General features: G+C 42.6%; 1 protein-coding gene and 1 pseudogene across 1 annotated transcript; one reads left to right on the top strand and one right to left on the bottom strand.

Moving 5' to 3' along the window:
• Positions 1-7,130: 7,130 nt before the first annotated feature.
• Positions 7,131-23,501, bottom strand: LOC114047298 (uncharacterized protein C20orf96-like). Its single transcript, XM_027868067.1, has 11 exons — positions 23,485-23,501; positions 22,842-22,887; positions 21,916-22,024; positions 20,542-20,669; positions 19,006-19,164; positions 11,950-12,049; positions 9,986-10,143; positions 9,797-9,898; positions 9,528-9,614; positions 8,837-8,955; positions 7,131-7,275 (listed from the first exon to the last, which is right to left on the bottom strand). Exons 1-11 carry the CDS (start codon positions 23,499-23,501, stop codon positions 7,131-7,133), a joined length of 1,170 nt encoding a protein of 389 aa, XP_027723868.1.
• On the top strand, positions 23,266-31,915 carry LOC114047299 (annotated as a pseudogene).
• Positions 31,916-72,089: the final 40,174 nt, after the last annotated feature.

The following is a 72,089-nucleotide window of genomic DNA, read 5'->3' on the forward strand; positions in this document are numbered from 1 at the left end:
AGTGTCTTATCCAGAAAGAATGCACTGGAAGATATGGCATAAAGTGTGGGTTTTAAATCCCCTTCCCACCAGATTACCAACCAATGTTCCCTATCTCTACTTATTAAATAATGAATCTTTTCTCCAGTTATATTTTCTATAGGTTGACCAAACATTAATCTTGAGTATATGGTTGGTTGGATGATGATTTTATTGCATTGATCTATTTCTCTTTTTTGGTACTCTCTAGCTTTGATGATAAGCACTTTATCATGTTTTGAAGTCTGAGAATACATGACCACCTTCATCAAACTTTCCTCTTCATCATGATCCTTGATAGTCTTCCCTTCTTGTTTTTCCATGTTAATTCATTATGATTTCACTCAGTTCTATCAAAGATACCCCTTGGTCTTTTGATTAGTATTGCATTTTGTGTACAAATTAGTTTTGCGAACCATTGTCATTTTTACTATAACCACCCAAGAAAGCTGAATGAATTGTCATGTAGCCTGTCCACAAACGCTATCTCAACAATTGTTTAGATCCACCTTGTTTTGTTCATGATGGCTTTGTAATTATTCTTATGCAGTCCTCTGTGTATTTAGATAAGTCAATACCCAGAAACTGGGTAGTTTTTGTCATTGTTAAATGGATTTTTATTAGGCTTTCTTGACCATCTTTACAAGTAAATAAGAATATAAATTATTTTTGTGGAATAATTTTCAATCCTGTAACCTTGCTGTACTCATTTATTGTCTACATTAATTTTTGTTTGAAGTAGTTGAATTTTCTAGATTCAGTATCATATTATTTACAGATAGTTATCATTTAACTTCTCTGTTTTGAAAGTTAATCTTTTCCCCTCATTGCAATTGCTAGAAATTTCTAATAGTATGTCAAGTAAAAGTGGTAAAGGTGAGTGCCCTTGTGTCATACCTATTGTTAAAGGGAGTACTTTTACTGTTTTTCCATTGCATATTATCTTGGCTCTTGGTCCAATACAAATTTGTTATCTAATCTGAAATGGGCACTCTAACTACTATACAGCAGTCATTTTAATATTCCCTAATTGACACTATTCCACTGGAGCTGTTGCAGATTGAATCTCCTCTCAAGCCTCCTACACTATCCTCTCCTTCATCTCTCTAAGCTGGGGATCTTGCTTCATAATTTCCCGGAAAAATGTTACTATTCAGTTGTTTCAGTCATATCCAACTCTTTGTGACCCCATCTGTGGTTTTCTTGGCAAAGATACTGGAGTGGTTTGCTATTTCCTTCTCCAGCTCATTTTATAGATGAGGAAACTAAGGCAAACAGAGCTAAATGACTTGCCTAGGGTCCCATAGCTAGTAAACGTCTGAAGTCAGATTTGAACTTATGAAGATGAGTCTTCTTGACTCCAGGTCTGGAATTCTCTCCACTGTGCCACCTAGCTGCCCTCCTTAGAAAATATAGAACATCATTTGTGAGCTTACTCTTCTTCCCTATTTTACCTCAAAACCCTTAGAAATCATTCTTCATTCTTTTCTACTTCGCTCCAGGATCTGAGGAAGAGATGGTGCTTCTCATTGCCAAGGCAAATTGTTCTTCATGCCCTTGATCCTATCCCCTCCTGTAACCTCCAAAGCTTGCCCCTTCTATCATCCCCTCTCTAATCTTCTGACCCTTCCTATCTACTGGTTCCTTCCCTGATGCCTAAAATGGCTCAGGCCTCTCCTTCCTAACCTATCATCCCCTCAAGGTATTGTTCTATAGCCTTCTTCCTTTCTGATATTAAATTGCAAGAAAAAGCCATCTATGCTTTTTGCATTTCTCTCTTCTCACTCCCTTTCTCAATGATTTATAATCTGGTTTTCTAAACTCATTGATCAACTGAAACTATTTCCTCCAAGGTTACTAATCACCTCTTAATTACCAAATCTAATGCCTTTTCCTCAGTCATTATCCATCTTGACCTGCTCTGCAGCATCTGACTCTGTGGATCACCTTCAAGTAATGGTTAATCTCACTTTCCCTGGTTCTCATGGCACTCTTTTCTGCTGGTTATTCTATATACCAGTCTGACTGTTCCTTCTCAATCTCCTTCCCTAGAGACATGTCCTGTTGACTGTGGGTGTTCTCTGAGACAGGGCTTCTTAAACTTCTCCCACTCATGACACCTTTTTGCCTGAGAAATTTTTACATGACCCTGGTATATAGGTACATAAACCAGGTATACAAATCAAACATTTACTGGTAATAAATCATAAAGAAACTTATTTTAAAACAGTTCTTTGGCATACATATAATTTTACCATTTATTAAAGATGAAGGCAAATTTGCATATTAATGAGATGGATATGCTTATTTATTTTTACATAAAGAATTAAATCTTGGTGGAATATTTGATACTGCAGGATATAGAGCATCTTCAATGTTTTTCAGAGTTGATCGACATTTTGATTTTATAATCGTTAATGTTGAGAATGTCGCTTCGCATAAATGTACGTACAAAACGGCAGAAGTATGTTTAGGGACATTTCAGAAATTGTTGGAAATTCTGTCTCAATCCCAAGCCAAAATTCATTTAATGATTTTGTATGTACAGTAAAAACACTGCAATTCATAACACACAATAGTCTTGAATCTGAACTGAGGTGTTTTGGAAGCATTCATTGTTGTTGCATGGCATGATGGCATGCACAGTGCAAAGGATGCATGCTTTGTATTCAGAACTAAGGTTGCAGTGAAGTTGCATGATGCAACATGGGCAAGCACTGCCAGAAACACCTCGGATTCATTACACATTTGATTTCAAATCAATTTTTGGTTATCGCATGTTCAGAAACTTTTCACTGTTGCCAAATTTTTCACAACCCCCACATTCAGTTTTCCAACCCCATATGGGGCTCGATCCACAGTTTAAGAAGTGCTGCTCTAAGACACTAACACAGGCCCTCGTCTCTTTATATGCCCAGTGATCTCAATAGCTCTCCTGGGTTCTATATACAGATCTACATATCAAGCTCTAATATCTCTCAACTCCAGTACTATATCAACAATTGCCAGGTGAATCACCATCTACCCCTGCATGTATTATAGGAGCTCAGAAGCCATGTGTCCAATACACAACTCATTACCTTCCTTCCTAAATCCTCCCTTCCTCCAAACTTTCTTATTTCTGTTGAGGGTACAACCATCCTTCCGGTCACCCACGTTTGCAACCTCTGAGTCATTCTTGACTTTTCTGTCTCTCCCCAATCCAATCAGGTGCAAAGTCTTGTCTATCTCCTAACCTCGACTCACACAGCCATCACCCTAGTTCAACCCTTGACACTTTTCTTCTAGACTAGGGCTATACAACATACGGCCCATGGGCTGCCAAAGGATTTCAGGTGGCCCACAAAAAATGCAGAGGATGTAAAAGAAAGTAAAGATGTAATGAATGCTTTGTCAGTGTCCCACTTAACCTGCCACCATTAGTCACCATTGTGCTCATCATGTAACTTGGTGGGTGGGTTGCCACTGTGCACGCTCTCTGTTTATCACGTGAGCCTCGGCAACCAACCGTCATCAGTCTGTCTCTAGTCTGAGAGGAGCCAAAGTCATATCTTTTCGATGTGTTTTCAGTCGTTACTGGCGTTGAACAGGGACAAAGCGAGTGCAGCCACATGTCAATGCAATGACACCACCACTGTGCAATGAGTGCCAACAACGCGAGAGCTTCTTCCGCTCCCTCACGACTCCGTTGTCCTTCAAATTACAAGAGTGTCTGGCGCTCTCGGAGGTCAGACACTCAGTTCAGTATTTCTTCATATGTGAGCAGTTGCTGTGGAGATTTTTTGGTTCTAACATTAAAGTTTTGGGGGTGACTTTATAAAATGGATGATAAAAAGAAATGGAAGATCGAATCAGAACATAAAGTGTTTAATCTGGAGTGGACAAACAGATACTTGTTTACTTTCATGAGAGACAAAATATTGTGCCTTGTTTGCCAAGAAGTAATAGCTGTTCTGAAGGAATACAATTTTCATCATCATTTTGAATCAAAACATCCTGACTTATCAAACTGGATACCAATGAAAAGCAAATTAAAGAGTCTAAATTGCTGAAAGATCTCAGGGGGGAACAACAGTTTTTCAAGAAAGTAAACTCAGAAAATGAAGCAGCTACTGAGGTTAATTTTCAGATTTCTAAAAAAATCAATTGCAAACATGATTCCAGAGTTTGATAAACTGCTGACAAGAAGTGTAATACATCCCATTAACTATAAACAGGAAGAAAACCTGAAAAATATTTAAATTAAAATTTGTGCCACTTAGCAAAGGAATTTTTAACATTAATTTGATTTCATGATAAAAAAACTTAAATAATAAGTATAATTAATTGATATTTATTGAAATTTATTTTTAATATGTTTTAATTGCAAAAATAGTGTAATCATTAATTATACCTTTACTTGGAAAGTGAGCTGCTAAAAATCTATCTGTGCTCTGAAGAAGTTTAATCTATTTTAATTTTGGCCCCTACCTACTGCCAAGCTGTGTAGGTCTGACCTAGACTGTTGCAGTCAACTCCTAATTAAACTCCAGGCTTCTGGTCTCTCCCCTCTCCAATCTATCCTCCACCTCCCACCCCTGCCAAATGATCTTAAAGCAATCTGACTGTGTCACTTCTCTGCTGAAGAATCTTCAGGGGATCCCTATTACCTCTAGGATAAAACACGTTATTCTATTTTACACTTAAAGTCCTTCACAATCCAATTCTAGTCTACCTTGACGAATTTATTCAGTTGTAGTCCTCTTCAGGAACTCTACATTTCTACTAAAACTGGACTATTTACTATTCCCCCAAAATTTGACATCCCATCTCCTGTCCCCAATGCCTGTGCATATGCTGTCCCCCATGCCCAGAATGCTCTCCTTCCTCTCCATCATTTTTTAGGATCCTTCACCTCATTTAAGTCTCTATTCATGATCTACCTCCTACAGGAAACCTTTCCTGATCCCTCTTGTCAGCACTGTCTCCACCTCATATTATCATGTTTGCTATCAGATTACATGTTGTATCCCAAAAGTAAGGATGGGGCCAGTCTTAATTTTGCCTTTGTATCCACAGGTCCCCAGCACAAGGTCAGGCACACAGTAGGTGCTTAACAAATGCTTGTTGGATTGGATTACTTTTATTTTTCATTCTTCTTCCCTGGGGTAAATGCAGGAAATGAAGCTGAGGGCAGCCCCTCACTTACTACTTGAAAACCCTTAACTGGTGGATAAAGAGAACTCTTCTGTAATACACTAAATTTCTAACATTTTTGCTGCTGCTGTGCTTGGAACACTCAAATATTTAATTTGGCCAACAGGGGAATCCCACAAAGGCACTCACTGCACTCTATTGTTTGATTAGCTAGAACCTATCACTAGGAGTGATTCAACTGACCTACTAAATATTATCTACTAAGGATATTCCAAAGACATGGCATGAACAGTCAACAAATGGAATAGATAAAGTGCAACATTTGAAAAGAGCAAATGGGTGTTGGCCTCCAGAAGGATTATAACAACTCATCTCCATGGTGGCCAAAGTCATTTGACCAGAGATTATTGAACTTGGGACTCAAGTGACCTGAAACTGACTATGCCTTGAGAGACAAGCAGACCAGAAGCCAAGAAGATATGCCAAGAAACCATTGGTCTGGAGGAAACATCTACACATCACCTGCATACTTACACCGCCACAAATAGTATAATCATTGTACCAACAGCTTGCCAACACCATGTGAGTAATATCCACATATAAGCAATATACTTATCTTTTCAAGTTCCTAAAAAATGTTTAAAGAATTCAATTTTAAATTCACTCATTACTTGTGATATCCAAAATCTAAATAAGACCTAAAAATAAACAAAGGCAGAACCCATTTCTCAAACAGCACATTTAGAGCACTGAAAAGATATATGAGGTGAGGGGGAGGGAAGGCAGTCATGCCCCTCTGGGTTTTCTCACTCCCTTTGCCAATTTGGAACTAGGGAATAAAATACGCAAGAGGTAATGGCAGGTATCCATCCTCTTTTTGTTGAAAAGGCTAGATAGTTCAAGTGCATGAGTGTCTGAGCACGTATATGTTTATGTGTATGGGTATCATTTTACCTTGGTTAACAAATCCCAAAGGAAAACAGGGTATGAAGAGGATCAAGGAAAGTTCCAGAGTCAACACTAGGTCAACGGCAGTAGAAACCGTATCCCAGAGCCGAGGGGAAGAATGCAATCTCATGACTCAAAAGAACTGATCAGCAAGGTGCACAGAAGTCTCACAGCCAAGGCTGCTGCTATGTTTAGTCTCACAGGGCACAGAAATACCATCTCTACCTCTTGCAGGCCAAGGGGCCTCAGGAAAGCATTTTCTAAACCTTAAAGCCCTCTCTAGATGTTAACAATAATGCCGAGAATAACTGCTCTTTACTGTACCAGAAGGACCCGACAGACCCTGGGCTCTGTCCTGATGAAGCATCAGAGGATTTCAGTGGGGCTGACAGGACTTAGAACACAGGTCCCAAAAGGGCCTGTGTCTGAAGCTCATCATCAGAAAAGCTGTCCACCAAGTGATGAACTTTTTTTTTTTGTGGCCAAACTAACTCATCAAGACTAAAGTATAGAGGGAATAGCTGAACCAGTATCAGGGCCCTGAATTATCTTAAAAGTTATTATCTTAATTGGAGAGTACACAAAAAGAATCTATATCTAGGAAGGTCTCCACGTCCCTTCCAGAGTTACGTCTACCACTGGTAATGAAGTTTCTAACAAAGTATGCCACTGAGGGGGAAGCCAGGTGGTGCAGTGGGTAAAGCAATGGCCCTAGAGTCAGGAGGACCTGAGCCCAAATCTTGCCTTGACACTTATTAGCTGTGTGACCCTCGGCAAGTCACTTAATCCCAATTGCCTCACCAAAAAAAAAAAAAAAAGTACGTCACTGAAACACATGCTCTGTAATGAAGATTATAAAACTTGAGTGTCTCTGAGTGGTTCTCTAGTATTGTTTGTATTTGTGTACATAGCTACGTGTAGATGCCATACAGATGGAATTGAGACAAGGGCTGTGAATGAACAGATGGCTGTCTGGACCCTAGAAGATGGCATAAAACGATCCCAGATGGGTAACAGGTTGAAAAGAGTTAGGAAACACTAGCCTTAGACAACAATCTTAAACAGATCACTGAAGTCAGCTTCCTTGAACTTCTCCCTTGTCCGTCTGACAATGGGCACCACAGGGACTGGTTTTGTACCTGGTTATGCCAGGGAGAGGCTGAAGTTCCAGTGCTGGAGGAGATGCACAGATGACAAAGAAACTAAGGTGAAGTTACTTACCTAAAGCCACACAAGCAGTAAAGTGCTATGCTGCCATTTGAACCTAGATCTCTTAATTTCAAATCTACTTTCTATAACACCGAGTTGTCCAAGTAGAAATGGAACAGTGCACCCCACCAAAGAGAGCTACTAAGTCTATCTGACACGCAGGGAGAGGATCACGTCCCCTTTAGTCTGTTGGTGGCCCTTCGTCGCTGGACACCAATCCCTCGCCTCAAAGACCTGAAAATGAGCTTAGGATCTCAGAGCCCACAACCAACAGAGAGGCAGAGAAGTCAGAACAGCTATTGTGGCCACCCCAGAACACCCCCTCCCCCTGACAGTTGTAAATCACATGCTGACCAAATGAAAATCTAATTTTATTAGTTAAAAGGAAAGTGTGGCATCAAGTGAAAAAGAGGTAAAAATCAGAGGGTGAAGAAGTTGCTGAAAACTCCTCTAAATGGACTAAGATGTCCTACATGAAGCTGGGAACATAGCTCCCAGGATGGAGAACAACGATGATTGGGAGAAAGACAAGGGATGTCGGACATGACCAGCCAGGGTAGAGTCCTATCCTGTGCCAGGGCTAAAAGGGAAGAATTTCTTCCTCAGGGATATTGAGGATGACATCCATGTCTGGAGTACACCTGGTGGAAGGCCGAGGGAGGAAGGAGAAAGATTAAGCACATTACAGTGAGTGGTTATCTCTAGAACAAAGCTCCCACAGATAGAGGTCTCAGGAGGATGGGCAGGTGGGGCCACGTGGGTAAGGGGCCTTCTCAGCCCTTCCTTCAAAGAAGGCTGGTACCAAGGATGTAGTGGGACAACAGAGAAGCCCCATCCCCAAAGGCTAAACCCACTCCAAGAGTTATCCAACAACAACAACAACAACAAAGAAAACCCAAACCCCCACACCAAATTTCTCCACAAATGGAGCAATGGCTTAAAAAAATCTAAATCTAAAATCTTGGGGAAAGTGACTTGCTAGGTTTGCTGTCCTAGGACAGGAACAATATTTAGGTATGATGCCCATGAGGCCATGAGGAGCATGGTGCTGTCAGTGGAAGAACTTGAACACTATCAGGTTCCTGAGTCCCCATGGAATGGCCTCCCAATCTCCTCCAATCCAATCCTGCCTTTTTCCTGTACTTAGGCATTTTGCTATGTTCTCTCTTAGGCTTGGTATGAGCTCCTTCTCTTCCCTACTCCACCTACCGAAACTTTTCCATTCTCCAAGGCCCAACAAATGGGATGGATAAAGTGTAACATTTGAAAAGAGCAAAGGGATGCTGCTTCTTCTAAAAACAACTAATCCACCCACTCGCCTCTTTGGGCTTCTCACTTTCTTCTTCCTCGAGATCACTCAACCAGTTAGTGGAAGAGCTAAGAATAAATCCCAAGAGTCTTGATTTCCTTTCCAGCGGTCCTGCCCCTCTGTCCCACTACCTCCTCAGCATAGTGAAGGGATTCCCACTACTGGGTCAGGGTCCCAGAGCAAGTGTATCCCAGGCAACCTGTTTACAGCACATACTTGGGTTTCCGAAGCAGGACACTGGCAAAGACCACCTCCCGTGGGTCCTTCCTCTGCATCTGGAGGTCCCGTACCTGGCCCTTTAGCCTGGGAAGTTCCTTCTTCATACGGTCAATGTGCTGAAGGGGCAGAGAAGTGGGAGGAAAGGAGTAGAAAGTTGATTGTCTCCTTTCCAGAGGAGAGATTCAGGTATCCCGGAGAAAGGAAGTTTAAAAAAAAAAAAGTAGAAACAAAGAAATTTTTGAAAATGGGCTGTCACTATCAGTCTGTATTCCTGACAGCGTGACCTCCCTCAGGGCAAGAAGGTAGAAGAATTCCCAGGTGGTCATGGATGGTGATGGTCAAGAGGGTGATGATGGATGGTGAGCTTTAATGAAGAGTCTCTCAACACACTCCCCAAACAAGTGTTTTTTATCATTTACTGGGGGTTAGAGTGATGAAGAAGGCCCCAAGCTAGTCAGTCGTTCACATCACCAGAGGTCCGGGCAGGATTGTTTCCTGAGGTCCCAAGTACTGCCCCAAATCCTTCAAATATCCTAATCAAAAGAGGACAGTCAAGAGAATGCTTCCATTTCTATATTTCCAGTAGACCTTCTAGGCTTATTCGCTCTATAGCCCTCAGCCTCGAGCTGAAGTCATTGGTGTCTGACTGCCCGCTCCTAATCCCTGTTTTCTCTGGGGTCTCACTCACCACTCTGAATTGGACTATCTGCTTCAAGAGTCGCTGGTTACTTAGAGTCTTCCTCATAAGAGCAGCCTGATAGGGAAGGATGGTTCTCTGTGGAGGTGGGAGAGATCAGCCAGATGCAAAACAGGTGGCAACTAAAGGCCCCTCCCACAAGCAGCAGGCACCTCTCTAATGCAGAGAGGTGGGGAGGGAAAAAGAGGCCTTAGTGCCTCCCAGTCACACTCCCACCAATGGGTGGGGTCTTCAGAAGGTCCATAGGACCTACTGCTCACCTTGGCCATGACATATAAGATTTTCTCTGTCTTCACCATCAGCTTCTTTGACAATGTCTGAAGCACATCCTTGCATATCTCCTGCAACTCCTCTAGTTCATCCTGGTGGCCAAGAGAAAAAAATCACTTCCTGGCCCTGGGGCCTCCCTTGGGGAGGCACCTAGAACAAAGAGGCAGGAGAACCCTTACCTCATTGCTATTTTTCATCTCCTGGATCTGACGCATGAGGTCGGCAATCTGCACAGACTTAACTGGATACTCCTGGTCCATGTAGGTGGTCAGGAAATTCAGTTCATCTTGGGCCTTACGAATGTTCGTTTTCACTTTTGTCAGCTGCTGCTCCAGGTCTAGTGAAGGTTGGGGGAAGGAGGGAGAGAAGAAAAAGGGAAGCTCCCTGCACCAAAGGTCACACCCCTCAGCCATAAGCCCACTTCTCTAAAGCTATTAAATGATTTATCCAAGATCTCACAGCAAATTGGTGGCAGAATAGACTAGAATCTGATTTCTCATCTAGGGATTTTCCCTCTATGTCATGCTAACTCCACTGCAGAGATGGATAGGCTCTGTGATCCAGGGCCTCACCAGCCCTCCTTCCCAGGCAAAGGTAGTCTGCAGGAGTCTTGACATAATTTATAGACCAACTCCATTCTTCTGCTTCAGAACAGTCCTATTGATTATTTCAATTAATCTCCTACTGTGTACCAGGCATTATGCTAGGCACTAGGGATGCAAAAACAAAAATGAGATAGCCCTTGCCCTCAAGGAGCTTACATTCTAATAGAAGATAACTTTTATTTCCTTGGTTCCCCTGCAGTGGGAAGTTGGGTTATGGTAGAGAGGGGACCTTCAACACAGGTGATCCTCCCCTCTTCCCTTACCATAGTCAGGTCTGAGTAAAAAAAATCCTGTCTACTCTGTTGAGAGCATCCTTCTGAAACTTCTAGTCATGAGAAGGCTGGGGTCACCTAAATCAACTTGTCTGTCTTTCCTATTGCTTCTCCTCCTAGGAAGGTACAGGCAATACTGCATTCAGTTAACATAAATCTATCAAGCATCTATCACACATAAAGTTGTGTCCCCATGTAGTATCATACTCTGCTCTTACTAGGAGAAAGAGTTGTCCATTTTATTTAACTATGAAACATGGATTGTACTAAGCAACTCTCCTGGGGAGGGGGACATGCCAACAACTTAAGCAACAGGAGACAGGTTAAGTTGAACAGAGGGAGACAGGGAGATGAACCACAAAGGCCAAGGAAAAGGAAGCCACTGTCTCACGGCTCCAGTGTCTGCTGCTTAACGCAGTCCCATCAATGAGATGAGAGCCTGCTCTTTGAAATTTGGCAAAAGAGTCCCCAGAGAGCACTGAGTAGAAATAAGAATAACATTAATCTAGAGAGTAGAAACAGCATGGGGGCCTGGAGCTCAGGGAAGGGGACAGTGAATAAGACCAGTGATCTCAGAGGCCACACGGCTTCCAAGGAGAAAGAAAAAGCCTGTCTCTTCTGCAGGCCAAGCTTGTGTGCTGGGTACATCTCAGACAGCACATGTAGGGAAGCAAGGAACCAGAAGAAAGTCACATCAACAAGTCAGGTTCTGGGGCATGTTGGTGAAAGAAAGAAAAGGGTTCACACTTGGGATACCAGAAAAATGGAAATCACAGACTTTGCTTTCAGTAATTATGTTTAATTATTGAAGATAAAACATATAAAATAATATGAGGCAATATATATGAAATTAGACTAGCAATCAGGAGACCTGCACAAGTCCCACCTCTGCCATCAACAGGCTGTGTGACCCTGGGCAAATCACCTCTCTCTTAGAGCCTCGGTTTCCTCATGTAAAGTGTTAGAGAGTTAGATAAACATCCCTTCCAGCTGACATTGGGTTCTAAGTCCTAAGGGCCTTTCTGGCTCCAAAATTCTATGTTCTCTTATTCATTCTAGGTTTGCAGGACTTAGCACATTGCTTTGCACATAGTAGGCACGTAATATCTTGTTGCCTAATTGAATTCTATGCTTTAAGGTTCTTTCTGGCTCTGACAGTCTAGGTTCAAATGCCCCTTCTAGCCTAAAACCACATGAGTCTGTGACCACAGGAGACAACCCAGGGCCACAAGGCCAAGAGTATGCCACCGCCACAGGGACACTCACCATTCACTTTGACCTTTGCCTGTGCCGACCACTTCTCTAGCTTGCTCTTCATTTCTTGCATTTGCTTGTGGTTTGCGTCCTCTAGAGTGCCAATGACAGTCTGCGTGCACAGACACAGAGGCAGGTGTGGGTGAGGAGGCTCTGCCCCCCCCCTGCCAGTTATTGCTATGGCTCTGCCAACACTTTTCCCCTGTGAGCCTCCTCACCGTGAGTCATCCAGCACTCAGGTCAAAATGCAGCAAAAATTAGTCAATTTACTGTAGGCAGTAGCAACAACATGGATGTAGACAATTGACAGGTAAGGCAATCCCTGGACAGGTCCCAGAAAAGGCTAGATGGCCACTTGGGAAGTGTCTTTGGTGTCGCCCAAGTGAGAAGCTATGATGATTCTACGAATACTCCAGGACCTGACTGTATCCAGATATGGAAATAGGTATATCTTCACCTCACATCACCAAATGGTTCCACAAAAACATGATATTAGTGTAGGGAAAAAAATTTTTTGAAGCAAAACTCTCTGATAAAGGCCTCATTTCTCATACATGCAGAGAACAGAGTCAAATTCATAAAAATAAGAGTCATTCCCCAATTGGTAAATGATCAAAAGATATGAACAGTTTTCAGAAGATATAATCAAAGGTATTTATAGCCATATGAAAAAATGCTTTAACTCACTATTGATTGGAGAAATGAAAATTAAAACAATTCTGAGGTACTACCTCATACTTAATTAGACTGACTAATAGGACAGAAAAGGAAAATGACAAATGGTAGAGGGGATATGGGGAAAATGAGACATTAATGCACTGCTGGTGCAGTTGTGAATTAATTCAACCATTTTGTAGAGCAATTTAGAACTATGCCCAAAAGGTCTATAAAACCGTGCCTGCCCTTTGATCCAGCAACACCACTACTAGGTCTGTATCCCAAAAGACATAAAAAACAAAAAGGAAAAGGACCAATTTGTACAAAAATATTTAAAGCAGCCCTTTTCTGGTGGCAAAGAACTGGAAATTGAGGGGATGTCCATCAATTGTGGAATGGCTGAACAAGTTGTAGTATGTGATTATGATGGAATACTACTGTGCTATAAAAACTGATGAGCAGGGTACTCTCAGAAAAACCTGGAAAGATTTACATGAGTTGATACAAAGTGAAATGTACTATGTTCAAAGTAACAGCAATATTATAAGATGAGCAGCTATGAATGACTTAGCTATTCTCAGTAATATAATGATCCAAGACAACTCTGAAGGACTTATGATGAAAAATGCCCTCCATTCCCAGAGAAAGAACTGTGATGGTGTCTGAATCCAGATTGAAGCATACTTCTTTTTACTTTATTTTTCTTGAGGTTTTTTTTTTTAAATTTTGGTCTATGTTTTCTTTCACAACATGACTACTATGGAAATGTTTTGCATGACTACATATGTATAACCTATATAGAATTGCTTACCGTCTCAATGGGGAAGGAGGGAAAAAGGGACAGAATTTGGGACTCAAAGTTTTAAAGATGAATGTTAAAAACTGTTTTTACATTTAACTAGGGAAAAATAAAATACTAAATAAGTTTTCTAAAACAAAAAAACATGCTGTTAGGAGAAATGTTACCCATGCCTGTGAGGGTGGAGGGGAAAGGTATGTCCTTTGCAGAAGACTTGGGTTTGAGTTCTGATGGTTCGGCAGTTTACTACAGGTTACCTGTGTGACCATGGGCACGTCATTTCATCACTCAGTGTCTCAGTTTCCTTCTCTGAAAACCATAGCTCCTATTGGCACTGCCCAACTCAAAGGGATGTTGTGAGAAAAGTGCTTATGCAAACTTGAACTTTTATTATAATTATTATTGTTGTTATTCATTTTGTAGGAACACTGTTGTAAGTGGAACAGTAAGCAGACTGACACTCAAAGAGTTCCTATTGCTGGGGCTGAGTATTTTAGCAGGCGAGGCTTGGTTCAACATAGGACCTCACTTTGAAAGGCTGTTAGTGGTAGAAATGCTGCAGAGGGTGTGCCTTGTCTAGCTCAGAGGATCATAGGATTAGCTCTTCCCGGTGCCCTTGGTTTCAACAACTCAATCCAATCTGTCCAGTCTAACCCTAACCCTGGGGTCCTTACTCCTAGTTCCCTAACGAATCCATGTTTCCCCTTCTTTCTCCAAGCTAAGCTTACTCCCAAAGCTTGCCAGGAGGTCTGTCCTCATCAGAGGACAAATTACTTCTCTGACTGAAACGTTTGACTTTTTCTGCCTTTTTCTCTCTCTTTAGCTCAAATGCCTCTCTTCTCTTCGACCTTGTATTTCTCTAAACCCCGGGGTCACCTAAATTTCTCCCAGAGGAGACAAAGAAGCCTTCTGACTTATCCACAAAGAGTTACCTATTATAGTCACTAAACATAGAAATACAAATAGATGTAACAGTGGGGATGGAAAATTTACTTGTCAGTCAGTCAACATTTATTAAGGACCTACTCTGTGCTAGGTCCTTATCATAGTCACTGTGCTAAATATTGAATGCTGGGGATACAAAGAAAGGAAAAAGACAGTGCCTGCCCTCAATAAGCTCTCAGTTTAAAGATTATAAAGGCCCCTGTGGGGCTGGGAGTGGGTGGCTCCTAGTCTATCCCAAGCCTAACTCAGGCCTTCAGCTCTCGGGAGGAGTGAAGGTTGATGGACTGTGTTAATGTGAGTTGTTAGTGAGGCTTGCTCAGCTGGGAGGGTATTAGCACAGGCACCCTGGAGGAACAACAGCACTAAGGTTAAGCGGAATGAGATTCTCTCTCTCTCTCTCTCTCTCTCTCTCTCTCTTTCCAATCCCAGCTCTGTCACTTGCTCCCTAGGTGACTCCAAGCAACTCAGTAATATAAGCCTCAGTTTCTTCAATGGGTGAAATAATCCCTGTCCTGTCTACCACAGGGCAGCTAGGTGGTGCAGTGGACAGAATACCAGGCCTGGAATCAGGAAGACTCATCTTCAAATCTGACCGCAGACACTTACTAGTTGTGTGACCCTGAGTGAGTCACTTAACCCTGTTTGCCTCAGTTTCCTCATCTGTAAAATGAGCTGGAGAAACAAACAGCAAAACATTCTAGTATCCGTGCCAAGAAAACCCCAAATGGGGTCACAATGAGCTGGACACAACTCAACAACAAGAATAGCCACCTATCTACCACCCAGGGCTGTTTTGAGAATCAAATGACACAATGGATGTAAAAGTCAGTAAGCAGTATACAAAGTGCTCGTATAGAATAATTAATAATGACATTTATATAACGCTTTTAAGATTTGCAAAATGTCTTACAAACAAGTCATTTGATCCTCACAACTCTTCCATCCAGGAACTTCTCTCCGGTGCCAGGCTGAACTCTCTGCCCAAGTGCCCAGCAGCTTCCCCACCTCCAGCCTGGCACCCAGGGGTTTGCAACCTTTCTCCCACTGCAGTCAGACTCTATCCCAGGACCATCTATCCAGCACCCAGCACCTCTAGGGACAACATCTCTTCTACCCCCTGTCCCCAGTGCCTCTTCCAAGGCAAGTAAAGCACCACAGCCTCCTAACCAAGCTTCCATTAGCTCCACCTGCTCTTGTCTACTCTGGGGAAGGGCTGGGGCTTCACAGGACAAAAGATCACCATCTGGGCTAAGCTGAAACTCGAGGGAGGACCCATAGAATCTAATTCCATGCTTCCTTCACAGAACTTCTCTCCAATCATTGTTACTCTACCTGCACTCACTCCTCAATTGCTAGCACACACCCATGCCCTTGTACTCGCCTCATTCCAGGGATTCTGAAGCCCCATCCCACATTCTCAACTCAGTGGTGATCCCTCACACCTGGCCACCTTGACTCCCTCCCCACCAAGGTCCTGCTTTCTAGATCTGCCCCCCTCTTCCACAGTGCCATTTGGAATTTCTGATCCACATTAATCAAACTTTCTTTCATCTTAAACCTCCTCCTTTCTCACCCTTCCATCTTGTGGCCCTCACTGAGACCTGACTACTTCATGATGACACTGCTTCCCCTGCCATCCTTTCCAGTACTGATTACTTTTTCTCTCTCAGACTCACAGGTTGTAGTCGGAGGGCTAAAATATGCTGTTATCCCCTATTGCCACCCCAGACTCTTCCTTTACCACCTTCACTCAACACCCTCTCCTCCTCTGAGGTTGTGCTATACAAATTTATCACCCAATACAGATCCTGGTGGCTGCTACCTACTAGCCCCCAAGATATTCTCCTCCCTTCCTCAATGGCTTCAGTACCTAGTCTCTCTCAGTTCTCATAATAAGGTTTTTACATATTGATGCCATCTTAAATGCCCTAACTTCCAAGTTTCTCAGCCTCCTCCATTTCCATAACCTACTCCTCCACCCCACCACAGTTCTATATGAAGATGGTCATATTCTTGATCTTGCTATCATCACCTTGCAGGATTTCGCTTCCTGGTCCACAAGCTCCTGCATTCTTCCACCTGATCGTAATCTCTTCTCATTTCATCTTTCACTCTCTTACAACCCTTAATTCTGTTCTTTGACTTCAACTTGATGTCCATTCTCTCTGTCCCTCCAGTCCTTTCCTATGCCACCACCCTCACACCGGCTATACTCTCCCCTCTCTCCTATCTTGACTCCCTTGGTGAACCCACTTAACTCTACACTAGCCTCTACTCTTAAATCCCTTGCCCCCTTGACTTATCACTGATCACGCCTCGCCAAGCTCAACCCTAGATTGCTCTTAACATTCACCTCCTTTACTCTTATTCAGGTGTTGCTGAATATGAGCTGGAGAAAACCAAGAGCTTGCACTGACTAGAGTCCCACAACCAGGCTATGTCATCTGACCGCAACTAGGCCCTCACTGCAACAAGGCAAACATTCTCCTCCTCTCTAATCAGTTTGCCATCCTGCTCCCCACAGTGGCTATTCCAAGCCTTCTTAACCTTCCTCCCAGAGGACCCCCTTCCCTGAGCTTTTCAGCTGAGAACCTTGCCTCATACTGCACCGAAAAAAAATGGAGAACCTTTGTCAAGAGCTTTTCCCCTCCTCCTCAGATACCTTCTACATTCAGCTTTTAAACCCATCATTAAACTGAAAATGCCTTTTCCAAAGTTACCAGTGATCTCTCAATGGCCAAACATAATGGCCATTTATCAGTCCTCATTTTTCTTAGCCTCTCTGAAGCACGTAGCACTAGTGATCACTTTCCCTTCTTGATTTTTTCCTGACTCTCCTCACTGCTCTCTCCCGGCTTTCCTCCCACCTGCCCCACTTCTCTGTGTCCTCTGTAGGTTCTGCACTCATACCTACTAACCATGGTTATCTCTCAAGGCTGTGACCTGGGCCTTCTTCTTGTCTATAGAATATCTTGGTGATATTCCATATCTGTCTTGGTGATAGAATATCTGTCTTGGTGATCTCATCAGGTCCTATGATAAATTATCATCTCTATGCAGATGATTCCCAGATCTATACGTCCAGCCCTGGCCTCTCACCTGAGCTCCAGTGCCACATCACCAACTGCCTTTTGGGAGGCAACTGGTGGCATAGTGGATAGAACACTGGGCCTGGAGTTAGAATAGACTTAAGTTCACAACCAGCCTCAGACATTTAACCTCCATGTGCCTCAGTTCCTTCAACTGTAAAATGGGGATAATAATAGCAGTGACCTTGCAGGGTTGTTGTGAGGATCAAATGAGATAATATTTATAACAAATGCTTCGTATAGTAGGTGCTATATAAATGCTTATTCCTTTTTCCTTCCCCCTTCTGGATATCTTGAATTGGACGTCTCATAGGCATTTTAAACTCAACAGGTCCAGAACAAAACTCATTTTTTCCTCCAAACCCTTCCCTCCTCTCTATGACTATTGATGGTACCACTATTTTCCCAGTCACCCAGTCTCACAACCTCAGTGTCCTCCTCAGTTCCTCACTCACATTCACCTCAACGTCCAACCCATTGCCAAATGTTATAGTTTCCATCTTCACAGTGTCTCTCATGTATATTCCCTTGTCTCTACTCACAACCACAACCCTGGTTCAGGCCCTTATCGCTTCTCACCTGAACTACTGCGCTACCCTTCTAACTGAACTCCCAGCCTCAAATCTCTGCCTACTCTAATCCATCCTCCATTCGGCTGCCAAAGGGGTTTTTCTAAAGCATAGACCTGTCACCCTCTCCTTCCCCCTTGTTCATGAGTTCCAGTGGCTCCCTATTATCAAAATCAAACATCACCTCCTTTGACCGGCATTTCAAGCTCTTCCTAACTTGTCCCCTTCCTATCTTTCCAGCCTTCTTATAACACCTTAAATTCCTCTATGATTCAGCAACCCTGGTCTACTTGCAGTTCCTTGACACTTCATCCCCTATCCCTGTACCCACACATTCACTGGCTGTGCCCCTCTGCCTAGAATGTTCTGCCCCCTTCACCACAATCACTAGTGTTGGGACTTCTTTAAGACTCAGTTCAAATTCCTCCCATTCCAGAAAGACCATTCCCAGTCCTTCTAGTTCCTACTGGCTTTCCCTCTCAAGTTACCTCCCATCTACTCTGTATATATCTTGTATCAATATAGTCGTATACATGTTGTCTCCATTGGAATGTAAATTCCTGAGAGTAAGAATTAAGTGATTACACAGTAATCACTTAACAAACTTGCCCAGTGACTTGAGGTAAACCAAGACACAGGTTTTATCCCCATTTTACCCATGAAGAAACTGAGGCTCATAAAGGTTGCGACTTGCCTATTTTCACAGAGATAGTGAGGGTCAGAGACAGGATTCAAACCCAGATTTCTCCTGACCCCAGTCTACCACCCATTGCTTCACCTGTAAGAGAAACAATATTAGAGCAAAAATCTTCAACATGAGATCATGGTGATTATATTATTTTACCCTCAGAATAACCCTAAAGTAGAAAGAAGAGTCCCTGTTTTGCAGATGGGAAAAGGTACAGAAATATGGCAGGTGACACTGCAAAGTGTAGATGGGAGAGAAGGGTAGGCACCTCGGAAAGTAGTTCCAAAGGATTAGAAGTTTCTCAGTGTCACTCATTCTCACCCCAAACATGTCCTGCTGCTGTAGAAGCTTCCGCACTTTCTCTGCAGTGACGGCTTCTATGTCCTGGATCTTTTTTGCCAGCTGCTGGTTGCTGATAGTGAGGGACGTAACATGCTTTTTAAGTTCGTCTAGTGAGGCCCTCCTGAACTTAAGCATTGCCTGTGGGAGTCAGAAAGGAGAGGAAACAAAGAGATTTGATACCTAGACAGTCTCAGTGGAGTTCCTAGGGCTAATTGTCTCCTAGACAAGTGGTTCTTGAGCTGGAATCCATGAAGTATTTTTGTTTTTTTTTTAATATTTTGATAACTATATTTTGGTAAAACTGGTTTCCTTTTTCATCCTATGTATTTTATTTTATGCATTTAAAAATATTCTGATAAGGGGTCAGAAGTCTGTGATACCAAAAAGGTTAAAAACCTCTATAAAAATCCACCCTTTGGGGCTGGATTTTTGTCCAGAGGGTAACAGGGAGTGATTGTTACCTAGTGGTTATCCTGCACCCTTGTGGTCTTGGCTGGAAATTGTATTGTGATAGAGAAAGATCTCTCCTAGCCATGCAAGAGAACAGCCAAGAACATACCTCCATCCACTGGTCAGCAAAGTCCCATTGGACAGCGGGCCACTGAGTTGGCCTTAAATTTCCCATCTGCTTCTCACCTCCTTCTTTTCTATGACAGGTTTGTTTCTTGACTCCTCAGCCCTGCTTTGCTCTTGGATGAAGGAATGTAAATTTTGATCCCTGGAACTTTTTTTTCTTAAGGACTGAGCCTTAAAGCCAAACCATCAGCTCTCACTGACTGGCCAACAGTAGGTCCCAGGCCAAGCCCCACTTGGTCATAGTTTGGACCGTGATTGGCTCAGAGTGAGTGTAAATAGCAATTATTTCTGTTTTGACCAAAAACCCTGAGAGTCTTTCCTTTCCAGAATGAATTTTTTTTTTGACTAGGTGAAGAGGCCATTCTTTGCCTCATTTCTTACCTACTCTTAATCACTGAATGAGCTTTGCCTCAGTCATAGTGAGACCTGTTAAAGATCTTAGCTTAAAAAGGCCAAGGTCTCCCACTGCACTTAGAGCCATCAGCCATCCTGATTTATATCTTGCCACTGTACCCAGATGGCTCCAGAGGAGAAAGTGAGGCTGATGACTTTGCATAGCCCTTCCTCACTTAAATCCAATTCACTTGCATTTCACAGTATCACCTCCTTGATGTCATGGTCCTCTTCAAGAATGAAGGACAAACAACTCATAGTTATCCCTTCCTTATCTCCAATGTCCTTTGCCTGTAATTATGCCCAATCTATTTTCCCTAATGTGTTTCCCAGACTGAATGTAGAAACTCAGGCCTCTGCTACTCTTCCAAGTCTCCTCCATCCTGAAGAAGATCTCATGGTACAGAATCCCTCCCCAAAGCCTTCTATGGCCCCACTCCCCTCAACAGATCTGCAGCAATATTCCCTCTTGTCCAGTAACCAGCTATACATCTCACTGTGCTAAAACAGTTTCCCCTGCCCTCTCCTGTCCACAAACCCACTCACTCTTAGTATTCGGATATCAGCTTGGATTTTCTCCAGATCCATCTCATTCCCAATTATCTTTTGCTGCTGGTTCTTCACTGCATTAGAGACAGCTGCCTCCTTTGTTGTGAATTTTGTCCTGGTAAACTCTGAAAGAAAAAAATTAGCAAAAAAAAAAAAAAATCTTGGGGCAGCTAGGTGGTGCAGTGGATAGGACCTGAGTTCAAATCCAACCTCGGACCAAACACTTGACACTTACTAGCTGTGTAACCCTGGGTAAGTCACTTAACCCCAGTTGCCTAAAAAAAAAAATCTTCATGCTTTGGTAATTTAAGTCAAAAGATAAATCACTAGTTGGCTCCTGGCTGGCCACTCACATCCTTCCTTTTGTGTTTAGGTAGACAGGAGATATATCCGTTCCTAAATTACCTGTAGAGTATTCTATAGGATAAGAGCAGAAAATTCAACATCATAGCTAACATTTAGATAGGATTTTAAGGTCTGCAAAGTGCCTTTTGGGTGTTAACTCATTTGATCCTCACAACAACACTATGTTTTCATTCAATCATTTTTTAGTCATGTCCAACTCTTTGTGACCCCATTTAAGGTTTTCTTGTCGAAGATACTAGAGTAGTTTACCATTTCCTTCTCCAGCTCATTGTACAGATTGAAGAAACTGAGGCAAACATGGTAAGCGTCTAAGGCTAGATTTGAACTCATAAAAGTGAGTTTTCCTGACTCCAGGCCCAGCTCTCTATCCACTGCCACCTAGCTGCCCCAACAATATTATAAGGTGGGTGCTATTATTATCCTCATTTTGCAGATGAGGAAACTAAGTACCTTCCCCAGGGTACCAATGTCTGAGGTAGGATTTAAAGTTAAGTATTCTTGTTTCCATCCACTGTACCTCCAGGCCACCTCACAGAACATGGACAAGTCCTAAAGTACAAGTTTAATAAACTGTATGCACCATTGTAGGTAGCATGCTACAGCAGAACATGAGTTTTAGCATATGTGAAAGTGAGTATAGATAACACCTAACACATGCTCCCCAGGGCTCAAGTTGCCCTGGTGAAGGAGTTTATGCATCCCTTCTATATTAGCTCACCCTGCTCATCCCCCTCCCCACCAATTTCACCATGTCATGATGTATATCCAGTAGTCTAGTCTCTGTAGCATTCTGAAGCCACTCAAAGGATGAGGCTCTGGTTACCCTACCTCTTCAAAGGACATGAAAAAGAGTCCTCTCCCCATTCCCAACCCAGCTTCGTTCATTGTAGGAAAGGAAAAAGGCTTTTAGGGTGGCACACAGGCACCTGTGAGTGAGGAAAATGTTTTGCTTATTAAATTTTTTGACGTTGCTCCATCCTAACAAGTTCAAGTACCTCTGCCCACCTGGTCTAGGACTGGCCTTCCTCCTTGACATCCAATTTCCTGAGGCAACTTTAATCTGAGGAAGGTTCAACCTGGGCTTCTTCTTTGACTGCTGCCACTGGTTATAATCCTAATTTCCAGGTGGGAAAGAAGGCAATAAACAAACGTGTCAAGCTAATGTGGAAATACGCTTTATATGATTGCACACACATAACCTATATCATATTGGAGAGAGGGGAGAGGACAGAGGGAGGAGAATTTGAAACTCAAAATCTTTCAAAAAATGAGTGTTGAAAATTATCTTTACATGTAATTGGAAAAAATAAAATACTATTAAAAAAAAGGATCTCAAAAAAGGTGTCAAGCATTCCATCCAGAATTATGCCCATGCCCAGCTAGGGTGAATAGGTGAACACAAAGAACCAGAAGAATCCATTCGCTCTTCAAATCCAGCCTAGCCAGTGAGAAAAGAACGCCATAGGGAGTTGCATACAGTCTGAACTAGAACTCATCTAGCCAATCCCCCTATTTTTACAAAGATACCCCTTTGGTTGAAGCTGAGACTTGTTCAAGGTCTACAGCTAGGAAGGCAGAGCCAAGATTTGAACTCCAGCCCTCTGGCTCCAGACCCAGTGCTCTTCCCATTCCACCCAATCCCACTCATGAAACAGAGTCATCAAAGGTTGAAGCCTGGTCTGGACTCTATGTCAGGGCTCAGAGGAAGTTCAGGGAAGGCTTCTGGGAAGAGGTAAGATAGGAGCTGGATCTAGTGGAACCTGCAATGAGGACAAGGTGGGTGTAGACTTTAAGTGAGTAAGGGAGGAAAGCATTTTAGGTTGGGATGGTGAATGGGGCCAGGTATGACTTTTTGGGTCAGAATTTGGGGCATTACAACCTCCCTGGTCGTTCCCACTGACCACTCCACAGCAGTCAGACCCCGAACTCACCACGGGATAGTATTTGGGGATTCTAGTGATGAAGTGAGCTTCCTTTCTGAAAAGAGCAAAGAAACCCATATGAGACAATCAGCTACCATAGGCAGCAGACAAGTGTCCAAAAATAACTGCTCCTTCCCAGGCAAAGACTGGCGTTTCAGGCTCATGGGGCGGACCCAGGATCCGAACCCTTGGCAAACGGAGACTGAAGAGACTGAGTGCCACCGTGTGGCTGAGAGGGGAGAGGGGGCTGGGAGAGAATGGGCGAGGCCGTGCGAACGCGCCTTTTTCCTCTCCCCAGCCCTTCTGCAAAGTGCTTGTGAACTAGGGGGCGGGGGCTCAGCCGGGAGCATGCGCTCTACCCCTGGGTGGAGCCCTGGTTGCCGAAGTGCACCTAGGGATGCTCAGCGCTTTGGAAGCAGAGGTAGGAAAGAATGGCGGGAGTTCTGCGCAAGCGCACTCGCCCATAAGCGCCCCTCCCTCTCCGCAGGTTAGAATGAAGAGGGGTACGGGAGGGAGCGGGGGAGGCAGAGGTGGCCTCGTGTCCGCGGGGCCGTGTGGGTTGAGGCGGCGCGTTGTAGCCCGCGGCAGATTCGGCGGCGGCAGCTCGGGAGGCCTAAGCTAGTGGAGGAGACCAGAACGCCAGTTTGCTCACTTTTCTTGTGGCTGCATGGCGCAGGCTCTTCTCTCTAAGCGTTGCCTACGTTAGCTGGCGTTTCCAAGGAGACAGGACCGGGGCTAAGGGCCGCGAGAAGGGACTTGCTGCGCCAAAAGCGCAATTGCCCAAAGCTGTGCCCATGTTGGGAGAGGTTTCCCGTTCTGCAGACTACAAACACTCCCTGAGTTCTGCCCCCTGCCATTCTACGCCCCCATCCCTACCCCAGAGCCGTAACTGGGAGGTTTTGCATCTAGAAAAGAAGGGGGAAAGAAGAGGGATAAATCATAGAACGGATCATGAGGTCGCTTCCAAGCATTTATCAAGAACCTGCTTGGTGAAAAGCCATGTCCTCTGTGCTGGGTTTGGAAAGGACAGTGAAAAACATTCCCAGTTGTTAAGGAGGATACAACAGGTAAAAGGGGAGGGAGGGGTCAGGAAAGGTGACAGTTAGAGGAAGGCTTGAAGGAAGTCAGAGGATGGTAAGAAGTGTAATCCTGTGCAAAGACATGGAGGTGGGAGATGGGATACCAAGTTGGGGGAACAGCAAATAAACCAGTTAGGTTAAACTGTAGAGTGCAAGAAGGGGAATAATGTGAAATGAGCCTGGAAAGGTGGACAGATTGTGAAGAGCTTATAAAGTAAAACAGGGTGAAATGAGCAGAACCAGGAGAACATCGTATGCAGTAACAGCAGCATTGTTCGGTGAATGACTTAGCTCTTTTCAGTAATACATGATCCAAGACAATTCCAAAGGACCTCTGATGGAAAAGAACTGATGGAGTCTGAATGCATATTGAAGCATACTGTTTCCAGAGGTGTGTGTGTGTGTGTGTGTGTTTCCTTTTGCTCTATTTCTTCTTTCACAGCATGACTAGTATGGAAATGTTTTACATGATTGTACATATACAACCCATATCAAATTGCTTAGTTTTAGGAAGAGGAAAGGGGAGGGAGGGAGAAAAAATTGGAACTCAAATTTTTTTAATTGGCCCTTAAAATTGTCTTTACAGTAATTGGAAAAAATAAAATACTATTTTTTTTTAAAAGTAAAATGGGGGGAGGAGCAGCTAGGTGACAAAGTGGATAGAGCTCTGGCCTTGGAGTCAGAGGACCTGAGTTCAAATTCAGCCTCAGACACTTGACATTTACTAGCAGTGTGATCCTGGGCAAGTCATTTAATCCTATTGCCTAGCAAAAAATAAATAAATCAAAAGTAAAACAGGGAGTTTTGTTTTATTCTAGGAGCAGAAGGAAACCACTGAATATTCTTGAGCAAGGGAAAGAACAGTAAGATCATACTTTAGGAAGATTATTTTGGCAACTGTGTGGAAGATGTATTGGAGAGGGAAGGAACGGGATGAAAGAGACCATTTAGGAGGCGTTAGTACAGGTGGGGATAGGGCAGAAAGCTGAGGCCTCTCTTATATTCATTCTTCATCACAGATTTAGAGGCTGAAAGGGGCCTTAGAAGTTCATCTAGTCATTTTACAGATGAGGAAACTGAGTCCCAAAGAAGTTAAGTGTCTGCCCCAAAGTCACAAAAGGGGTAAATGGCAGAACTAAGAACTAGGTCAGCTGACTCCAAATCCAGCATTTTTCTGCTAGTCTTTATTGCCTCTCCCAGTGTTGCTGGGGTCAAATTCAAGGGACTTGGATGAAGGTAGAGAGCCTAAAACCTCTCCTGTGCACGTATGGCCAGAAGTGCCCTCAGATGTGTAAACATAACTTACCCAATGCCACAAATAAAGTTAGTGGCAGGTATATATGAATTTGTCGTCGTGCCCATACATACAACTCTCACTGTGAACATTCAATTCAGAAAGTATTCTTACTATGTGCAATATTATGCTAGGCACTGTATTACCCATTATATATTAATAGCATGTATTTAGTGCCTACTATGTACCAGGCACTATGCTGAGCGCAGTGGTGATACAGAGAAAGACTAAAGATGTCCCTGCCCTAAAGGAGCTCAGTCTAACGTGCATGCAGACAAGTATGTACAAACAAAACATATCCAGGACAAATTGGAGATAACCTCAGAGGGGATACGCTAAGGTTAAGGAAGAAAGGCTTCTTGCAGAAGATAGTGTATGGAACACCCCCAGATATAGAGAGAGACCCACCAGTGGCAAGGACTTGTCCTTGTGTGGCTCAAAGGGGGGCAGAAGAGACATCTCCAGCCTCTTGTCCCCCCATCCCTTCTTCAAGGGAGACTTTCATTCCTTCTAGGAGGGGAAGCAGGAGATTGAGGCTGGAAGCCAATCTCCTGTCCTCAGAAAGAGGGAGTACCAGGCTAGAAATATATTTTTTGTTTCTTTAAATATTGTTCATTTAGGGGGTATGACTGAGTTCCATTTAACTTTTGATCACTTTGTCATTTTGGTGGGAATGGGGACCCCAAGCTCTATAACCAAGGCTTGAACCTTTTCCCACCTAATACTATTTCCACAATGAACACACATAGAAAATAACAAAGAAACCCATTTATACAAATCATAACAAGACAGAAATCAGAGAATGTACACATAGGAGAACATATACCAGACAATACAGATTGAAGGAGCTGTCCCATTGGGAATGAGGTAAACCAGCTCAGTTGAGAGAGGGTCTTGGATCTCACCCAAGGGGAAACTCTCCAAAGTCTCTAGAGTAGCAAGTTGGGAATAGGGACATGATGGAAACTACTTGCTCCTTTCATGTCTTCCCAGAGTCTTTTCCTTCAGCAACCTGAAGTAGAGTTGGCCTCTTCCATCTTCTCTCTCAAAGTTGGAAGCTGGGTGAACCAGCATGATGAGTTCCCAAAGGGGCACTGACAAAGCCTGGAGCTCCCTCACCTCCTGACAGATCTACCCTGCACCTCATGCAAGGTAGAGAAGGGCATTCATCTCTACCAATAAAGAGAGTCCCATACCAGTAGGCTTTAGGCCGGGGGCGGGGGAGGGGGGGCATGTGGAGGGGTGGGGATGGTTTCGGTGGTATTTTAGCTGAGATTTGACAGTGATGAAGAAAATAGTCCCTGCCTTCAGAGAACTTACATTCAACTAAAGCATACATGTAAATATTAAATTCAAGGTGATTTGAGAAAGGAGTTAGGGAAGGTTTCAGGAAGGAGGTATCTGAGCTGAACTTTGAAAGAAGATAAAGTTTCAGAGGGGAATAGTTGGGAAATGTATTCCTGGGTTTTGAACAAGAGAGGTGATAGCCAGAACTGTACCTTAGGAAAATTATTTGGGCAGCTGTGAGAAAAATGGATTAGAGAAAGGAAAGACTGGATGCAAGAAGACCAATAAAGCTATTAAAATAGTTCAAGAATGAAGCGATAAGGACTTGAAGTAGAGTGGTGGCTATTAGTGGAAATAAGAGAATCGATTCAGGAGATGTTGAGGAAGAAAATTCATGAGACTTGGCAACTGATTGGATGTAGGGGTTGAGTGAAAGTGAAAAGTCAAGGATGACTGAGGTGGTGAACCTAGATGACTGGAAGGGTGGCAGTTTCCTCGATAGAGATAGGAAAGTTTGTAGGGTAGTATGTTTAGGAGGAAGATTAGGAATTCCGGTTAAGACATGTTGAGTTGAGGTGCTACGTAGGCTATACAAGGCCAAGCAAAAACTGAGATATCTGAGGGGGAGGGGGAAGAAAGTCAGTCCTCTCCCCTCCATCATCACCATTCCTGTCCACAGGCAGGCTTAAGCCTGGACAGTTGATGATGATGATGTTGATGGGTGAGCCTGGCCCCGGGCAAGAGATGGCAAAGGACTGGAACCTCCCAGGAGATTCAAAGGCAATGGGAACAGGAGCCTACTTGTAGACCTGATTTAGGCCAAGTAGATAAATGCCCTAATGGTTGGGAGTAGGGATGGAGGGAGGGAGGGGAAGGATCAGGGAAATGAAGTGGTGGCAAAAGACTGAGAACCTATTTCATTCACCCAATCTTCAGGGATATCCAGAGCAGGAATGGGCACAGAACTCTTTAGGCAAGAGAGCAGGAGCTTAAAGCACTTGTCCCCAAAGGATGCCCCCTCCTTCTTGCCACTAAGCAGGGCAGTCATACCACTTCTATGGCCAAAGTTAGGTTGGCCCCTTGGCCAACCCAGGTTACTAACTCAGGCCAGCTGGGGGCAGAGAAGGTAGGGTAACTGACTGCCCAGGCCCTTCTGAAGGGACAGGACAAGCCTAAGTTCATCCCTGCCCATCCCTACCCCTGTGCTGAGTTACCCAGCTTGTCCTTCATATGAAAGGTTTAAGATTGCAGGCCTCCTAATCTTGGAGTCAGGAGGACCTGAGTTTAAATTTGGCCTCAGACACTTGACACTTACTAGCTGTGTGACCCTGGGCAAATCACTTAACCCCAATTGCCTCACCAAAAAGAAAAAAGCCAAAAAAAAAAATTTTTTTTTTTTAAAAAGAGGCAGCTAGGTGGCCCAGTGGATAGAGTTCTGGCCTTGGAGTCAGGAGGACCTGAGTTCAAATCTGACCTTAGACACTTGATACTTACTAGCTGTGTGACCCTGGGCAAGTCACTTAACCCCATTGCCTACCTGAAAAAAAAAAAAATTAAAAAAAAAGAATAATGTTATAAAAAAAAAGAAGATTGCAGGCCTATTAATTAACTCCCATGCTCAGAATCCCACTCTTAGCCTGACTTGGTTGAGAGGCTCTTGGGTATTAAAGCTATGCTTGGCAAAGAGGTAATGGCCAACTCCAACATCCCAGACCCTGTGGTACCTTCAGTGGCAAAAAAACCACATTTGCCAGAGGAACTGAGTACTGGAAGTCTTGACAACTTTTACCATCCTCCATATGTATGTCTCTCCCCACCTCACACACATATTATTGTGATCAATTAGGTGCCCTCTAAATTCAATAATGCCCTGTAGCCAAGCTCTGCTTTTCCTATCCTGGTTATAGATCTGCCCCCATTCCTCAACTATTATGCTTGTGTTTGTGTACCAGCTGGAAAAAAAACACTCTCCACTTCTCATCCCCTCCAGATGCGTCCTCTTTTCCCACCTTCTGCCCTTCCTTCAGCTCTACCTCCCAAATACATATCCTTATTCCTGAGCTCAGTGCCCCCCAAATACATCCCTCAGTTCAGTGCAGACATCTCTGCCAAAAAAGTGTTCTGTAAGCCTTAAAATGCCAAAAGAATGGGAGTTGGTGTTATTACGAAAACATTTTTATATTTTTCTTGTTCATTGGTTTTAGAAAGCATCTGTCTTTGATGCCTGTTTGAATTGATTTGCATTGTCTTAGGCTGTGGTTTAAAAAAAAAAGCTTTAACTTCAATTTTTAAAATAGAGATTTGGTTGGGTATTCAACAGGTTTCTGTGGTTTTTGACTCAAGGTTTGCTTTAAGACCATGGTGGGTAAGGATCCCAGCTCATCTTTCCATTTCCCCCACACCCCTCAGCCAGTCCTCTGTGTCATTCTTCTTTTCTCTCACCTTTCAAATGAGGCCCAGGAGTGAATTCAAAATATCATAGAAAGAGTACTGGGTTGGGAGACAGAGTACCTGGGTTCAAATTCTGGCTTTGCTGCCTACTGGGTAACCTGTCTGAGCTTCCTCTGTAATATACCATGAATTTGGAGCTGGAAGTGACCATCTAGTCCGATGCCCTCATTTTACAAGTTTGGAAACTTTAGGCCAGGGAGGTTTAAGTGACTTACCCAAACTCACGGAGGAATTAGATTAGATTATCTTTATATTCTACCATATCTCTATAATCCTGCTAAAGCTATAATCTCTTCCTGGGCCCAGATCACCCTTTCTGGATTCTCTCTCCTCCCTTTCCTGCTTCAAGTACCTTTAAGCACAGATAAATTAATGAAATAGCCCAGGTTCTCAGTTACTCTGTTTACAATAGGTATCCCTAACTCCATAGTACCCCACCTCACCTACTCCTGCTCACCACCCCCCCAAAAAATCAAGAAGGAGTGTTTTTAAAGTGAATATTTAATTAGGATCCAATCCCACGAAAAGGCTGGTCTGTTTCTCATTTGTTACAACAGTCTAAACTATTATAGCATCTTAGAATTACACAAAATTACCTCTCGTTTACATTTGCATCTTTTGGGGTCACACTTCTGAATGCAAGAGCACTTCCTTTCCCTCCCATTGGAGGTTGTTTGGATGCCACGCTGTGCAGTGTTTGCTTTTTCTGGAGAGGTCTGTCCACAATAATTAGATTTGGGGGGCAAACTATTAACTGTCTCCCCAAAAACCACTTGTTCAGCACATTGCAATCTGGGCCAAGTTTGCATGGCCTTGCCTCTACTGAGCCCAAATAGGGAACTGGTGTCCTGGACTCTGACTGATCATTTTGGGAGCCTGGATAAGCAAGCTGCTGTGAGCTTCTGTGTAGTATCTCTTTATTGTGTTGGCCCTGTGGCAAAGAGTAAAAGCAATCCTTACCCCATAGTCCTGATTCTCATTACCAGGAACCACACCACAGCTTTCATGGAGTTATCGGTCACACTGAAGGCAACAGCAGATATCCAGGCATTCTTTCTCACACACTGTGCAGGTTTGGAAGACCTAGGTCCCCCCTTGTGGGAATGATCTGTCTAGTCACTTCAGAATTTGCTTCCAGGTGCTCCCCAAGATTCCAGCTGTCCCTTCCAGCATCACTGCCTTTGTCTTGTTGACCTTGAAGACTATTCTCCAATTACCTTTCAGCCCTTTCTAAATCTTCCTCTGTTCTTAGAGTGATAACTTCCTTGGGTAACTTAGAAGTAGCCAGGCCAACTTTGGCTTCACAGCCAAACATAGCTTCATAGGGACTTCTTCAGATGCCTTCATGATAGGCTCAATTTTTCATCATCTGGATGAAACACAAACCCTCAGCCCAGTGCTGGGTGTTATTGGTCTGCACCCAGGTGGTCAGCATATTCTGGACATCTCGGTTAGCTCTTTCCACGGAGCCCTGCCTTTGGCCCTGGACCATTTTCAAGTCTGGCTACATCTGAGTGAGGTCTTTGACTATCTGGATGGAAAAATCTCTGCCATTTTTGGACTGTAAAACCCTGGGTGCCCCCAAAACTGTGAAGATATCCAATAGGACCTGCACCACTTCCTGGGCCCGTTTGAGGTAAATGGATATAAAAAAATAAACTTTGTAAGGTGGTCTTGTAAAATCAAGATGAAAATGTAAATCCCATCAGGATTTGACTGCATGTCAATGAGATCAGCTTGACACATCGAATTAAGTTCCTTAAAAACTTTTGGTTCTAAGCTCTTTTTGGTCGTGCTGTTCAGCTGTTGGCAAGGTCTGCAGAGTATCAGGTAAAATCTACTGATTTCTCTTGAAATGTTCTTGTATTTCCATTGTAATTCTCTTTCCATGCAAGTACACCCACCATGATCAATACTGTGATGTGTCTCATGCAAAATGTCAAATAACTCTGAACATAGAACTGAATTTCAAAGGACTTTCCTTTTAGTGACTCAATCAGCTTCTCATCACCTTGTATAATGATCACATCAAATATAGCCAAACGCCTATAATCAAGGGACTCCTTCTTTGCCTTTGCCTTGGCATCCATCACTTCCTTGATGAGCTGGCAATACTTCTCTTTGGTAAATAGGTCACGGTTCTTAGATTTGCTCTCCAGTAACTTCCTGAGTTCTCTCTCATGCTTCCCCACTGCATTTCTGTGCCACTTATATTGGCAGTAATGAAGCGTCCATCACTCTGTGACATGATGAGAGTCTTGAAGAATGATCAATCCTAGGGACACAAAAGAAGCATTCAGAAATTGGAGTGACTGGCTAGGAGCATAGAGATGAGCCAAACCATAGAATCATAAAATCTCAAGAGTTGGAAGGGATTTTAAAAGGCATCAAAATCCAACCTGAGAAGAAATCTCCTCTATTCATCCCTCTAGATGGGGTCACCTTGCTTCAGCTTGAAGGCCTCCAGGGAGGGAGAGCCACTATGGAAGAGAAAACATTATGGAACCTTCTGTCTTTCCTCTCGGCCCGGATGGTGGCAGCATGGGTAAGTGCCATGGTCTTCGTACTGCTAGAAAGCTCCGAAGCCACAGGAAAGACCAAAAGTGGCATGACAAACAATACAAGAAAGCTCATTTGGGCACCGCCTTGAAGGCCAACCCATTTGGAGGAGCATCTCACGCAAAAGGGATTGTCTTGGAAAAAGTTGGTGTGGAAGCCAAGCAGCCCAATTCTGCCATCTGGAAGTGTGTGAAAGTCCAGCTGATTAAGAACAGCAAAAAAATCACTGCCTTTGTTTCCAGTGATGCTGCTTGAACTTTATTGAGGAAAATGATGAAGTTTTGGTTGCTGGATTTGGTCAAAAAGGTCATGCTGTTGGTAATATTCCTGGAGTCCGATTCAAGGTTGTAGAAGTTGCAAATGTTTCTCTTCTGGCCTTGTACAAAGGCAAGAAGGAAAGACCAAGATCATAAAAATTGTATGATATCTTTGTCATAGTAAAAATATTTCATGTAAAAAAAAAAAAAAGAAAAAACCATTATGGAGGAATTGGAACCTCTAGGTTCAAGTCTTGCCTCTTACTAGTTAGGTGACCCTTGGCAAGTCACTTTACCTCTATGACTTCAAATTTCCTCATCCATAACATTGGGATAATAATACTGATTCTGCCTACCCCATAATGTTATTAAAACCTTTTGCACATAGCGAAAGGGAAGGGAGAGGGCAGACCACTGATTTCATCAGTATCAGGAACTCTCAATATGGAAGCTGTACCCACTGATGTACCTCAGAAGCCTGCCAGAGGCAATAGGCCTTGGACACAGGCCTATCTGACTCCAAGGCTGTCCCTCTCTGCCACATTGCCAGTCAGTAGGAACTTGGCAAACATGAATTGGATTGTACATTTTAAAGCCTTGTAGATGTGTGAGATAATTTTTATTAGAGCTCACTATCTCTGCAGTGATTGATCTGTGGGTATATATGTAATGCCTAATATGTGGTACAGTTTGTGCTGAGTGCTGGGGAGACAAAAACAAATGAAACAGCCCCCACCCTCAAGGAACTGACTGTCAGGCAAATAGCATGTACACATCTGAAGAGATACAGAATACATACAAAGCAAACACAAGATCATTCCCTTTTTTGGGGGGGGTGGGGGGTGGGGGAGAGATACTAGCAGCTAAGAGGGGACCAGGAGGGCATCATTTAGAAGAATGGTGAAGGTCTTTAAATGCTAAATATATATATGATCCTATAAGCAATAGAGAGCCACTGGCATCTTCATGACCAGGAGAGTGACATAGTCCGACCTGTGTTTGGCAATATCCCTTAGGCTACTCTATGGAGCATGGATTGGAGTTAGGAGAAACTGGTGAACAGAGTGGCCAATTAGGAGGCCCAGGAGAGAGATGATGACCTCAACTAAGAGTGGTGGCCCTGAGTGGAGAAAAGGGGATGGATTCAGGGTAACATCAACAAGATTTGGCATCTGTTTGGAAATGAGAGCGTGGCAATGTCCTGCAGTGGAGTCAGAAGACACGGGCTCAAGTCCTGCCCCTGATATTACTTGTGTATAAATATTTCCTGTTGTGTTATGACCTTAGGCAAATCACTGAACCTCCCTGGCCCCAGAATCCTTTTCTATAAAATGAGGGTGTTGGAGCAGATGGTCTCTGAGGTTACTTCCAGCACTGGTTCTTTGATCCCTATCAGAAGGGAGGGAGAGTGAACAACCCATACCACTTCTGGACAGCAGCCTTGTTTGGAAGTTCTTCCTTAGGCTGAGCTAAAATCTATCTCCTTGACTCTTAACCCCGTTACTCCTAGCCTTACCCTCTGACAAGAAAAAAAAATATGTCTCACCCGTCTTTTACGTGATAACCCTTCAAATATTTGAAAGCCTATCCCCAAGCTGGGAGGGTCTTCTGAGGTCCAACCTGAACAGGGATCCCCTCCATAGCATCTCAGACAAGTGGTCTTCCACCACCTCCAAAAGAAGACCTTCAAGGATTGGAAACCCACTCCTTCCCAAGGCACCCTTTGTACTCTGGGGAGCTCTAATTGTTCAGAGGGTTTTCCTTTTCATTGAGCTGAAATTACTTCTGTCCATTTTACCCCCCAAAGTTCCCCTGGGCTGGAGCTACCTTCTTAGTAAAACCGGAACAAGTGTAGTCCTTTGCCATATGACCATGCCCTTCAAATACTTGAACCTTTCCCTACAGGGAAAGTGCTGGGACTGACAAATGAAGTGTGAACAGTGGGAGAGCCTAAGGAATTAAGGAAAGAAGAGGAGGGAAAAGAAGTTTGCCACACACCCATTTAGAATGTTCTCTGGTCTCTGCTCTACCCCAGTCCTCCACATCAAGTCCTACCTTCTGGATCTCTCCTGACTTCTCTGTCCTTTGAACTTCCACAACACAGGCTATAGTCTACAATATACCTTTTAATCGCAGGCTAGTCACAGATGTTTCATGTCAGCTTCTGGAGGGCAGGGATATGCATTATGCTTTTCTTTCCCTAAGAATACCAAGTCAGAGCTAAGTACACAGTAGGAGTTCCCTAAACCCTTGTTACCTGACTGAACAAAAGGAAGAGAAGAGAGAAGGGGCAGCTAGGTAGTACAGTGGATAGAGCACTGGCCCTGAGGTCAAGAGGACCTGAGTTCAAATACAGCCTCAGACCAAACACTTGACACTTACTACCTGTGTGACCCTGGGCAAGTCACTTAACCCCAATTGCCTAAAACAAGAAAAGAAAAGAAGAGAGAAAAGCTCTTTCATGGGCCATACCCTTCTCTCCATGTGGAGCTTCATCCCCCAGCAATTGGGTAGTGATGACTGTTGAGGTTTTGGGGCTTATGGGTGCTGGGACCCCAAAATAGTGACACGCGAGTCCTGTCCAAATGAATTTGACCCAAGCCTTCTTTCAGCCAATGACAAGGTTTATTACAGATTCCTCATATTGGACAGACTCTTAAGGAAGCTGGACATTTGTGATACATTTGTGATTGACGAGAGTGAATCTCAGCCATTGGCTTGATTTTAAGAACCTGAGGACCTTAATGGAGGCAAGATAGACCTTATGTGCAGAAAGACTGTGGGAGAGATCTAGGAGTGGCCAAGTAGTCTGAAGTGACTGTGAGGAGGGGTCTCGGGAGGATCTGGATGGGAGTGGCCAGTAAACTGGGCTGACTGGGAGGCAGACCACCAGGGACCTGGACCAAGTGGCTAAGGGAGACTGGGGTCTAGATAGGAACAAGGAATGGAGGTCCAGGGTGGGGCCAGGTGCAGACAATGAAAGAGCAGTTAATTAACTGGGAAGGACTGCTTGCCCCAGGCAAACGCCCTGGGACCTGGGCCACCAGGGCTTTTCCTTTTTGGGGTCCAGATCCCATCTCCATCAATGACATTTGAATCCACTCCTCCATTATTTCCCCACCCCCATATAAAAGAGGTTCCTTCCTACTACCCAAATTGCCTCTTAACAGACTTCTCCCCTTCTCTGAACCTATAGAACATTATAGCTGGAAGGGACTTTAGAAGTCATTGAATCCAGCTCCTTCACTTTGAAAATCAGAAAACCAAGGCCTAGAAAGGGCAGTGACTTACCCAAGGTCGTACAGATAGTTAACAGTAGATATGACATTTGAAAGCAGACTTTTTGACTATAAGGCCAATCCTCTTTCCCCTCTACCACACTATCTGTACCTGTGTCTCTCTCTCTTTCTCATACACACACATACACACACACACACACACACACACACAGTGCCAACCTTAGAACCCAGTCACCTACTGTGTGTGCAGGGAACTCAGAGACCCCCCTCTCCCAAAATTATTTCTTCACTAAGAGAGTATTGTGTGTTGTACTATTATTAGAAGGCTCTTGCTCTAACAGGGAGAGTGGAGCAGAGGAGCTTCAGCCTAGTCTTGACAGCCTGTGACTGTGTAACTTCTCGAACAGGAATACAGACTATCACTCGTTTTATAGATGAGGAAACTGGGACCCAGAGAAGAGACTTGCCCAAAGTCACACAGCTACTAACAGCTACAGCATTTGAACCCAGGTCCTCTTGACTCCAAATCCAGGCTCTTTCCACTACAGCAGTGATTGCTTTCATTCCACCCTTTGACCCATTACTTCCTGCTGCCATTGAAAGAATTGTACCACTATTGCCTCCTAGCCTAGTTGGTTACCTTAACCTCCTCCAAAACCGGTTCCATTCCATTAATCCCAATAGCTTTTGCTGTATGCAATCTCTTCCTCTGCGTAGGCTCCTTCCCCTCAGGCTATGAATATGCTCATATCTGCCCTTTTCTAAAAATAATCTTTCAACCCTGATACCCTCCCCGACCCACAGTTGTCTCCTCTGGCTTCTTCCCTCTATGACAAACTTCAAATAGTCTACACACCCTGTTTCATTTTCTCACCGCCCACTTACTTCTCAACCCCTAGCATCTGGCTTCCACCTCCACCCCACTGCTAAAACTGCTCTCTCAAAGGTCACCAAGGACAGCATTAACTGCAAAATTGAATGGTCTTTTCCTAGCCCTCATTCATCTGGGCTTCTCTTGAGGTCCACCCTGCTGCTGCTGACCAACCCTCCTACTTGGCACTCTCTTGGCTTCTGACACGGGATGGACAGGGCCCTTGTTTTATCCCTCTGATTTCTCTGATTGTTCCTCATGTTTCCTTCCATGGTTCCACTTCCAACTCTCTAAACATAGGCATTTCCAGAGGCTCTGTTTTCGGCTCCTTTCTTGGTAGGCTCTACCCTTTCTCCCCTGATCATGTCATCTACTCCTTTGGTTCTAACTCCCTCTTATGCAGATAACTCCCAGATCTACAACTCAATAAGCATTCATTAAGCACCTACTATGTGGAACTGTTTGAGGTGTTCAGGGAGGACTAGCACCTCTGGTGTAAGGGCTTGCTGAGCCCTTTTCAGAGCTCTCATCCACCTTTGGTGTCCACCTGTCACTCAGCTCCAAGAAGCTGAAGCACCTGCAGTGGCCCCACTTCAGTAAACCATCTCGGCAGATGGGCTAAACCAGGTTGAGGGTAACTAACAGGCCTCAAACCCATTGGTAAGTTAGGAGGATATCTCCCCAAAGCATGTGAAGACTTCTCCTGGTGAAATGGGTGGATGAGGATAAGACTCTAAGGTCATCCACTACATCCCAGGCCATCGACAGTCATCCTGACTTTAGTCTCACCACTGGATTAGATGCTTCTAGAAGAGAGAGTTAGGATGACAACTTTGTGCAACTCTGCCTAACTTAAATCCAATTCACCCACAGTCAAGTCATTACCCCATGATGTCACTGGTGCTCTTTGAAATGAAAGATGAACAATAGCTATGTGCCAGGCACTATGCTAGGTGCTGAAGAGATAAAGTCCAAAATGAAACATTCTGCCCTCCAAGAGCTTATATTTTATTGTGGGGGCTGCAACGTATTGATAGAGAAATACAGAATATGTGCAAAACAAATTTAAGGTAATTTTGGGAAAACTAACAACTCAAAGAAATAGAAGTGATGGGGGATGGGATTTGCGCTGGACCCCTAAAAGGAAAAGACCATGTCTTTGGGACCTAGACTCTAAAAGCCCCTGAATCCAGATCTCTGATGTTCACTTGAGGCACCCAGCCCACCCCAGTCAATAATCCTTTTAACTGTCCTTTCATTGTGGCCCTCATTGTCTGCACCTGGCATACCCCAGGCTACTTGCCACTCCTAGATCCCATCCAGATCTTTCCACAGTCTTTCTGTATAAAAGTACAAATTTTATCTTCATCAAATGTGCAGATTCCTTAAGAATCCTGCCCTCTTCTATTTGTGACACAATAAACCTTGTCTCTGACTGAAAGGTCTAGGGGTGCTAGGAACCCCAAAATGCAAGGGTATAGGGCAGGAGTCTGCCTTGAAAGAATTCAACCACTCGAGCCTTCTTTCAGTCCAAGTGGCAAGTTTATTGTAACACCAATAGAGGTGAGCCAGACTCCTAGTGAGTGTGCAGTATTTGTGATGCCAATACAAGCAGGCCAGATTTTAAGAACCTGTGCATTTGAGGAGGATAAAATTGGCACTTTTATACATCCTCAGCAAGTCCTCCCAGTGGATTAAACTGCTGGCCAAATAGCTAGTGTGAGAGAGAGAGAGAGCTTTAAGGGACAGGAGAGATAAGAACTTGAGATAAGAACTTCCTTTATACTCATATATACTCATGTATTCTCATATATTTGTATATATACATATATATATGAGTATATACTCATATACTCATATATTCATATACTCATATATTTACATTCCCACACATGGATTGGAGTCCACATGTAAGAACAAGAATCGACAATCAAAGGCTCTCCCTTTTCAGCACATGACCAAGAGAGGAGTTTTGCTGGTTTGCTACAAATAATTATTTGTAGGTCACATCAATACCCATCAGAGTCATCACACACTCTCTGGCGAACTGAACAACCAAGCTGATATCCTTATGAAAACAGCAGAGATTGGGGAGTTGGTCTATCACCAACCTGGACATGGGGACCACAATGCCATGTTATGATGGACATGAGACACTCTGATTCTCCTAAGGACAAAACGGCTATTTTGGCTTCAACAGTGTTTCTTCTGCCAACTGGAGCACCTACCTCTGGAAAGACCAGTATGGCATAATCTAACCTTCCTCCTAGCTAGTGGATTATATTGACCCTCTTCTCACATCTCAGGATAAGAAGGTTGCCCTTAATGCATTTGTTACCTATTCTAGATATGACATTGCTATGCTAGATAGGTCTGCTGCCATAGCAGCCACACTCAAAGTTCTCACAGTACGCATCTTTAATCCTTATGACCCCCCTACACTATTATCTCTGATCAGGGTACCCACTTCACCTCAAAAATGATGCCTTCACATATATTGGGTTTTCCCCCTCCCAAACCATCCTCATGTAGCAGGCATTGTTGAACTCTGGAATTGCCTTGGGAAACAATGATTTTGCCATCATAGCCCTGACTAACTTAGTTGGGTGTCCCATCTCCCAGAAACCATGGCCCCAACAAATTGATGCCACTCTGGGAAGTGGAAGGAATCTCTGGTTCAACATTTTCTTAGATTTGGCCTCTAAGAAGATTTACCAGATAAAGATGGTTTGCTTTTAGATATAATCCTAGCTGACCCACTCTGGTCCTTCCTTATTCTACGCCACGTCACCATTCTTCATAGTCTCTTCCTATTAAAGAGTCATCATATATCCTGGGAAAATGGCTCAGGTCCCCTTCAAATAACAGTTCTTCTTTCCCCAGTTTGGTTCAGACAACCCCTTCCCAGAAAGTGTTTGGGGGACTATGGGCAGAATTTTGGGGAGATGACATGAAGGAGGTGAAACTATCTCTGTATAACTGTTATTGTTCATCCTTCATTTTTGAAGAGGACCAATGACATCACAGGGTGATTCACTTGTGAGTGAATTGGATCTAAGGGAGGCAGAGTAGCACAAAGTCTCTCTTGCTGAGTCATCAAAGTCCAGTGACAAGTCAGGATGACTGGAGATGGCCTAGGATACAGTGGATGACCTTGATGTCTTCAATGTCTGACCAAGCTCTAAGCACTCCACAGCACCTGCTTCAGCCGCCTTTATGGCCATTGGAACAAAGTGTTCTCATCTACCCATTCCGCCGGGAGAAGTCTTCACATGCTTAGAGTAGACATCCCCCTGACTCACCAACAGGTTTGAGGCCTGCCAGTTACCCTCAACCCGGTTTAGCCCGTCTGCTGAGATAGTTTTACCAGGCACTGGCCACTGCTCATGCTTACAGCTTCTTAGAGACACAGGTAAGAGTTGGGTGAAAGGTGGACATCAAAAGTGGATGGGTAGCTCTGAAAATAGAAGTGCTAGTCCTCCCTGAACCCCTCATGGTGGCTGAAAATTTACCTGAAAGAAAGGATATTCCTTGGCTAATTTAGTGGTAATCCTGAGTCCCTGGATGAAGTGAGGGACAGTCCTATCCAGCTGCTGCAGAAGTAGGCAGGCCCTCAGCAGAGGCCTCTTAAAAGGCAAATATGTGCTATCATCCCCCAGAGAGGGCTCCCAGGGAGTAGGAGAGTTTGGCTGGTGGGCTAGGACTGATGGAAGTAACATGTATCTCAGTAACAACTCATATCCCAGGACAGTTTGCATGCAAGAGGCTTTTGATCTATTGGCTGCTTAATTCTAGTTGACCTTGACCTTAATGAGAGTAATGAATGTGAGTGCCATCTGTGCTATGGCCTTAATGTTGCTAGTGTTGTTCCTGTTCATTGTCATACACCTGGAAGGTTTTCCATCTTTACCTCTGACTTCTGGCTTCCCAGAATTCCCAGGATTCCTTCAAGATTCAACTCAAATCTCATCTTCATGAAGCCTTCTCAGGTCTTACCCAACTGCTGATTGCTTCATACTGTATATATCTTATAGATACTTAGTTATTTATGTGTTGTTTCTTCCATTAGAAACAGAGGCCATGCTTTTGCCTTTTTTTATCCACAGCATTTAGCACAGTGCCTGGTAAAGGGTGAGTGCTTAAGAATATTTTTTTACTTAATTGTCCTTGAGAAATTTTTCTAAAAACTGTGCCCCCTGCGCCCCCTCCAAAAAACCTAGAACCAAAACTTTCAAAACACTTCTAGGAGGAGAATAAATCTGCTGAATCAAAGTTTGAGACTGAAACTACCAGGAGGCTGGAAATCAATGCTTGAGAACATATAAACTTATAGGTAGATATAATATTCCATAATATAGATATTCTATTAAGGTGGACATTGTATTTCATAATATATATGGAACATATAAATCTTATGGTGGAGGGGCTCAAAGGCCATGCTAAGAAAAAGTGATTGGTCTTACAGCCAGCAGTCTCAGATGTAGTATAATTCAACAAACATTTATTAAGCAAATGCTTATTAACATCCTACTATGTGTGTTGGGCTGGAAAAGGTATAAAGTTTAGATCAGACATGGTCCCTACCCTCATGGAGCTCACAGTCTAAGTGGGAAGAATAAAATACTTTTCTCATGACCAGAGATTGGATAATATTGTGTATCATGATAGTTAGTGCAGTAAGAGATGCAAACATGAGCAAAGTTCTATATAAAGTCTGAAGAGGAAGATGAGACCGGAGAAGGCTTCATGTAGGAGGTAGCATTTGAGTTATGCTTTAAAAAAAAAAGTTTAGAAATTCAACAGGAAAAGAAGGGGAGGGGGAACAGGCATAGGGAGCCATATGAGCTAAGACACAGAGGTGGGGGAGTGCAAGGCACATTTGAGGGAAATGGTGAGTAGTAGTTCAGCTTGGCTGAAGCACGCATGAATGGGGATTGTATGAAATTAGGCTGGAAAGGTGGATTGAGGCCAGATTGTGGAAGGCCCCGGATGCCTGCCCCACAGAATGCTGTATCAGCTAGGGAGAACACACTGACATCTGCCAGCTCTAGCTAGAACCAGCAGGATGTTTTCCTCATTGCCTGGCATAACAACACCAACCCCCAGTTCACTCCTTAGGCAACTGGGCTGCTAACTGCCTTGGCAACGGCAGGCCCTTCTCATCAGCTGACGTTCACCTTTCTGACAATCTCCCTTCCCTGCTGGGTCACGATAGCTTCCTAATAATACCAGCTCATATTGCACTGGCTCTCTAAGGTTTGTAACCTTGCAAGATAGATGATGCCAATATTGATCTACCCAAATTCTACAGACAATGAGAATGATGCTGAGAATATCAGTTCGGTGATTTACCCAGTCACACAACAGGTGGGGCTAAGACTGAAACCCAGGCTTTCTGAACCCAGGACCTCCTTCCACTAATTTAGATAGTGATGAGAGTGGCATCTATCTGTCCCAGGCATGGGGGGTGGGGATGGCTCAAAGGTCCAGTGTAAACAAAAACAAATCAACCAAAAACTTTCCTAACAATTAGAGCTAGGCCAAAGAGGTTGGCTTGAGACGTAGGGAGCTCCCCATCACTAGAGGAAGACCGGATGATCACTTTTCAGGAATGTTGCAGAGGCACTGAGGTACAGTAAATAGAGTACTGGCCTTGGAGTCAGGAGGACCTAGGCAAATCCTGCCTTTGATAGCTGCGTTTTGGGCAAATCATTTAACTTCCCTGAACCTCAACTTCGACTTTAAAATGAAGATTACAGTACCAGTCCCCACGGTTGGTGGGAGGATCAAATAAGATTACACATATAAAATGCTTTGCAAACTTAAAGTAGGATCTCTCAAACCCTCTTAATGCTTGCACTTCCCTCAGAGATTACCTCCTATTTATCCTGGATATATCTTGTTTGTATAGCTGTTTAGGTGTTGTCTCCTCTGTAATATTGTGAGATACTTGAGAGCAGGCATTTTTTTGCCTTTCTTTGTATCCCCATTGGGGATGTACCAGTGCCTGGCACATAGTAGGTACTTAATAAATGATTGCTGATGTCTAAGTGCAAATAATTATCATTATCATCATTGAGGTTATTTCTGTTCAGGTATAAATTGGACTGGATAACTTCTGAGGTTCCTTCCAATTCAAAGATTCTAGAATAAAACCAGTGAGTTTGTAGTGGGGTTTTGTTTTTCTTGCTTTTTCAATAGGAGTGGGTGGGAAGAGAAAATGGTAAATAGTCTTTGGAAAATAAAATAAAAAATTTTTAAAGAAAATCAAACAAAAAACAGGATAGGACAGGGCAAGATGAGGAAATGTAGTCTAATCCAGTTTGGCTGAAACCTAGAGTGCATGAAATAATATTAAGACTAGGAGGCTGGAAATAATAAGTCTGGAAAATAGGATTTGGAGTGGAGAAGGGCCTTAAATGCCAAGAGAAGGAATTTAGATTTTAAAGGTTTCTGAGCAAGGGAAGGACACAGTCTGAACTGGGCATAAAGAAAATAACTCAGGCAATGTCTGCAGGTCAGATTAGGGAAAAGCAAGAAAGGCAGGGAGGCCTTTTTGAGGACTGTTATAGTCTTCCATAGCCCCCAAGGGGGATATGTCATCAGAGTTAGAAAGAAAGAGGAAAGAAATGATGTCCTTTCAGAAAGAATCAACAGAATTTGGCAAATAATTTGATGTGTAAGGTAAGAGAAGAGGACAAAGATGATCTCAAGGTTTCAAATCTGATTGACCAGGAAAAGTGAGCAATTGTGCCAGAAACAGAAAAGTTAGGAAACCTGATTTCTTTTTTGACAGTTACTAAGATGAATGCCATAATATTTTATTTGGCTCTCAGCAAAACTTTTGACACAATATCTCATACTACTATTTTGTAGAATTGAAGAATTATAGATTAGAGATTTTAAAAAAAATTAGATGGATTCAAAACCAGTTGATGACCAGATTCAGAATAGTTGTTAATGGTTCAATGTCAACATGGCAGTGGAGTACTTGGCCCTGTGCTGTTAAACATTTTTGGTCAACTAGGACAAAGGCATAGAAGTCAATACAAGTTGGGGAGGCATGATTAGACAGCAGTTTGGGGTTGTTCTGGGCATTTTAGTGGACTGTAAGCTTGAGTTGAGTCAAGACAAGGTCAATGTGATCTTGGGCTGCATTAGAAGGGGCATAGCTGCAGCAAATTGGGAAAAACTTTCGCAATCTCTCAGACAGGAGATGATTGTGTTGGAATACTGCTGTGGTATAGGAAATGATGAGCTGGTTGATTTAGAAAAACATGGAAAGACTTGGACCTATGAAGGAAGATGCTATCCACCTCCAGAGAAAGAGATGACAAGTGGAAATATGCATAGTATGATCCTACATATATGTGTATGAGTATATATGTGTATATATGTGTATGTTTATAGATATCTATGCATATATATATATATTTATATCCAAGTTTAATTGTAGCCTTCTTGGGAGGGGGGGGGGGAGAAAAAAAATAGTAAAAAGTACACAACAGAGAACAAAAGAAAACCTAGAAGGAAACAAAGAAAAATTGGGTAGCTTTGAAAATAATATAGATTTTCTTGAAATGGAAATTTATTGTATTATATTCAGTCCCCTCTTATGTTTTGCTGTATACATGGAAATAGTTTTTTTTTGTTCTTTTCTCATTTTGTTTTTAAGTTTAAAATGAATAAAAATTTTTCAAAAATAAATATTTTTTTAAAAGAAGGGGCATAGCTTCCAGGAATAGGGAGGAGCTAGTCCCACCATACTCTGTCCTGGTTAGAGCACAGGGTTCTACGATATAGGAAAGACACTGTTAAGCTGGAATGTCAAGAGGAGGCCAACCAGAGTGGTGAAGGGCAGTGAGACCATATTATAGGATTAATAAAAGGAACTAAGGGTTTTTAACAAGAAGAGAAGAGTCAGGGAGACATGATAATAAAAGTTGTCATGTGGTAGAATTCTGTTTAGGGGCAGCTAGATGGCACAGTGGATAGACACCAGCCCTGGATTCAGGAGGACCTGAGTTCAAATGTGGCCTCAGACACCTGACACTTACTAGCTATGTAACCCTGGGCAAGTCACTTCACCCCATTATCTTGCCAAAATAATAATAATTCTGTTTAGCTGCACAGGGGCCAAATCAAGGACTTTCTACCTCAAGAAATTGCTTGGAAGTTGTGAAGAGGCCAGTTTGGATTTAATGTCAGGAAAAATTTCTAAACAATTAGAATTGTTCAAAAATGAAATGGGCTGCTTTAGGAAGTGGTGAGTTCCCTTTCCTTGGAGGTTAGCACTTATAAGAGATTCTAGACTGGAGACATCTTTAAGTATGAATTGTAGTAGTTGCACACTTGTGTCCCCTCCAACTATACAATTCTGTGATTTTGTGATTTTACAAATGAGGAAAATGAGGTTCTTTAGGACCTGAGGCTCAGGAAACTAAGTCTAAATAGAACTAGGCATTGAACTCAGCACTTCTGACTCTAGATCCCTTGTCTTGATCCTATGAATTCTGGCCTGGTGTGAGCAGGAATTTCATCTTAAGGGTGAAACTTGAGCTTGGCCTTGAAGGCTGGCTCTTAAACAAGTGGAAGAGAAGGAGGGAGGGACATTCCAGGCAAAGGGGACTTGGAGTAAACAGGCCCAAAGGGACTCAGTGATTTTACTATGGTCACATGGACAGTTCATAGCAAAGCCAGGAGCAAGTGAAACCAGTGTTTTCATAACTATTTGAAAAAACAAGTCTGGCCAGCCTCAATGCTTTCTATTCCAATGGCTTGTTCCAATGTCACCACAATCTCAACATACTCCATGACACTGCAAACTTGTTACCAATTTGACTTTTAGCATTACTAAGTTAAAATGTAGCTAGTGGTAGAGCCATTTTTTTTTTGGAAGGGAATTGTAGCAAAAATACATTAGTCCATATAGGACTTTAAAAAATATCAATGTGGTTTCACACCCCACCCTGACCTCTGCCTCTCTTCAGAATTTCATGTGGTGACCTCTAGATTTGGACTTAGCTGATCTCTGAAAGTTCATGGAGAATGAGAAGAGAGAAGAACTGGAAAAGTACAGTCCAGATTTCTTTAAAGAAAAAAAAAGGGAAGGAAAGAAAAGAAAAGAAAGGAGGGAGTGGCCTCCATAAACCGTAGGCAATCTGACTTTGATTGCTGGAAAGGTTCTAAAACCTATTACAAAGAAGTTAGAAAATAATCCAGTGATCACAGGGTAGCAATATCGTTTCATCAAGAACAACTCATGAACAGATTCAAATTTATAAAAGCTATTCCCTCACTGATAAATGATCAAAAGACAGGAATAAGAAATTCTCAAGGGAAGAAACCTTACTACAACCATATGGAAAAATGTTCCAAATCACTAATAATAGCAGTAGTTCTCAAACCTTTTGGTCTCAAAAGGTTTACACTCTTAAAAATTATTAAGGACCACCAAAGAGCTTTTGCTTATGTAGGTTATGTCTATTAATATTTACCATATTAGAAATTAAAATGTCTTAGTATTATTATGAAAACAATTTTGACTTTATGACCCCTGAAAGAGTCTTGAGTCCCCAGACCACACTTTGAAAACTACTAAATTACAGAAACACAAAATAAAGCAACTCCAAGGTTCTACCTCACAGCCACCATACTGGCAAAGTTGACAGAAAAAAGTGAAAAGGGTCTCTATAGGCCAACAGGCACACTGCTGCACTATTGGTAGACCTGTGAATTGGTATAGTCATCCTGTAAAGTAATACAGAACTGTGCTCTAAAACTTAATAAATAGTGCATACCCTTTAACCCAATAATACAACTTCTAGGCCCATACCCCAAGAACATCAAAGAAAGAGAGAAAGGTCCTATAGGTAACAAAATATAGCAGCTTTTTATGGTGGAAAGAAGCTGGAAATTAAGGGGGTTTCCAGTGATTGGAGAATAGCTGAACAAATTATGGTATATAATTTGTGTATATATATAGATATATATAGATATCTATAATATATATGTATATAATTAGCAATAATATATGGTATAGATGGTAATGGAATACTGTTGTACCATAAGAAATCTGGGAAGACTTGTATGGACTGATGCAGAGTGAATCAAGCAGATCCAGAAGAACAATTCATACTTTAACATCACTACTGTAAAAATGAACAGTTTTGAAAGACTTAATAACTATTTAACACAATGATCAATTATGAAGCCAGAGGATCAACAACGAAGAATTCTACCTACTTCCCAACTGAAAGGTGATGGACTAATATGTTGAATAAGACACACATTTTGGACATGGATAATATAGGAATTTGTTTAGTGGTCTATGCTTATTTGTTACAAAGGTTCTCTTTTTCTTTTTTCCAGTAGGAAGGAGGTGGGAGCGAGGAAAAAAATACTTGATACTAGAAAAAAAAAGAAAATTAAAAGAATTCATAAAATATTTTAAATTAAAAAAAGCAGATTTAATGCAAGAATAACCTCATTTTGTTTGTTTTGCTTTTTGGTGAGGCAATTGGGGTTAAGTGACTTGCCCAAGGTCACACAGCTAGTAAGTATCAAGTGTCTGACACCAGATTTGAACTTAGGTCCTTCTGACTCCAGGGCGGGTGCTCTATCTACTGCACCACCTACCTGCCCCTGGAGGTGATCTTGAAGGCTATGCCAATGAAACATAATCTCTGAAAGGTCCTAACAAGTTAAAAATGCTTTGAGTACCAGCTTAGTGAATATGTTCATCATCTAAGGACACATTTAGCTAAATTCAAAGATGCTCATTATCAGGATAACTACGGAGTAATTCAATTTTCATCTTCAGCAACTGTCAAGGAAGAACTTATAACCAATGAAATCACAGATTACTGAAGTACTGGATATAAAGGCATATATAGTATCCTTATCAAATCTGCAAATGACATCAGGCTAGGAAGAACTGCTAATACACTGCAAGAAAGAATCAGGATTCGCCCCCCCCCCAAAATTAAATTAACAGGATAAGGTGTTGGGGCTAAACTAATAAAATGAAGTAGATTTTTTTAAAAAAAGAAGTAGAAATAAATTCTTACACCTAAGTTCAAAAAATCAGCTTTTCAATTACAAGATAGAGAAGGCATCGCTAGATAGCAATTCATCTGATAATGATACAAAGGTTGTATGGATCTACAAGTTCCATATAGTCAACAGTATAATATGGCAGCCAAAAAAACCTCCTCTGAGCTTTTTGAGAAGCATGGTAACTAAGACTTGGGAGGTGACACGCCTGCAGTATTCTGTTCTGATGACACAACATTCAGATTATTCCCTTCAGTTCTGGGAGGTACATTTTGGGGAGGACATCAAGAAGCTGCAGACTGTCCCCAGAAGGGTGATCAAGCTGTTCAAGGATCATGAGATCATGCTAAGAACTAGAGATGTCTGGCCTCAAAAAGAGAAGATTTAAGGGAGATGTGATATCTGTCTTGAAGTATTTGAAGGGCCATTCCATGAAAGATTAGACTTGTTCTGCTTTGTCCCAGAAAGCAGAGCTAGTAACAATGGATGGAAGTTATAGAGAGACACATGCTGATTTTAAGGAGAAATTTTAATAAGAACTTTCCCAAAGTGAAATGACCTGACTTAGAAAGTAATAATAACTGATATTTACATAGTACTTTAAAATTCTAACCTCACAACCATTTCAGGCAGCTACTACAGGCATTATCCTCATTTTACAGATGAGGAAACAGGTTCAGAGAGATTGCCTATGATCACACAGCTAATAACGGTCAGAAATTAGATTCTTAACCCTTGCCTTCCTCATTTCAAGGCCAGCACTTTAACCATTATGACACACTGCCTCTCCAAGTAGTAGGTTCTTCCTCACTGAAGTTCTCCAAGTAAAGACTGGAAAACCCTTGCTTGGGCAAGAGAAAATCCTTATTAAAGTATGATCAAACGGGGCGGCTAGGTGGCGAAGTGGATAGACCCACCAGCCTTGGAGTCAGGAGGACCTAAGTTCCAATGCAGCCTCAGACACTAGCTGTGTGACCCTGGGCAATTCACTTAACCCCGACTGCATTAAAAAAAATATATGACTAAATGAAAGGTTCTCTGAGGTCCTTTCCAACTCCGAAGGTCTGGAATTCCAATACTCTAGGTTCAAGGGCCTGGGAACTATTTAGTAAGCCCATGTGACTGTGAGTACAACACCTTTCTAAGTCTCAGTTTCCTTCTTTGTAAAACTGGGGGAGGGGCAGGGCACAGTGGTAAATTAGACAAGATGATTTCAAAGGTTTCCTTCCAGCTCTAAATCTTAACCATCCTATGACTCCACAAGTCTGAGTGAAAAAGCAACAAAAATGAATAAGGCCAGTCCCATCTCTCTGGCCCAGCCCACTGGCTCTCTTTTCCCATGTGTCCTGCCTCACATGAAAAACAAGGCATTTGACATAAGTATGAATTCTAGGCATCCTCCTTCTCCCCACCAAGTAAGCATATCGCATTTCCTATCTGTGCGCTGGGTACATTCAGGCTCCGGTTCCTCCTAGCAGTGCCGGGGAAAAAACAATCAGCAACAGGGACGCCTCGTCCTATGAATTCTGCTAGTGGGAGTAGTTTTGCCCCAAGATCAAACTCAGAAGTGGAGGGCAGAGTGCGTGAGAAGGGGCCTTGCAACTTTTTAAATCACAAGATGGACTTTCTGGGACCTAATCGGAGCTTACGCACTCCCCACAATGCACCTTTTCGGAGTACTCCCTCACCAGTAGCCCGCAGCGTAGCGGGCTCAGTTGGGGCCGTACTCACGCGCCTGGCCACAATCCAGGCCAGAGCCCAGTCCTGCCCCGCCCAGTGCCACTCCCGCGCCTTCAGCACAGCTGCGCAACATCCAGGAAGGGGCGGGCGAGAAGCGACTCTCACCTGCTTCTGCTGCGGGGCGATTCCCAGGAAAATCTTGATCTCCCAGCAGAGGGAGGGCTAGGGCTTCTGGTCCTGAATGGACCCTAGCCTGTCGGTGCTGCAAATATCTGCTGGGCAGCCGGGCCTTGAGCACCTTCTAGTTAACAAAGGCATGGTTACATCAACTCCCTGCACCTCCTGCCTCCTGCCCATGGAGGTTCGCCCATCTGCTCACCAATCTCGTCCACGGAACTGGGGAATGAGTGTCAGTGATCATAAGAGTTAGAGCTGGACACCACCTTCGAGATCACCCAGCGGCTGAGTCCCATCACCATTTGTCTGGGTCCCAGCCAAATCCTCTCTTTTTGCATATGAAGGAAATGTAGGCCCAGACTAGGGGTTTATCAGAGGTATAGTAAGATCATCTAGTTCTTCCCACCGCCTCACTCTGACGCCCCCAGTCTACTGAAGAATAAACTGACCCCCAGAAAGAGGGAGGGCTCACGCATGGAGTGACTATTAGCACTTTTCCCCACGAGGGGTTCCAGTCTCAGATCTACTAACTTATTGTCTGGGTGATGGCTCTCCGGGCCTCAATTTTCCCAAATGTAAAATGAGGAGGGGTTGGTTTAGCAAATCTTGAAAGCTGTTTGCCACAGCAACATGGACAGAGCTAGACATATACAATCTGTAGACCTGTTTCCACCTTGGAAAAATCACTCTCCCTTTGTTTCACTTTCTCTTTTCTCTAGGGTAGGGACTCAACCTTTTTGTATGTGTGTCATGGACCACCTCTTTGGCAGTCTGGTGATGTCTATGAACCCTTTCTCATAATAAGGGAGTTTTAAAATCATAATTGAATGAAATGCTAAATTCTAGTTCGAGGTTCTTAAAAATTAAGATGGGGGTGGGGGGAAGAGAAGAAGGGGGAGAAAATTTAAAACTCAAAATTTTATGGAAGTGAATGTTGGAAACTAAAAATAAATTAATTATTAAAAAAACAACAAAAATTAAATGGGCAAGGGAAAGAAAACTTTAAAAAAAATAAAGATGTAATTTTTCTTCCTCACCAAGTTCACAGGCAGGGTCCACCTCCTTCTCCAGATTAAGAACCCCACTGCTCTATGGCTCTTCCAGTTCTAAATCTTATACTCATTTGAGAGGTGTATACCTGTTTTAGAGACAAATTCAGAACTTTTTCTTTACTTGTAAAATTAGGGTTTGGAATAGGTTTATATTTAAAGCTGGACAGGATCTTAGAGATCATTTAATCTGGGAGTTCTTAGTCAGTCAATAAACATTGATTAAGGGGGAAGCTAGGTGGCAAAGTGAATAGAGCACTGGCCCTGGAGTCAGGAGGACCTGAGTTAAAACGTGGCCTCAGACAGATGAAACTCACTAGCTGTGTGACCTTGGGCAAGTCACTTAACCCCAATTACCTGGCAAAAAACAACAACAAAAAAAACCCATTTATTAAGTACCTATTATATGCAGGTACTGTGCTAAGCTCTGGACTTTCTTCCCCCTTTCCTCCTCCCCTGCCTTTTGAAGTATGGGCAACTCCTTTTTAATATCCATATGTGTATATCTATTATGCTGAGTCATGGTGCAAATTTTGTGTAGGCTAAATGAAAATAAAAATGACAATGCTTGGTATACATATGAATTCGTAGACCCTTGCAATAATTCTGCAGTCCCCCAAGGATCTTCTGCTAATGGATTGGGAATCATATAGTCCAAGATCCTCATTTTACAGATGAGGAAACTGAGGCCAACAAAGGGACAGGGACTTGCCCAAAGTCATATGGGTACTAAGTAACAGAGCCCAGATATGAACCCAAGTCTTCTGCCTCCAAAGCCAGTGCTCTTTCCACTATGCTTACAGATTTAGGAGGAAAGAATTTAACCTATAATTACACAGGGACCTTTTCCAAGGTCTTAAATGCCACTCAGAAGAAAGCAAGGTCATAGTAATTCTAGCTCACTTTGATATCGGTGCTTTACAGTCTACAATAAAAATAATAGCTGGCATTTAATCCTGAAATTCTTCATGGAATTACAGGATTGAGGGTTGAAAGGGACCACCATGGCCATCTGGCAAAACCCATATACAAAAGGAATTCCTACCTTAACAAATCCAAGATCTTCTTGAAGCCCTCCAAGGAGAAGGAGCCCACCACCTCTTATATCAGGCCATTTTACTTGTAAATAGCTCCAATTACAGGAAGGCTTTTCTGATATCAAGCCTAAACTTTCCTCTTTTGGATTTCTACCCATCATTCTTGGTTCTGCCCTGTGGAGCTAAATCAGAACAAATCTAATCCCTGTACCACATGAAGACATCTATGATATCTTCTTGTCTTCAAGCTAAATGTCTCCAGTTCCTTCAACAGATCATCATATGGACTTAACACCTTCCACTATCCTGATTGTCCTTCTTTGGACACTCACCAGTTTGTCAATATCCTTAAATTGTGGTGTCCAGAACAGAACATAATACTCAGATAAGGTCTGATGAGGGCAGGGTACAGTAGGACTATCACCTCCCAATTCCTGGAAGTTCTCCTCTTTTTTACACAAGCCCAGAACGAATTAACTTTTCAGCCATATTCCACTGCTGATTCATATTGAATTTATGGCCCATTCATACTGAATTAATTCATATTGAATTAATACCCCCAGATATTTTTTCAGAACAACTGCTATATCATCCTATGCCTCCCCATTTTACACTTCTAAAGTTAATTTTTTTTGTACCCAGTTGCAATCTTTACATTTACTCCTTTTGACTTTCGTCTTATTAGATTCAGCCCAATGCTCTAGTTGTCATTATCCTTTTGGATTCCTACTCTGTCCTAGCTATTCTTCCCAGCTTTGTGTCATCTGCAGATGTAGCAACCATGCCATCTATGGTTTTATCCAAGTCATTAATTAAAATGTCAAACAGCACAGGACTAAGCAGAGATTGCTGGGGCACTTCACTGGAGACTTTCTGCCATTGAACCATTATTACTCAATCTTTGAGTCCAGCCATCCAATCAGTTCTGAATCTATGTGATTATATTATCATCTAATCCATATTTCTCTATCTTCTCCATGAGAAGAATATGAGATACTCTGCCACAAACTTTCTTGAGATCTAAGCAAATTATACACAATTTTCCCTTAAGTTACTATGTTAGTAATCCTGCCAAAAAGAAAGAAAGAAAGAGAAAGAGAGAAAGGAAGGAAGGAAAGAAGGAAGAAAGAAAAGAAAAGAAGTAAGCTTAGCCTGGCATGACCTGTTTTTTGGTGAAGCCATCCTGGCTCTTTGGAATTACCACTTCCCTTTCCAGATGTTGAACAACTGTCTCTTTAAGGATCTGCTGTAGAATTTTCACAGGTATCAAAGGCAAGCTCATTTGGCCTACAGTTCAAAACTGTTTTCTTCCCTTTCTTGAAATTCAGGGCAACATTTGCCCTTTCCCAGTCTTATGGTACCTCTTCTATTTTCTATAATCCTTCAGACATCACAGGCTCAGCAGTCCCAAATGCCAGTTCTTTCAGGACCCAAGGATCTGGGCCAAGTGATTTGAATTTATCAATGGCAGATATGTGTCCTCGTACTATTTCCTACTCTCTGTTAGTCATTGCTATTCAGTCATATCCAGTGTAAAGGTTATCCTACTTTCAGAGAACACAGAAACAATGTAAGGATTGAGCATCTCTGCCTCCTCTCAAGTGTCAGTTATCATCATGCCCTCCACCTTAAGCCAAAGTCCTAACCTTTCTTTGATTCTCACTTTTCTCTCAATGTAAGTTTAAAACTCGTTGTTGTCCTTAGTTTCTCTCAGCAGCCTCACCTCATTCTGAGCTCCAGCAGCCTTGACACTGTCTTTACAGGACTATGCCATACTCTTGTGTTCATTGTTATCTGACCTTGCTTCTACCTTCTGTACATTTCTTTTAAAAATCGAAATTGATGCATGAGTTCCCTGAGCCTCTGTATCCATCATCAATGAACCTATGATCTCATCATTAGGAGTACTCCCTCCATAAGTACAGAACAAACCCATCTACTCTTTCTTACTTGATCTTTGCAATTCTGGTCTACCTCCTCCCATAGTTTCTCCAAATATCAGCTGATCATACTAGGTGCCTTCCTCCACAGGCAGCTAGATGGCATAGTGGCACAGTGGATTGAGGGCTGGGCCTGGGGTCAAGAAGACCTGAGTTCAAATTTGACTTCAGACCCTTACTAGCTGTGTGACCTTGGACAAGTCATTTAAGTGCTGTCTGCCTCAGTTTCCTCAACTGTAAAATGGGGATAGTAGTACCCATCTTACGGGATTTTGGGGGAGGATTAGGTAACATTCATAAAAAGTACTTAGCATAGTGCCTGGCACATAGGCACTACATAAATGCTTATTCCCTTCTCCTCTAGATCTTTTTATGTTTTGAAGATACCCATAGAGCACTCAGTCTTGACCATCTATTATCTCATTCATGCCACATACTTTACCCACACCTCTTTTTCTGATAGTCCATTTTCTTGTCATCATCCCTTACACCACTTCTTGGGCATAAATGATATCCTAAAGCTTATTTGTGTCTGCTACTCATCTCTCTATTGCCCTTTGGGTCATCAGAAGTTTTGATTTCTCATAGGTTGTGATTTTCCAAGATTCACAACCATAGAGCATCACCAGGAGAGCATTTGGGCTGAGAAAGATGAATCTTTGCACCAGGAAACATCTTGAGAGCAATAGAAAACATTACATATTCTTCTAGCCATTTGCTTCCTTCAACAATTCTTTGCCCATTTCATTGTCCATCTTCAGGAAATATTCAAAATAGTTGTACTGATTGCTAACTCAATGAACTGATCATCCATTTACATATCATAATATGGTAACAGGCATGTTTTATCCATTTAGTTTTTCTTGTATGGATTATTAGTCTGATGTCTTTTGAATTATCCTTTGAATAATCCTTTTGAATAATCTTTAAGGAGTCCCTGTTACATTTTGATGCATGATACAGTCAGTACAATGTCATCTGAAAACAAGAGCACTTTAGATGGAAGCATATTGTTTTTCACTTTCATTATTTTCCTGCTTTTTTTTTTACAATATGGCTAATATAGAAATGTTTTGCATGTCTTCACATGTATAATGGGCATCATGTTGCTTGCCTTCTTAATATGCAGGGAAGGGGTTTGAGAGAAAGCAAGATTTGGGGACACAAAATAAAAAAGAATGTTTTTAAAAAGTAAATGTAAAATCCTGCAAAAATAAAACAAAATGAAACAGAAGCACTTGAAATTATTAGTAATGCCTCCTCCATGTGTAGTTCATACCCCATAATAGTAGTGAACAACTTTGGCATATATACCTCTCTCCCTATTTTATACCTTGCTTCACGTTAATAATCAGGTCATTGCAGGGCAGCTAGATGGTGCCGTGGATAGAGTATCAGCCTTGAATTCAGGAGGACTTGAGCTCAAATCTGGTCTCAGACACTTGACACTCACTAGCTGTATAACCCTGGGCAAGTCACTTAACTTCATTGCCTAGCCAAAAATAATAATAATAATAATCAGGTCCTTGAGGGTTATCTCTATGGTCACATTTATCAAGGAATCCTGTATGGTTTTGTTGCCTTTTTTTTTTTTTTTTTGGTGAGGCAATCAGGGTTAAGTGATTTGCCCAGGGTCACACAGCTATTAAGTGTCAAGAGTCTGGGGTCACATTTGAACTCAGGTCTTCCTGACTCTAGGACCAGTGCTCTATCCACTGCACCACCTAGCTGTCCCTCCTGAATGGTTTTAACTTACATATAAATCACTCTTTGTCATGGAGATATTTATGTAATACCTTAAACACATTATCTTATTTTAATTTTACAAGATCTCTGTGAGATTGGTGCTGCAAATTTTAGACCCATTTTATGGATGAGGAAACTGAAGCTCAGAATGCTTGCTCAAGGATTAACAAGTTGTTGTTTTTCAGTCATGTCTGATTCTCCATGACCCCAGTTAGTATTTTCTTGGCAGAGATACTGCAGTGGTTTGTTGTTTCCTTCTCCAGCTCATTTTACAGATGAGAAAACTGAGGCAAACAGGGTTAAGTGACTTGCCCAGGGTCACACAGCTAGTAAGTGTCTGAAGCCAGTTTTGAACTAAGGAAAATGAGTCTTTCTGATTTTAGATAGAGTAGCACTCTATCCACTTTGCCACCTAGTTTCCCTCCAACAGTCTACTCACTCAGCACTCTATTCTTTCCATTACACTATGCCTCTGTTGTTTCACCAACCCTGTAAGGTAGATAGGGGAAGAAATGTCTTTATCTTCATTTTTACCAAGGAGGAAACTAAGCCTCAGAAAGACTGAATAACTTGCCCACTAATGGTCAGATCTAGTACTCAAACCCAGGTCTCTACTTCTCAGAACCATGGACAGAGCCTTGCATGTATTAGATACACAGTTGACTTTTCCTGTATTGAATTGGATATGCCTTTTTTTTTTTTTTTTTTTGGTGCCTAGTACTGTATTTGAGAGCTGGAAGGGTCTTGGAGACCTTATGCTTAGAGAAATGAATTGACCTGGTTAAGGTCAAACAAGAAATAAATAGCAGAGCTGGCATTTGAACCCAATTGCTCAAATTCTAAATATACTGCTTTTCTCACAAAATTATGTGATGCTCACTCTCTCAATATTTTCCCTAAATGTTTTTCTTCTTCCTTCTTTCCTCTTCTGTGATCCTCAGATGAACTGGTTTCTTCTGAGGCAGACCTACCCTGTCTCCTTTCCTGAGCAAGAATTATCTTTTCCCTGCATACTGCCTTGTTCTTCCTAGGTACTTAATCTGTGTTCCTTACCACTTCCTCCTCATTTTGCCTGAAATCCTTCTTCCTCCCCATCTCCCCCAGGAGATTTCTCTTGATACCTTCTCATTGTTTTAATGTGAGAATTCCCTCCAACCGCCTGGGTCACTGGGGACTCTAACTTGAGGAAGTGAGTCCTTTCTAAAGGACCAGAAGTACCCCCTTTCCAACCAATTGAGCCCCTGAAAGATATGGAAGCTAAGTCTTCACCCAGGATCCTTGAAGCATGGATGCTAAAGGCCACTGTAAATTCAAGGAAGAAAGGGATGAACTTTGTATCCCCTTCACTTCCCAACTCAGTGCTCTGTATACAATAGATATTTTAAAAGTGTTAACCAAACTAATGAAGATGACTTCTCACTCTTAGGAGACCAATACTTGGCCTAGTTAATGAGAATAACTCACACATATATCTTGATTTAAGGTATGATCTTCTCCAGATCCCTGTGAAGTAAGCACTACTGTCTTAAAGATGAAAAAACAGGTGTTAAGTGACTTACCTAAGGTCAATCAACTAGTGGCTGTTAGAAGCAGGGTTTGAACCCAAGTCTTTCCTGACTCCCACAGTCTAGCCCAAAATTGTACCCAGAATGGCCTTTCCCCCCCCACATGAACCCCACCCCCTCAAGCACATCAAGCCTTTGAAATCTTTCCCTTCCACTTAACTTAGCTTCAACCACCTCTATAGAATCGTCCCTGATACCCCTTGCCCCACCTTCCCATGTTTGAAATAATCTCTCCTTCCTCAAATCTCTCACAGAACTAGCCTTGGACCTCTTGGACTATTGAGCATAATGTAATTTGTATCACAATTAATTGTATATGCCTTATCTATTCTATTTCCATTAGCAGGCTCAGTGAGAGAAGAGAAAGTGTCTTTCCATTATACCACCATATTACCTCTCAGAGAATGGTTAGCTATTCTTTAAGGCCTATAGAGTCTCACCCTGAGCCAGTGCCAGTCAGCTAACCTATAAATGCTTGGATCAATCGATTCTTCAGAAAAGAATGGAAACTTGTTAAGAAGGGCATGTTTATATAGCACTTTAGAGGCTACTAATGAAAATAGAACAGATAAGATTTACACAATAAATTGTGATACAAACTACACTATGCTAAATGCAAATAAAAGATCCAAGCATAGCTCTGTAAGAGATTTGAGGAAGGAGAGATCATTTCCAACAAGGAAGGGTGGGGCAGGGGTGATCAGGGAAGGTTCTATGGAGAGGGAAGGGAAGGGTTTCAAAGCTTTGATTGCTTAGGGGAGTGTTTGCCAGGGAGGTTTTAAGACATTCTGGGCACAAGGAAAGGCAGAAAGATAGGAAAGGGCAGGGCAAGGATCAGGGGTGGTGGTAAATGATACTTTTTGTTTTTATTTGAATATACAGTACATGAGATAAGGCTAGAAAGAGAAACTAGGACAGATGATGAAAGACTTCAAATGCCAGGTTAAGACTTTCTCATTTTGCTCGCATTTATTAGCAGAATCCCAGAAAGAGCTCTCTAAAGGAGAATTACTCAGGTAAAAAGAAGGTGTCATAGAGCCTGAGGAAAGTGGATGGGGCCAAAGGATAGGAGACAGAATGGAAAGGAAAAATGAGGATCTCGAAGGACCCTCTGGTCCTTCTGAAATTCACAGCAATATTGATGAGGTCCAGATTCTGAAAGTAACAACATGTCATGGGAATAGCAGAAGAGAGAGGACGTGCTAGAGATGCAGCCCACTGCGGGAGGAGGAGGGGGTATATGGGAAGAAGAACTGGAAAAAAATGAGGGAAGGGAAATGAATCAAAATAGGTGTGTCTTATATTAATCTGAAACTGAGGTGTATTTCTAAGGATTTGCTGAATGAGCATGTATCTGGTAGTGGACTGGAGATAAATTATCCATTTAAAGCACCCCCAAAATGCTTTTTCTGCTAAAAAGCTGGTGAGGCTGAAATGAAATCTCTCCTTCCCTCTTGGCAGTCAGTAGTGTATGCTGGGAAAGAGGTAACATGGCCACTGCTGGTGGGGAGGAGGAGGAGGAGGAGAAGGAGGAGGAGGGGAGCGGGGGACTGCAGCAGTTGCCGCAGCAACCCAGGCAGGCAGCCAAGGAAATAGGGGAGGCAGAGGAGAAGAAGAGCATGGTGTGAGCTCAAGTCACCCAGAGCCTGACAGAGAAGGACTGAGAACCTCTCCAAGCCCAACAGCAGAAGGAGCAGACCTGTGGGAGTTCAGAGATGCCCAGCCCAGAACTGTATTCCCCTGGCTTTGGCCAGGGGCACGGTGAGTGTCAGCCGCCCACCCCAAGCGAGAGTGTGGAAGGAGAGGGCCGGCAGGGAGACGCTGAAGAGTTAGGGAAGGCTGGTGGCAGGGAGGTGAGAAAGAAGAAGAGGGAGGAGGAAGGGGGGAGAAGGAAGAAAGCAGATGCTGCTGGTTTTTCTGTTTTGTGTTCTGTAAGGGCTACAGGAGGAGAGGAGGAGAAGAAGAAGAGAGAAGAGAAGAGGATCAATGCAGTCTCCATTCGGGGAAGAGGACAGCAGGAGGATGCCTTCAGTGGAAGATTCATCCTGAGGCTCCGATTCCAAGGGGAGGACAACAGCTGCCCAACGAGAGACTATGTAGTGGGGACCTTGATCATCAAGTCAATTGGGATGAACCCAAGAGACATATATGCAGTCATTCAAATTCCAGGCAGTAAGGAGTTTGATGTGAGTTTCAGATCAGCAGAGAAATTGGACTTATTTTTGAGAAAGTATCAGGAGAAAAAGGGCCAGGACTGCTGGGAGAACTTTGTGCTGATTCAGCTGACAAAACCAAGGCTAAAGACCCTGTTCATCCTCTTTAGGAATGAAACGGTGAATACAGGAGATATTGTGACTTGGTTAAAGAGACATTGTGATGTGTTAACCTCCCCAGTCAAAGTGGCTGATCGCTTTGGGGTCTGGACTGGAGAATATAAGTGTGAAATCGAACTATGGCAAGGGGAGGAGGGGATTACCCACCTGCCAGGGGCCTTTTATTTAGGTGCAGAGAAGGGCTATAGTTGGTATAAGGGACAGCCAAAGACCTGCTATAGATGTGGTTCCAAGAATCACATGAGTTTAACATGTAGCCAGGAAAAGTGTTTCAGGTGTGGAGAGCAAGGACATAGCACCACTTTCTGCAAAAAGGGAATTGTGTGTAATCTCTGTGGGCAGAAAGGACACATCTATGCAAACTGCCCCAGAGCAGGCCGTTCATCTGGAATCACTGGGGAATGAGGTGTTTTGAACAATCGAATGTTCCAAACTACTGAAGCTTACCCCTCCCCCCTTAAGTGCCAGACTTTTGTGTTCATTTTAGTGGAAGTGTTTCTAAAATATGTTACACCTGTGTCTCTGCCTCCTTAAACAGAATATATTGAAGATAATTCAGCCTTTTCTTGATGACTCAAGGTCATCGTTGTGACAATTAGTAATTATCCTGTGCTATAATAGAGTAATTTCTTCTGTCTTCACTGTTGTCATGCTGTCAGCTGTTACTTCGATTTGTCAGTGTACCTACCCTTTTACCTCTTCCCCCTTCTGATTTGCTGCTTCTGATCTGTTGTGGTCTGAAAAAAAATGTAGACAATGTTGTTAGAATTATATGTAAATTAAGAGTAAATAAGCTCTGAATTGTGGCCTAAGAGCCCCTCCTACAGAACAAAGTGCATGGGCTTTGTGACAGCTACTTCATTGGCCCAAGAGAATTTATATATCAATATATAGATAGAACTAGAGATCTTTTCTTATGAATCATGAAATATCAGAGCTTAAAAAGATTATGTGGATTATTTAGCCACCATCCCCCCTCATTTTTCAGATGGATAAACTGAGGCCTAGAAAGAGGAAATGACTAAAGTCATACAATTAGTTAGATGAGTTAGTAGGAGAGCCTGGAGTAAAACTTAGGTTTCCTGACCCCTCATTCCAAAACTCTTTCTATCATAAGTACTGCCTCTTGAGGGTTTTTGTTTGTTTGTTTGATTGTTTTTATGTTTTGGTCTTGGTTTTTTGTTTTTTTTTTGGCTGGTTCTTCATTATGCCCTGATGATTGAGGTCACTAGAAGTTGATTCTCCAGTATCCAGATAAGTGAGGTGTTACAGAAGGGAGGGAGGCAGGCTCTGCTAGACAGCAAGGACCTGGAGCAAAAGGGTCCAGCCAAGCTGGTCTAATGAACATAAATGGACAAGGTTCTAGAAACCCATTTGGGGACTTTGAGACAATCGGAATTCCATAAACAGAAGCTTCAGGGAGAAAGGAGGAAAGAAAGGAGAAGATGGATTTCAGGTGAAAGGCAGGGAAGAAAAGAAGAGGAAAACCAGTGATTGGTAGGTGCAGTCTAGATGGGCTGTTTACCACCATCAATGATGAATTGATGCTGGCCAGCATAGCAATAAAAATAAGAGCTTTAGGCTTAGTGCTTAAGAAACCCCAAAGGGGAAACTGACTAGGGGCATCACTGGTCTTGTGGTTCTCAGACTGATGAGAAGAAAAGCATGGATAATAATAATAATAATCACTAACACATGGATATGATGCTTTAATGATAGCAAGGGACTTTGTACTCAATATCTTATTGAAGCCTCATAACAGCCCATGAAATGGGTACATAGGATTTAGAACTGGAAGGAACTTTAGATATCATCTCATCCAATCTCCTCATTTTACAGAGAGGGAAACTGAGAGCTAGAGAAATGACATGACAGCATTAGCACTGGAAGCATAAGCAAATTTTGTCTTAAGGAAAAAGTCAGTTGTGAATAGGCAGAGAGAGAGAGAGAGAGACAGAGACAGAGAGAGAGAATATATCACCTTGTTAGAAAGTTGTCGCAAAAGAGGATAAGCTGCTTGTGTGTTAGTTTTGTTTGCCTTTCTTTTGTTCTATATTTGGCATTATTTCGTTGTGGCTTCCAAAGTGAATTAATGGCTTGATTTTGTTATTGTGAATAAATATTTATCTTTTATATAATGACCTCAGAGGAGTATTTTTCTGTCATTTCAAAGCATTTTGTGAAGATTTAATCAGACACATTCTAGAGACATACTATCACCCATATGTTCAGCCACAAACTCTATCTTTACATACATATGTATGGGAGGGACCCTATCATTCATTCTAGTCCATGGCCCTCTGAGGCCTACAGAAGGGACGAGACTTGCCCAAAGTTTTATAGGCAGCAAGTAGCGGAAATAGGATTCAAACTCATTTCTACTGACTGCATATCTAATGTTCTCCCCATTATGTCACAGTTACCACTCCCCAAAACTTAAATGCATTTGTGATCTCATTAGGGTTGGTATTCTCCAGGACAGGTCAGGGGGAAACCACTAGAAGCCTTCTCATCCTATGTGATGGACATCTTGTCCCTGTCTTTGCCTAAATCTACCCAAAAGATTTAGCCAAAGGCTTGGGATTCTTTCTGGAGGCCTTCCCCTAGTTCTTTAGATATTACATAGATACTATTGGGACCCTTGGACTCTCTTTTTGCCACTCACTTTTATATGACTAGTCCATCTTCCCTTTCAATCACAATTACCCTTGAGAGTACCTTTTATCCCATGTCTGGCATTCAAGTTACTACTGTCAATAAACCACAGTCCACTTAGACCTACCATGTACCTTTCTGCTGCCCATTAGGTCACCTGTCTTTCTCACCTGTCTATTCTGAGACCATAGTGTACCATGATTTGAAACTAAAGCATCACATTAATACCAGTGAGAAAGATGCCTCCCATATTCTGCAAGGAAATGTCTCTGTGAACCTTCAGATATTTGGTGTGAGATTATGTAATCATAAATTTAGAGCTGGAAAGTACCTCAGAAGTCATCTAGTACAACTTCATTTTACTGATGAGGAAACCGAGGCCCAGCAAGGTTAGATGACTTGCCCAAAGTCATGTAAGCTGGGGTTTCAATCCATATCTTCTTCCTCCAAAGCCAGAACTCTTTCCCTGGACCACCTCTCATTACTGTTAGGATTCTTTATGATATGCCAACGTTTAGAGTTGGTTAAGAAAGAAGGCAATGAAATAGTTACTGCTATTACTTGGGTGTGTGTGGGTGGTGCTAAAGAAAGACTACTTTACTGATTGGCTCAGGAGTGGTGCTGTTTGTATCTCTGCCAATGAGCTAAATCCAGAGTCAGGAGCTGAGCAAAGCCCAGGCTTCAGGAGCATCCTGGGAAAGATGGCAGCTATCCCGTCTCTGAAGGAGATCAGGTGGGAGCAGTTATGAGGTGGGCGGCTCCAGTGTGAGGCCAGAACATGCCAGGTGTAATAACAGCTTACGTGCCTATAAACCCTGAAGGTTTCCGAACCACTTTCTTGATGCAGTGATGTGAGGTGCTATTATTATTTGAGAAGTCACTTGTCCAAGGTTACAAAACTAAGTGTCCAAAACAGGATTCAAAGCTAAGCCCTCCAGTTCAAAATTCCATGTTTTTCTATTACATCACTAGGGAAATTAAAATTAATCAGATTGGGTAGATTTGAGAATTGTGAGAGCTGTCCAGGTATGCACTGAGCAGACAATTTTAATATTCTGGTTATCCTATGCTCTCCATATAATTGGTAAATTTAGTGCTCCCTCCATCCCACCCCAAAAAATACTGGTGATGAAATCACAGAATGATTTGGTTTGGTAAAGGGAAAGCAAGGAAGATGCTTAAAGCTAGACATAGCCATGTAGTAGCAACCAGTTTTGTAACTTGTAAAAACGGGTTAATAATACTGCTATTACCCACCTCAAAGCATCATTCTAAGGAAAGCAGTTTACCAAACAGCAGAGACTAAAGTGCAGAATATCATCTAATCTCAGGGGCCATCTCTTGAATTAATACCTAAGCAAGAATCTCCTCTACCACATCCCCAAAAGTTGTCATCTTTCTTTTACTTGAAGCTCTCCAATGTGGAGGAACCAATACCTTCCCAGGAAGCATGTTTCGCTTTCAGATTGCTCAAGTTGTGAGGAAGCTTTTCCTTTCAGTGACCTACAAGTCAAGGCAAACAAGTTTAATCCCTCTTCCTTCTGACAGTCTTTCCCCAATCCCCTACCTGTGCTCCTTTTAAAAACAGCCCTGGGATCACTGAATTTATGAGAGAAAATGAACAGGGATCACATAGGATGAGCAGGCATGGAGGATTTATGATCTGAATAGTTGGATCTCATCATGGTTGTTGTTGTTGTTCAGTCATATCTGACTCGAGGTTTTCTTGGCAAAGATACTAAAGTGGTTTGCCATTTCCTTCTCCAGCTCATTTTACGGTTGAGGAAACTGAGGCAAACAGGGTTAAGTGACTTGCTCAGGGTCACATAGTGAGTAAGTGTCTGAGACCAGATTTGAACTCAGGAAGATGAGTCTTCCTGATTCCAAGCCCAGTGCACCACTGTACAGCTGCTCATTTCATCATGGATGAGAATACAGATTCTTCTGAGAACGGGGCTTTCTCTCATGACTTGGGAGATCTATTTCTTTAAAGGGTAACATAGGGTGCTAAGGTTTTAAGCTTCATTTTTTAAAAAAAATATGAATTATAACAATCAATAATATCATTTAACAAATAACAAGGTAGGAAACTAGCCCAGGACCTGATGAAATCTTTTTAACTAGTGATGCTGAGCCCAGTACCTAAAGCAAAGATCAGGATAAGGCTCAGACCTGGGAGATCCCAACTAGGAGCTTTGGCCCTGTGTTATGTGGCACACAGAACCATGCCCAACATAAAGGACTTGAAAACTTCATTGGCCACTACCACTTCCTCTGTTATTTAGAGGCAATCAGGAGACAGGAGTTCCAAAGTTGATCATACCATCATCATCATGAGATCTCATATTTCTACATCACTTTGAGTCACAGAGTGATGTCTATCATCACATTTTGTTCTTAAAGCAATTCTATAAGGTAGGTAGGGGAGGATTTTTTTTTTATCCTTAACTTACATATCAGGAATCCAAGGCTCAAAAACATCTAGTAACTTGTACCAAGGTCACCCAACTCATAGGAAGCAGACTTGGGACTCTCCTCCCTGAATTTCTAACTTTAAATCCAGTGAACTTTTCCCTATACCAGGCTGCTTTTCAGTATTAAGAATGTTTTATTGTCACTAGGGGCTGTCCTCTGTCTCTGTGGCTATGTTTCTCTGTGTGTGACTGTTTCTCTCTTTCTCTGTCTCTGTCTGTCTCTGTCTGTCTGTCTCTATCTCTCTCTCTTTATGTCTCTATCTGTATCTGTCTGTGTCTGTCTGTCTCTCTCTGTCTCTGTGTCTCTGTCTCTGTCTCACTGTCTCTGTCTTTGTCTCTCTTTCTCTCTCCCCTACAACATGGCAGTTTAGAATATTGCTTTCCCTATCCAACCCTGAGGACGTTAAGAGCATCCTGTGCTCCAAGCATTGAAGAGCAGGTTCTGCCCTTCACACCCTTATGTGCAAGAGTAAGAAAATCCCTTCTCTATTCTAGACATCTAAAAGAAACAAGGGATCCCCAATTTCCTAGCAGATAAATCATAGAATGTCAGAGCTGGAAGGGACCTTAGAATATAGAACAAAATGTTAGAACTAAGAAGGACTTTAGAACAAAGAATGTCAAAATTAGAAGGGACTTTAAATGCCAGAACTGGACAGGCTATTAGGGATCATCTAGTACAACCCCAACTATTTTAGAAATGAAAAAACTGAGACCCAGAGAACAAAAATGACTCATGCAAGGTCACAGTGTAAGTCAATAATAGAGTCAGAACAATACCCAGGTTTCTAGACTTTCCAATCAGTATTCTTTCCACTACACAAATTTATCTTCTTCATGAAGCCTATCCTGATTAATTGCTCTTATCTCCAACCATTTCTCAGTCGTACAAAACACATGCACACTGGACCCTAAGATCTACAGTTCGTGGTGTCTCCTTCTTAAATAGCCCTTTCTCAATGTATCTCTTTCCTGGGTCTCATGCCATACTCTCCTATAGAATAGAAACTCCCTGAGGCCAAGGAGTTATTCTGTATTCCATCTTCTCTCCACCCATGCCCAGTATAAAGAAGTACTTAATAGCTAGGGTCCTGAAGCTATAACTTCCTGTTGTTCCAAGATTATGTCTCTCACTTAACCTCTCAATTCCTCCAGGAAACTCTCTAAACTCTAAATTGTAGAACCTTCCCCCAGTCTGCATTGGTGGAGGGAGTTTCCTTTCCCATGAGCTCTTTTCTACATCTATGAAATCACCAGTCCAGTCCAGGTTGTTGGTGCCTTTAAGTCTAAGTTTCTATGGTTCTAGTACATCCCCAGTCATGATAATGTGGGGCGTAACAGGCTCCTTTAAGAATGCGCCATCATGAGACACTGATTTCTTGGGCCAACCCTGACTTAGCCTTTCTCTCTATTCCCTTGCTCAGCCTCCTCCCCCTTCTTTTATTCTCTAGCTAAGATGTTTTCTTTTCTATGTAATGCTAAAGCCAGTGCCAGGGAACCAGCCTTTATCTAGACCATATTCCCTCCCCCCAATCCCCATCACTTCTTCTCTTTTCAAGGCAGGACACACAATTAATTTCCAGCCAAGTGGCTCCCTCTTGGAATAAATAAATATTCCATCCCCCTGGGCCAGCTCCCCAGTGGGATAAAGGGGAAGAAATTGGCAGACAGCCCAGCTACTGATGTAAACTGCTGCCAAGGCTTCTGGCCAGACTCCTCAGGGAATGAGTGACCAGACTCTGGGGTAAGCAACAAGCCCCTCTTCTCCATTTCCCCCCAAAAGAGCCAACCCAAGATGCCCATATCTTAGTCATCTAATGTAGATTTATAGGGATGAGAATAACTGGGTTGATGAAGAAAAATAGAGCAGGAAGACTGGAAGTGGGAGGTATACAGGAAAGAGGGAAGGGTGGAGACAGGATAGAGAAAGGCTGGAGAAGGATTTCCCTTCAAATCAACCCCACTGTGCCTGCTAGCTCTTGATTTGGGGCCTCCAAGATGGCAGGGTAGAAACTGTCCTAGCTTAAAAGTCAAGAAATCTGGGTTCTAGTGCTTTCCTTACTACTAGCTTTCTGTGCAACCTAGAGCAAGTCACTTCCCTTCCCTTGGCCTGAGTTCTTCCTCTGTAAAATGAGGGGGTTGGATTAGATGTTTTCTGAGATGCTTTCCAATTGTGACATCTAATGAATCTATGAACTGGGACTTACCCATGATCACAAAATAAGTAATTGATCCAATCCGGTGATTTTTCCACTGTACCAACTTTTCTGAATACTACCTTCTCCACGAAGCCTGGTCCTTTCCCCTCTCTTCCATTGAACTCTCAAAGCACCTACTTTGTCTTACTGATTGGGCGCTGAGGATACATAGCTTCCTATTGTGAGACACTCCCCTAAATCTGCCTCTGATGCCTCTCTGTGGTTTAGAGGTCATCCTGTTCCTTGAACTCACCTGGCTGATTTGCTGTTTCCTAAACTCAGTATTCCCCATGTCTCCATGCACAGACAGTCCCCCCCCCCCCATGCCTGGAATGCATTCCTTCTTCATTCCAAATCTGTAGCTTCCTCCAAAGCTCAGCTTCCATGTCATTTCCTATAGTAAACTTTTTTATGATCTCCTTTATTGTTGGCACTTTCTCCCTCCTCCAGTTAGCTTATATTTTATCTGTCTGTAGAAAAGTATGCACTCAGTATGCTGTAAGCTCCATGGCAGCGGGATCAGTTTTCCATTTTTCCTTCATGTACTCAGTGCACCCAGCTCAATGGCTTACCGTAGTGAGAGTCTGATAAATATATATTTTTTTGCATCGATGAATTGAATGCTAGGCTGGGAAGGGGGGAGGAGTACAAACTCTTGTAGGTCTTGGGGCTAGTTGTCATCAGAGGTTCAATCTGAGCATATCACCAGAAGGGTAGCTACCAAAGAATGAATCCCCAGATATTGTGAAAGACCCAGAGCTGGAGGAAATAGGGTTGAACTGATGGATATTCCAAGATATTATGAGTTATTTTCTCATCCATCTCATCTCCTCCATCCATATGGGAAGCTCTTTGAAGCTCCCACTTTCATCTTACTATTGGATTTACAAAGCACTTCTCTTATGACACCTCTCATAGGTAGACAGTGTCGATATTCTTATTCTTATTTTAGGGGTGAGGAAATTAAGGTTCAGAGAGGTAAAGGGGTCCAGATACTAAATGGATATTTCTTGGTATTCTCCAGGGGACTTAGACCACTACGCTATACACAGTGAACATGGAGGAAATAATTGTATAGGAAATACAGGAATTGTACAGGAAATAATCATGTAGGAAATGATTGATTAAGGGATTAACCAAGTCTCTAAATAGAAAGATCAACTACAAGCATTTATTAAGTGCCTATTATGTGCCAAGCACTGTGCTAAGTGCTAAAAATACAAAGATAAACAGTCCCTGCTTTCAAAAAGCTTACATTCCAACAAGGAGACAAATATAATACATACATGTATATATATCTTATATACAAATATATGTATATACAAATATATATCTATAAGTATATACATAATATGTAAAAATTTAATACAAGGTAGTTTTGGAAGAAAGGGCACTAGCAGCTTGAGCTGTAGATCAAGAAAGGCTTCATGTAGGAGGTGGCTTATGAACTGAGTTTTGAAAGAAACCAGAGATTCTGAGATATGGCCTTGGTGGGTACAGAATGTGACTTCTCACCCATCCACATGACATCCCCGTGCCTTTTTTTTTTCTCTTAGAACCCTACTTACCACCCAGGGTTATTGTGAGGACCAAATGAGAGAATGTTTGTAAAGCACAAAACACTTAGCATAGCATCTGGCACAGAGTAGATGCTTAATAAATATTTGTTTCCTTTCTTCCTTCCTGTGCCTGGTTCACATTCCTATAGCACCTGCTCTTCTCACAACAAATCTGAGGTACAATAATAATACTATCCCCATATTTCAGAATAGAAAACTGAGGCTAAAAAGGATGAATTAGGTACCCCTGATTACACAGGCAATATGTGGCAGAGATTGAAATCCAATCCATGACTTCTATCCTAAGTTCAGGGAACTTTCCATTAAGCCACACCAGCCCCCAGACCTTTAGTTAAGAGGCTGGGTGACTGAATTCCGGAACAGTGCTGGCATTGAGAGATCAGAAAATAGAGACGTGGAATGGATTTCTGAAGGAAACTAATCAGTTCACGCTTGGGACATATGAATTTGAGGTCCTGGAGGGACATGCTGTAGGCACATGTCAACAAGAGTCTGAAGCTCAGGAGAGAGGTCAGGTCTGAAAATACAATCATCTGCATAGAGGTTGGAACCTTGGGAGTGCAGGGGATTGCCAAAGGAGAAAATAATAAGAGCTCACATTTATCTAACTTTAAGGCTTGCAAAGTGTTTTACTTTTATATTTAATCAGATCTGATATTTTATTGGTATAGGAAAAGCCTTCTGGGGCAGCTAGGTGGCTCAGTAGATAGATCGCCAGCCTTGAAGTCAGGAGGACCTGAGTTCAAATCAAAATCCAAACTCAGACACTTACTAGCTGTGTGACCCTGGGCAAGTCACTTAATCCTAATTGCCTTACAAAATTGTCCTCTATTAGTGCAAATTTGGCACCTGCACTGAAATTTATCATCAGAGAGTTTCCTGAGGCACTGAGAAGTTAAGTGACTTGTCCAGGCTCATACAGCTAATGTATGTCCAAGGCAGAACATGAACTCAAGGGTCCCTAACTTGGAGTCTGGCTCTCTACCCACTCACTACATTATCTCATGTGATCCTCACAACAATACTATGAGGTAGGTGCTATTATAAGCCCCAATTTACAGATGAGAAAACTGAGGCTGAGAAGATAAGTGATTTGCCAAGGATCACACCACTAGTAACTAAGTAATGGAGATAGCCTGGTGCAGGGGACAAAGTACTGGAGTACTTGATTAGAATTCTACTTCTATGACTTAATACTTGAAAAATGACAAGTTCTTCCCCCATGGAGGTCTTCAAGCAAAGGCAAGACATCCCATTGTCAGGTATGTTATAGCAGGTATTCATTTCATGTATAGGATGGGCTAGATAGCCACAGGATAGGTAATCTGGGTAATTGACCAACTCTCAAATTCTGAGATTCTGTCATTTAACCTCTCTGGTTCTGTCTCATCTGTAAAATAAAGGGGTTGGACTAGATGGCTTTGTTTTCTCTTTCAATTCTAAATCTATGATCTTATGATAAGTATCTAAAGCAGGATGTAAACCCTGGTCTTCCTGACTCCAAGCTCTAGCCACTATATCCCATTGCCTTTCAAAGGAGAGGAGAAAACACTGGGAGAGAATAGCAGAGATGGGGAGAGACTATAGGGAGAGGAAGACCAAGGATAGAGGTCTTAGGGAGCCCTGCATTAAAGGGAGGAGATGCGCCTGCAAAGAGGAAAAATCTGAGAGGGGTGGTGTCTGGGAAGCAAGTGGAGTAGAGAGAATGTCAAGAAGGGACTTCAGGAGAACTGAATCTCAGTGTGGTTCTGGCCCTTGTGGATTGAGCCGTTGAGACTGTAAATGGGGTCCATGTACCTTTATCTCTCTTCTGGGGAGACCCCACAACTGATGGAGTCTACCCCAAGGTCTGGGTGCTCTGTCCTAGGGAAAGGAGGAGGGGGATGTCTGTCACCCAGCCTTTCTGTGGTTTTCCCTTCTAAACACTGTTGCTACGGAAACTGGCTCCCAGGGCTGAGACTGTCCACTAAGCCAGCTGTCCTCAAAGCAACCAATGGAAAAGGAGAGCCAATGGGAAGCTGGATTCCGCCCAGTTTGGGGGGGGGTGTATGGGGAGAGAATGCGGAAAAGGGGGGAAGGGATTCATCCAGTCAATGGAGCAGCCTCCCTTTGCCTAGATCTCCACCCTGGACCCAGGGTTGAGCCAATGAGCAATGGCCTTGCTTTCTCTCCAGTTTCACTGTAGCAACACGACTTTGTTTAAAAAAAGAATTCTCTAAGTTATAAGTGATTAGCAGTAACACATCTATCTGTTGCTACCCACATTGTCTGTCTCTCCCCATAATCTCCTGCTGATACCTCACTTAGAGCAAAAGCTAATATGGTACTGAAGTCATTTGGTTAAAAAAAAACAAAAACAAACACCCACTATATCCATGCCTGTCTCCTTGTCTTATGGGACAATGGTTGATATAGAAAATTCATGTTCTGGGAGAGACAGAGGCTAATGGAGTCTGGAGGCAGGTTAGGAGGACTACCCAAGGAATCAGTTGTGCCAAGGCAGGGCCAGGTTGTCATATTGTAATTGGAGGGGAACTGAGCAGAGCCCCCTATTCCAAATAATCCACCTTGCTGCTTGTCATTCCACAGTTAGAATTCCATATTATATGGAACTGAAGGCTTTTCTATTTTCTAAGATGTATACTTTATTTCCTAATACTGGAAGTTCTTGGGAACGTTACTTTCTCTCTTTGGACCTCAGTATCTCTCCTTTATAAAATTAGATGTTGTATTAATGGATCCCTAATGACCTTGAGATAATGTAGGTAAAGAACACTGGACTCGGAGTCAGAAGACTCTTTAGACCTAGCTTTCCCACTAACAAGTCCACTCACCCTGATCCTCAGATTCCATATCTGTAAAATGAAGTTTGGATTAGGTTCATTCTCTAAACATTTATTACATGCCTAAAGCCTGCGGGTGATTTCTAAGTTCTCTTCTTGTTTAATGCTATGATTTTGTAATTCTAACTCCTACATTCTGTGGTTCTGAAAAAACAAATACCCCTGGGAGTGGGTCATACTTTTAGTGGCTATCAGCTCATACTTCAGCAGGGAGGACTGGGAATATGCTCTGGAAAGTAGGGGATGGGAATGATAGTAGAAAAATTAAATCAGGGAGAAAGGAGAGGTCTCTTAATAAGGACAGTGGGAACTGACAAAGACAAACTTTACCCACAGACAAACTTGACCCTTTGGGAGATATTGAGGATGGGAAGTGGAAAGAGGAAGCAGCAGTAGCCTGAGACACAGATACTCATTCTGCCTCGTAAATTGGTCCTTTTGAGGGAGTCACCTCACCCTGTTCCACAGCGGTACAACCAAGAAAGCTTGTTCCGCCTCAGTTTGCCATTTTTTAAACCAGTAGGGCTTCCTGAGTTCTGAGTCTGGCCTAAAATACACTTGAGGTCTGAGCCCCGGGGAAGTCAGAGACCCATTGCTGATGTTTTATGTGAGGGTTGCTCTTATGCCACAATCAATAAGAATAATAACATGAGAATAACAATAACAAAAACATACTCATTTCATGCTTTTAAGGTTTAGAAAGCAATTCTCCCACAGTAATCCTGGGATGTAGATATTGTAAGCATAATTTTTTTTTTTTTACAGGTGAGACTGTCACTACCTAAATCACTGAATTGAAGTCCAGCACTGTTTCCAAGATACGACACTGCTTCTCAGTCAGTGAGGCCACCCAAACCCTGCAGAGGAGTGCTTTCTCTACAGACTTGGACTTCAAGAGATAAAGGAAGCACAACTATTGCACTTGATACACCATTTCCAGAGCTGTGTCTTCTGTTATCTGAGAGGAGCCCTGTGGCCTTCTTCGGGTCAGACTAAGACCTCAAGTTTCAATTCAACTGAGTACAATTCATTAAGCACCTATATTCCAGGCACTTGGCTAGGCCTTGGGGATACAGAGAGAGATAAAGACAGAAAGAGACAGAGAGAGAGGGAGAGGAAAAGGAGGGTGAGAGGAAGGAAAAGGGAAAGGGAGGGAAAAGACAGGGAGAGGGAAAAGAAGAGGGAGGGAGGAGAGAGAGAGAGAGAGAGCGCAAAATCCCTGCCCTGAAGGAGATTCCATTCTACTGGTGAGAGGGGAAGAGGAATACAACATGTTCAGAGAGAAATATGAGATAGTTGAAAAATAAATATAAAGTTTGTAATCTGAGTGGGAGGTACTAACCACTAGGGCAATCAGGAAAGGTCCTTAAAAGACGAGATGAATAACTTGAACCTTGAAGGGAAGCCAGGGGTTTCAAGTGCTGGAAAACAGTAGGCACTAAGGCCCTAGTGGAAGTGCAATGTATAGATAAGGAATAGCCTGGAGGCCAGTTGAGCTGGATCAGAGAGTTCATGAAAGGGAATCTTGTGATTAGCCTAGAAAGAGCCCTTGCTCTTCCACCAATTTACTATGTGACTTTGCAGAGTCTGTAGTGTAGCTGGACTTGAAGAGAAGATGTCAAAGATGCATGTAACTAACATATTAGTAAAGGTGTGGGAGAACGCTGGGAGCTGAATAGCGTGTTGCTGAGCTGTGGTAAACTCAATGGCATGCTTTCCAGCCTGGTAATCCTGCAGTTTAGTGGTGGAAGCACTACATGGTCTCAATATTGGAAAGGCAATCACAGTATCATAGATCTGGGGCTGAAAAGCACCTCAGGGAACACTAGTCCAATTCCTCTTTAATCCCCATTTTACAGAGGAGGAAACTGAGGCTCAGGCAGGCACA

Source organism: Vombatus ursinus, unplaced genomic scaffold (assembly GCF_900497805.2).
Source record: "Vombatus ursinus unplaced genomic scaffold, bare-nosed wombat genome assembly UNPS02014786.1, whole genome shotgun sequence".
In the NCBI taxonomy this organism is placed as follows: Eukaryota; Metazoa; Chordata; class Mammalia; order Diprotodontia; family Vombatidae; genus Vombatus; species Vombatus ursinus.

Bases quoted from the DNA above. Each gene is read 5' to 3' on its own strand.
- LOC114047298 (XM_027868067.1), bottom strand. The intron at 19,165-20,541 runs GTGAGTGGGTTT...TGACTCCCACAG, and splicing joins CTGATATCCGAATACTAAGA to GCAATGCTTAAGTTCAGGAG. The intron at 8,956-9,527 runs GTGAGTGAGACC...CTGCCCCTTCAG, and splicing joins AGATAGTCCAATTCAGAGTG to CACATTGACCGTATGAAGAA.